Source organism: Cupressus sempervirens, chromosome 11, assembly GCF_028749045.1.
Source record: "Cupressus sempervirens isolate cs-2001-9-10 chromosome 11, ASM2874904v1, whole genome shotgun sequence".
NCBI classification, from domain to species: domain Eukaryota; kingdom Viridiplantae; phylum Streptophyta; class Pinopsida; order Cupressales; family Cupressaceae; genus Cupressus; species Cupressus sempervirens.
This window is the reverse complement of record NC_143128.1, coordinates 239877297-239949385: the sequence shown is the minus strand read 5'-3', so window position 1 is coordinate 239949385 and position 72089 is coordinate 239877297.

The window sequence follows — 72089 nt, the reverse complement described above, 5'->3', positions numbered from 1 at the left end:
GAATACTCTAATGGCAACTTGTTATGGATGAGATAGATCAATCTGTCATCTTTGATAGAACTCCCACAATTAGTAAGCTTTGTCCTTAGTTCATTCACCTTGATGATGAAATCTTGGGTCGAATAATATGACTTAGGATCTAAGGATACAAGCTCATCTTCAATTTTAAATACATCCTCTTTAGACACTTTACCATAAAGGTTTTCGAGGGTATCCCAAGCTTCCCTAGATGTAGTACACTTCTTGATTTGATACATGATCTTATCATCAACCCTTAAACATATATCACCCAGGGATTTCCTATACATTGCTACCCAAGCTAAAATATCACTTGTTGAAATTTTATCAGCTACTAGTTTAGGAAGCGTACCATCTACATATTGTGAAACTCCATTATGCATTAAGTGATACCACATTTTGATAAACCACATAGCATAGTTATGAAGAGTTAATTTAGGAAACTTAAAGTTCCCCATAATGCAAAAAATGAAAGAAAAGTGCAGAAAAGAGAGAACATAGCACCAAGAACACCTCCCCTTTTCACTAAATCAAGAAACCCCCCAAAATAGATGCTTTGGGCACTTTATCAGTAGTGCAATTACAATGGGCCACTTGCCAATTTTGGCCTTCATGGACTTTTGATTTTTCTTGTTACAACTTCTTAATAGATTACAAATTGGGAACTTTACAATGTGCTACAATTTTGAAGCATTACATAGCAAAGAAAGGCCCTATTGCTAAAAGTGACACTTTTGTCCACACAACACTACAATTTGATAGAAGATCTAGAAAGTAAACAAAAAATAACACACTTTAAAAAAAAAAAAAACCTATTTTTGACTCCAGCTGTGCCTGTATAAAGCATTTGAAGTTGCAAAATGTAGGATTATCTAGGTATAGTCGCCAAAAAATACAATTTCTAAACAATCTGTGCACCAAAACTAGAAAATAGCTACACCACTGAAAAGGTTAGAAAATTTTGCCTAATTTTAAAAAGAATTGCACCTTATTTGGAGTCTAGATGTCCGAGTTATGGCCTCTCGAAGTCAGACTAAAAATTTGAAAATTAATCTAGAGAGGGGTTGCATCAACGAATCACAAGGTTAAATTTGATGGTCATATAGTCGTCGCAGTAGTTTAATTTCACCCTAGAATGACATCCAAATGGGTGTCAAATTTAAGGTGACAACATGATGACATCAGCAAAACTTTAGAACCTTGGATGACATGTCGGATGACATGGATTTTTTGTACTATACAGATCCATATTAATTGTACAGAATAATCCAGCATGACAGGGTGACTAGATCCTGACTAGAGTATTTACGCAATGATGATTGTATGTTGACTAGGCAATCAGAGTGCCTATTGGCAGCTGATGAGGATGCTAACAAGGGGCCACATGGTTGCACATTTACTATTGATTATGAGGTGATTTGTCTACTAACTGGGACACAAGTGTACTATCACACTGAATAAAAAATCATCACGTGTCCAGCTTTGATACCATGTAAGAATTTGGCTTAAGTCAAAATTCACCCAAGAACTAAGAACTCAAACAAAAAAGCACAATAGTAGACCAATAGAGAGAGAAAGTATGATTAGAATTATGATATTCATTCAATATGCCATAGGCCATATACACAATATTTTGAGAGTACACTAGGAGTGCCTATATATAAAGGCATTAGGAGAGCTTCTAGAATGCATGGAAGTCAGCATCATGATAAGTCATACAACCAAGCACATGTCCACCAGATATAGCTTATCCTCCATTAAGCATGGGATTAAGTGCAATGATGTGAGGATAAACCTACAATGATGTGGCACCAAATAGGTGGTGTAGACAACATCTACTCAATTAGGAGTGTGAATAACTATGTTGTCAACATGACAACTCAGTGAATGATGCAAACTCCTATTTTGTAGACACCATGTGCATAATTAGAGTTGTGTAACTTAGTGGAGTACACAAACTCCTAAGTTTCTCACCTAAATAAATAATAAAATAATGCATTAACCTAAGTAAAACTTAAGTCAGTGTAATAAGTAAATACTTATTTACACCAACAAATAGATCCTTTGGATGGAAAGAAATTTTTCACATAAAAGAGAAGACATGTCAACAAAGAACCAAATTTGCATGGGTTGTTCTTTGATGTTTACATGCTTTCCATATTCTTGTTCAATTGTTTTAATAGTAACACTAACAAGTCAAAATCCATGTTCTTCTTCACAACCTTAAATGCTAAGTCCACTGCCTCAAATGGCCTGTTGTTCAAATGACTAGAGCTATAAATCTTGTGTGCAATTACATGAATGCCAAATCTTAACTCCACATCAGAAATAGTGCTAATTTTCAAACCTCTGCCATCCCACTCGACTAGGGTTTTCTTCTGGAGTTCATCCTGACCTAGGGTTTTGGTGGATTTTTCTTTGCTCAGAATGGGGAGACTAGTAATCTTATGAATCATCTTCTTGGTGATTAAAACTGGTTGTTCTAATCATAATTTCCCATTATGCACATGACTAAGAATGTACCGAATCCACTTTATCTAAAAATCCCTTGGTAGGTGTGTGATATGAGTCAACCCTTTTGTTTCTAGATGCTTGTGCTCAGGTTTTAATGAGCCATCGACATGCATTTCTTCTAAAGCACTATCCATCTCTATGGTTCTTATCACCTAAATAGAACAATTAAAATGAGTACGAATGTAATTAATTAGGAGTACCTTTGGTGGAATTTGAGATTGAGTACCATTAGGGTTGAGTCCCTCTACAACTATTGGAACTAGCTTGAAATTCAATGCTTTCCACTCCACACCCTTAACCAACATTTTTCAACCTCTTTGTACCTTTTTGTTGCTACTACTCCTAGATGCCATTGTTTCTTGGTAAATGATAGAAGTTTTTCGAAAAAATCCTTCACTCTAAATTTTCTTGAAATAGCTTGGATGCACCTGAAATTGCTTAGCTCTATGAATTCTGAAGATGCGGCAAAAAATGAAGTCAAATTCTACCCTTTTGATGAAAATTCACCATTAATTCTAGGTACCATAATGATGAATTGCGTGACAGACTGTCATCCACTCACTAGCTTGGTAGAAACTTGTGACTTGGTGATTAAACAACCTTTCATTACTCTCGACTTAGCTTGGTTGAGTTTGTGACCAACCTTCCTCGGTATGAATTGAATTCATGTAATCCCTTTGTATCTTAAATACTGATTTGGATCTTTTGTATTTTCATCATTTGGAATTTCTCTAAGTAGAGCTTGATGATTCAGTTCTAGATCCTCCTTTATGAATCTAATTGGAAATGGTGGAGTCACCCACTTCTTGAGTGACATTGCCATCATTTGAACTATTCTGCTTGGTAGATTTAGGAATCCACTGCTGTCTCATCTACTTCTTGATATTGTCAGCTTTAACCTTCTTTTCAACTTCAACTCTTCCTATATACATGCAAATTTTAGCTATATGATCAAGTTCAGTGCATGTATAACATCTTACTATTTTATCTCTTTTTCTCAAGTAAAGCCTTGAGTAGTCTTTTCCAATGTGTCCATATTCTCCACAATACTGACATCTACACCAAGTATTATAGTTCCACCCAAATATTGCCTTAACAAATTGTTCAGCTGGATTGAATGGTTTGGATCTCTATTCATATGCCTTGTGACCTTGTTTCTTGCATATGTGACATTTACCTTCAAATTTTGGTTTCTCCTTGCACTTATTAGCTTTATGACCATGTTTATTGCAATTGTAGCATTTTTCATTGAACTTTGTCTTTCTACTGCTCCAACATTTGTTTGATGTACAACCTAACTTACCATAGTGATTGCAAGTAGGTCTTTGATTCCTTTAGGCACCTTGTTTGGAAGATTCACCTTGTTCTTCATTGTATCCAAGTCTTGCTTTACCTTTTTGCCTATGAAGATTCTAGTCATTTTGTTGATTCAATTGATTCATTTCTGCTTGAGATTTCATCATCCTTTCATTGACTTGTTTTTCTATATTTAGGTCATTCTTCAATCTTTCATTGATTTTCTTTTTTGATCTCAGCTCCCTTATTGTTCTTTCATTGATTTGTCTTTCAAAATTTAGATCATTCCTTATTCTTTCATTTTCTACTTTGAGAATCTTGATTTCTTCATTTGCTTTAGTGATTTGATCAATAAGGTCTTCATGTTGAGTGGATTGATTTTGTTCTTCATTGTTTCTTGAATCCAAGTCTTCTTTTGCCTTGTTTCTTTGTTCCAAAATCTCACACATTCTTAATGACTAAATTTATTGTTATCCTTTCAATTTTCTTACCTCTTCTTGTAGAGAGTCATTCTTTTCTAGGAGTTCTTTGATTGCCTCATTGGCTTCATCTAAACTACTTGATGGGGAAAAGTCTTCAATATTTTCCTCAACATACTAATGGTCATTCATTTTTTTTGCAAGTTCCTTCCTTCTTTTTAGGGATTGGGAAAGATGCTATTTTGCTTCTTTGAGTTGAGCTATGGCCATTTATAGATCTAGCTTTTCATTCTCAATAGCTTTGTCAAGTTTAAATATCTCCATTTTCCTTGATCTTTGCTCAAGCTATCAAACTTTATCTTGAGAACCATAAAGCTCTGATACCAATTTTTGGAAATACTCAAGACTAGCTAGGTTACTGAAAGGGGAGGGGTGAATTAGTAACCTTAAAATCTTTAAATCAATTTAGTACTTTAACCATATAAATCATTCACCATTTATTCTTCTAATCTACTGCATGCATGGAAAAACATTCACAACATATGAACACAATATTTGGTGACCCAGAAGCCTTCCAAATAGAAAGTGAAACTAGGGTGGGGATGATACCCACAAAACTTAACTATTGTAGTATAAAGTTGGCCTATTAGGGCTTACATTGACCACTTCTAATGATCTACCCTATTAAGAGAAATTTGTACTACTAGATCCACCTTGTTAAAAGTTTTCCAAACATATAATGAAGTATACACTTAGTTAAGATATTTATACAAAGACTATTAAGTCTACCCTGTTAAATGATATAGAAAATTGATTCACCTGTTGGGATGAAATAGTAGATCTGACTTACAACATGATTGTCGATTAGATCTTGAAGTAAAAATCACCTTTTGTGATTAATATGACTTTTCTGCTCCTTGAAGACCATGCTGAATATTCTATTGTGCTGCTAATTCACTTTCACTCTTCTAAAATCATTACTTCTCATTCATCTTCATAATCACAAGAATACATTGCAAATGATATAATAAATAACATATATACCATTCCAATAATTACAATTGCAAGATCAGCTAAAACACAAGTAAAAAAAATATTACTGAGTTAACCAAATTGTAGAAAACTCAGGTTCTTCAAGCTAACTTGGTGACCTTTTGATACTTGGCATCATCATGCACTCGATAGACTTAGAAGCTCGGTCCATACTAATCACACAACATAGCTTGGAACTCGATAACCATTGGAGACTCAATAGATATAGTTTCACTCGGTAAATATTGAATCCTTTGTTTACCTTCTTGTGACTCAATAAACCCTACACATCCATCACTTAGTAGACACTGACTTCACATTACACAAATTGATAGCGCGGTAGACACTGTGAAGCTTAGTGACCATTGCCTGCTTGGTAAACACTGTTGAACTGCACATTCACTTGGTAGCTTCAGGGATGCTCGATGTAGACTATAGACTGAGTGATGAGCTTGGTAGCCATTCAAAATTGGGTAAGTTTTGTTACTAATAACAAATACAACATAATGCCAAAAAAAAATTCTTAACCTACGATCATACAACTGCAGCTAGGCTCACCTTTTGTAACATTGCAAATGATCTCATTTTTCTTTATGATGCTATGGAAACCCTTGAAACTTTCATATTGTAAAATTGGTGGCTGATTAATTTTCTTGTGTGATCCTATGATCATTCCCTAATTGTAAGATTGGAGATCCCTTTTCATAACCTTGAGATCTTATGATGAAGGAATCATCATAAGATCAGAGACCATAATTTGCTGCCCAAATTTAAAAAAATTTGGTCCCACTAATTCTAACATAAAACACACCTGGTACTTGTACATTTTCTCTGTCCAATCAAGGAATAAACACTTGTTTGATAGTTCATCTCATTGTTTTCCTTTATCACCTTTACAATCATACGATAACATAGTATCATGTCGTCACAATGCCTTCTTTATTCCTTTTAGATCCAACAAAAAACACCTTGTCGCAAGATCATAGATGGCCCTTTTGCTACTCACAACACCATGATAAGCCTTTCATCATAACATCAGAGAAGTCAATAATGCAAGCACTCAAAATATTATACGATCGTTCAATTAAGAGGATATTGTATGATCAGGAAAACTCAAAATTTAATCTACGATAACACGACATGATAACAATTATGATATTGGGAAAGGCTTCAACCCTTTTTTATGATATTCCACTAACCCTTCCTCATAACATCATAAGAAATAATGTGCTTGGATAAAAATAAAAATCCACTCACTTATATGGCCTAGGGTTAGGGATCAAAATGACGGAGACCATGCAAATTTGCTAGGGTTAAACTGTGAATGGGAACAATATAAACATAACCCCATCAAAAAATTTAAATATTTTCACCACAAAATTAAGAAATTTATCATCAGTGGAAAAAGGAGCTATTAGTGGCTCCAGCTAGTGATGATGGATAACTTGTAACCATCCAAGAATTCAAAATTTCTGGTTTGAGCAGACCACATACCTAAAAATATGAGCAAGAACTAGAAACTATACAACAAATTGTACATATATACAAAGGTTATACACATTTGCACAGGTATTTACAGAAATATATTGTTCTTGGGAAGTTAAATACCTTCAACAGAAGTATCTATTCAAAAATTGCCCATGAACGAGAAATTCTGAAAAGCTTCCTAACAATTCTTTAATGAAATATGAATCTTCACCCCAAGAAGAGTCAACCAAATAAGGTCCTAGCCAAATGGGATCAAATTTCCCATGTTTACATTTATCTTCTAACCTTGCATTCCACGTCAAAACAAGATCATCAGATTGAAATTTCCTAATCACTGCCTTTCTATCATATAAATGCTTCATTTGTAACTACAATTAAAAATTTCTTGCAGAGGCCTCTTTTCTTGTTTCAGCTAATTTAACCAATTCATCAATTCTTTGATGATGTCATCAATAATATCATCATCATACATCTAAATATAGTTATACAAACCCATTAGATTATTCTGAGGCATCCTAGCCTGAATTCCATATACAAGGTCAAAAGGTGATACACCTATTGCCTTCTTTACTATCACTCTATCAGCCCAAATAGCTAACTACAATTTTGAATCCCAAGCCTTTTTGTTATCATCCAAGGTCCTCTTTATGACCTTTAATAAACTCTTATTTTTAGATTCTACTTGTTCATTCCCTTGTGGATGATAGGGTGAGGAAACTGACCTAGTGATACAATAGTTTTCACAGAATTTGATAAATTCTTCAGATCTAAAGCACATAGCATTATTAGTTACTATTCTTTCAGGGCATCCAAACCTTTTAATGATGTTATTGAGTAAGAAATGATTCACCACTTTTCTGGTTGAATCTCTAGTAGGAATTGCCTCAACCCATTTTGTGAAATAATCAGTTGCAACTAGTATCCAAGAAAAACCACTACTAGAGCTAGGTGAAATCTCACCTATAAAATCCATTCCCCATTGTTGAAAAGGTGTCTAGACTTCAACTTATTTCAAAGGGGAGTTCCTAGAAAATTTTAATTTTCTTGCAAACCTCTGGCATGAATAACATTTTCTTACTAAGAACTGAGCATCTTTAAACAAACTAGGCCACCAAAATCCTACCCTCATAACATTATGGGTTGTAGTCTTTGCCATATACTGCCCACCACATATTCCTAAATGCATGTCATTTAATATTTTTTTAGATTTCTGTTGATCAATGCATTTTAGAAATACACTTTCAAAATTTCTCCACCATAAAATTCCATTTACAATAATATATCTAACTAAATGCAATTTTATAGTCCTCCTTTCATTGTTTGTTAGATGAGGTGGAGGTTGCACATGTTGCAAGTAATATATTACATCTTTATACCAATCACACTGATCCATATCACATGTGCCAAGGCTAGGATTTTGATCTTTAGCATTTATTTGATTGGCATCCAATTTTTTCTGTGCCATGAGCTTTGACAATCCCTAACCTCTTACTAGCTTAGTAATCTAGATATCTACATTAAACTCTTGGATTCTATTAATCCATCTACATATTTTGCTAGATACTTCTGAGAGAAAATATCCTTTACTGCTGCATTAGGCACAAAAGCAATAACAATAGTACCAACTAGGTAACACCTAAAAGCCCTTAACAACTTTTAAAAGAGCATATGCCTGCTTCTCGTTTATGTCATACTTCAACTCAGTAGGTTGTAAGGATTTACTAAAAAATGCTATAGGTTGTTCATGTCCATTTTCATTTTTTTGAAGTAAGACTGCTGCAATAGTATGAAAAGATGCAAAGGAGAAAATATGCATGGGCTTTTCATAATCAGGGGTCATAAGAACTGGAGCATTCTTAATAGCATTTTTTATTTCTTGAAAAGCAATAGTAGGATCACCTTCCCAATTTATTGTAGCACCTTTCTTGAGCATTTTTGAAATTGGCCCACTAACTTCAACAAAGTTAGTCACAAATCTCCTTAAAAAATTGACCTACCCAAAGAAATACTATATACCTTTAACACTTTTTGGCTTTTGAACCTTGTCAATTGTTATTACTCTTTCAGGATCAATCTTTACTCATTCCTTTGAAACTATATGTCCTAGAAGCTTTCCCTCTGTGACCCCAAAGGTACATTTTCTTGGGTTCAAAGATACTCCATACTCCAAAGCCTTAATGAAAATATTTTGAAGATGCCTATAGTGATCCTCAGCTTTCTTACAATAAGAAGTCAAATCATCTTGATATACTACCATGAATTTGTCAATATATTCTTCAAAAGCCACATCCATAGCTCTTTGGAAAGTTTCTCCTGCATTTATGAGGCCAAAAGGAATTCTTACATACACATAAGTTCCCCATAGAGTGGTAAAGGTTGTTTTAAACTATTCTTTTTCATCAACAAGGACCTATTTATATCCTCAAAAACCATTCATCATGGACATAAATTCTAAACCAGTTACTTGTTGAAGCATAGCCTCCATATTGGGCAGTCCATAATTATCTTTTAAAGATGCAACACTTAGGTTTCTAAAATCAACATAGAGATTGATATCACCATTCTTTTTTCTAATAGGGACCAAATTAGAAACCCATGAAGAATGCCTAATATTCTTAATTATTCCCCCATCTCTAAGCTTTAATAATTCTTCCTACATATTAGGGGCTAGAGTAGGATTAATAGGTCTTTGTTTCTGTCTGAAAGGTTTCACACCTTCTTTAAGAGGTATAACATGTTGGAACAAATCTTTCCTATAAGCCTTGAGGTCATCATAATACCATGCCAAAACATGTCTATATTTTCTTAATAAATCCATCAAAGACTTTCTAATCTCAGGGGTTAAGGTCTTTCCAATGTATACCTTCTTTGGGAAATTAGCTGTGCCTAGATTGATTTCCTCTAATTCTTGTGGTTTTTTATCTTGTGCATTTGAGTGCACTCTATCTTGATTATCAAAGGCACTTCATAATACAACCAAACCTTTGGGTACCTTGTTATTCTCTAATTGTAGGATCTCTTGCCCAAAAATTGTTTCTCTCCCATCAATTGTTTCTACCCAAACACTGCAATCAAGTTCCCATCCATGATATTTCTCCTCATTGAGTAGAAAATTTAAGATATCCTTGTCATCCTCAAAAAATTTCCAACTATGTACATTTTCTGGGATTAAAGGCCTATTCTATACTTCTACAATAGATACACCAATAGATGATATATTATCAAGCTTTATGGCCACATTTGCCAATAGATCTACCATCTTATTATTACTCATGCCTTTCCATATTATCCCTAAAGCATCAAAAGACTCAATCATGTCCCAAAAAACATTCCTACATTGCTTCAGTCTTTTATTTTTTGACACATATATACCTCTAACCTAAGAGATAATCAATTCAAAATCACCAATAACATGTATTTTCTTGATTCCATGATGTGCTGCAACTTTCAATCCTAACAACAAAGCCTCATATTCTACAACAGTATCGGTACATGTAAAATTTAGAGAAAAGGAATACCTAAATGTATTTTTATTTGGGGAGACAAAGACAATCCCAACTCATGATCTTTCCTTTGAGCTTGGTCCATCAAAGTACATGTTCCACAAATTTGGAGAATCCAAGCAACATGTGACCTCCTGTTCAATTAGTGCAGGCAATTTTTCAACTTCTTCGATGATCAATTTAGCTCTGAATGCATTCACATCATTGTCTATGAAACAAGTTGTATCCTTGTCAATATTTTCCTCAAAGATATGAGTTACTCTTTGTTCTCTATTGACCTTAATAGCCTTTTCCCTTACTTGGAAGTAGCATATGAAAAATCACATTGCATACTACCTCCCATTGTAGCACTCCACTTCCTTGAAAGTAACATCCCATAGTGGGGGGAAATATCTACTACAAGGATTGACATAACTAGTTCTTCATCAAGATATGCAGCAAGTCTAAAAGGTAAAGCATTAATAGTACCTATGATAGGTACCTCTCTAGAATCCATTTCCCTGCATCTACCTTGTCTATTGTCAACTCCTAGACCAAGAGCCTTCATGAATTTGAAAGGCATTATATTATTTGAAGCACCTGAGTCAATCATACAATTTTTTAATGTCTTATCTTTTATGATCAAACTGAGGAAAAGGAGGTCAATATCCTACAAGTATGCAAATGGTGAATTGTCTAGATACATTTGGGGTATTTGAGACATAACTCCACTCTCTTCGTTTTCCTTTTCCAGAACTAGGATCTACAGTGTACTTGTTGGTTCTTGTGTAACAACACTATTATCTTGTATCCCTCCTAGCCAAGATAGAGCCTTTCTCTTATGTTCCTCTATCCTAAAAATTTCTTACAAAGGAACTCTGATAATGATTTGTGATAGCATTGAAATCATATTAATTGGATCATAAGTAGTATTTTTGACACTAACACCTGAGGGTATAGGAGTTTGGACAATAGATAATTCTTTTTTCTTAACAACTTTAGATCTTGATTCCCTTTTTGAGGCAGTTGGCTTACTAATTTATTCATTCTAGAAATGCACCTTTTTCTTTGGTTCCCACATTTTATTCTTATTTTCCTTAATCTTAGGAACCTCAAGAGAATTCTTCTTATTTTCATGAGTAATTTTTTCAATACTATCTTTGATGAAAATGCCAAATGACTTCATAGGGGCACCATTTACAACTCTATTTCTCATATTGTAAGTACTCTAGACTTTTGGAACTAATTCTAAAGTGATTCTGTCAATTTCTTCATTGGAAGGTTTTCTGAAATGGATATGATCAGTGTAGCTAAAGTGTTACATATGACATTTTCATCTTGGTCCTCACTATTAGAAAATACTTGCTAGTCATATGTGTGATATAAATCTCTTTGATTTGTAATATCATGGTTAGATTTATTAATATCTGATTCTCCATCACTGTCACAAATATTAATCATATTACATTTAACATCCTCTTGATCTTTATCATTTACATCTTCATCATTTTGTATCTAGTTATTTGCAGTAAAAGACTAAGCCACATCACAAAAGTTAGGGGAATGTGGTGACTAACAAACAAGACACCAAGGGACATCATTACTCATATTTATAGAGTTTCTTTGCAAAGGGTATAGTGTTCCTTTGCCCATATTCCCTTGTGTGGGATTAGGGACTAGCTTTGCATCCTTCCACTGAGTAGTATAAGGATAATTTTGCATCCTAGGTTGCCTATTAAAATTTTTATTAAAAGGATCCTTTTCTATAATATTTGTTTTGTTTGCTTGGTAAGCTAGAGGACTTAATTTTTTTAGTAAACTTAGGACTTGTCCCATTGTATAATCCTCAAATTTCTTTCCTACAATGGGTTTTTCATTATCTTTCTTCCCTCTAGGATTGAACAACTTAGGGTCATCCCTTTTCCCAAGTTTTCCAGCAGCTCTTCTATTTTTTTCAATATTTATATCCATTGTATAAGAAACCCTTAAGATCTGTCCCTAATGGAATAAGCCATCTTACTATCAAAAGCATTGAATGAAGTAGTAAGACACACATCTTCATTTAATCTCATTACTTGCAAAAGCTTATACATACCTTTTTGAAACTTGGCATTGAATTCAAAAGCTGATTCATTTTGGTTCTTCTTGATGTTATTGAAGTCATTCAACATGAAACTAGCATTAGCCTTATCACCATATTGTTCCTTGAATAGGGTTTCAAGATCACTCCATGATTTGATACTATCATCAGGCAATCTTTTGAACCAATCTCTAGTATCCTCAGTTAGTGAATGAACAAAAAGTTTCATCACTACATCCTCATGTTCAACCTCATAATAATTAAGCATATCAATGAACCTTCTGAGATTCTCTTCACCAATAATAGCATTATTTCTAGCAAACTTGGTGACTTTGTCCCTAAGGTCATTTGAGATAGGATAAGGAAAACCAGGGATACCCAAGAAAGACATCTACTTATATTTTTCCATAGGGATTGGTTTCCTTTGGGAGACTAGAGTGCTTGAAGAACTTGCCCCAATGGCCTAACTTTGGAAAGGAAGCTAAGTTTGCTGGGAAAGTTGGAGTAAGGGAAAATGGCCAGCAATATTAGGAGTTGAAATAGGGGCTAGATGTGAGGAAGTTTGGCCTACTATGAGAGCACCAACATTGGATATGGTAGGTAAAACCTATGAAGGCTGCCCTAAATGAGCTACTAAGGCAGAATTTGATTTAATGAACTAGATTTTTCTTCTAGCCTCAATTACTTGAGCTTCATTTTCTACCCTTTCAAGTTCCTTGGTTAGATCTTCCTTTTCTTTTCTTGACTTTTCTAGATCCAAATCAAGTTTTGATATAACTAAAGAAATGGGCTTATTAGGGAGATGTGGGTCACTAATTTGTATCCTAACAGCCTTTTGCTTTCCTTTATCTAAGTCCTTTCTATGTGCCTCGTCCACTTTAGTCTCCAAAGGCTTGTAAGGTTGAACCTATGTAACAACAAGGGCTTGATTTTGTTTAAGAAGTTGTTCTTGTCTTTGAACATTAGTCTTCAGAACATCCATATCTCCAAAGATGTCAAAATGTAAATTAGAAGACCTTTCTTCCAAGCTCATTTTCTACTCTTGTAAGGAGCCCATCCTCCTAAGTAGGTTATCTCTTTCAATAATAGTATTCAAAATAATTTTCTCCTTTTCATTTTCCAAGCGCATATGTCTAGCTTCCTCATCTACAAATTTCATCCTAAGAAGGGTAAGCTCTAGAATTAACTCCTCATGATCTATAGTAGCAATCTCAGAATCTACCAATTCAAAATCTATAAGGTTTCCTACATATGGTTCTTGTCTAGGGCTAAAATCCATCTCCATGTTTTCCCTAAAACCCCAACTATGGTTCATTTCATTCACCATGTTTGATCTACAAGGAAAATCCCCCACAAGTGACATATTTTTATCATGGAAAACTTTTAATGGCGATGAAAAATTTTCTCCCAGGAGTGCAACTTCCTCTGATTCAGTACTTTTGGAGGACAACTCCTTCTCTTCCATAGGGTGATATAATGACTAGGATGACATAGTGCTTCTAGGGACCCATATAGAATTAAAATCAGACTTCTTATTTTGGTTCCTTTTTACCCCAGGAGGTAGCTTAGCTAAGAGTGGCATTTTAGGATGATTTCTAGTAAAGGCACATGTATTCTTCTTTTTCTGAAGCATTGATTTTAGGATTTTGTTAAAACTTTTAGCACCAACTATAGAATTTTGACCTAAGTTTCCACCCTATAGTGGGAAAAATGAAATAAAGCTAGAAACAAAGAAGAAGAACATAGGGATTTTGATGTTGTTAGCTTAGCTTCCTAGTAGAGTTGCCATTTTTTTGGGGTTCTTTCTGGCAAAGAACATATTAGGTGGATTTAAACTTGATACCAAGACACAAAGATAGGCACAAGCCTAAGGATGAGATAAATCCTATATTTAGCAAGGCTATATCTCAAATTTGGGCCAAACATTAACAGAGTCAATAGGGCTCACTTCACTTTAGGCTCTACTAAGCCAAGGTGGGAAAATCTAAGGGATTTATCTTATAAACTTGATATTCTTTTCTGCAAGATTATCCCCTATAATAGAAATGGTCAATATTCTTCTATAATTTACTGACAAACTTCCTAATTGCAGTAGCTAATTACAACCAAAGAAAGTAACAAGAAATAAGCCATGACCTGCACTTCTATCTCTTCAATACATAAAATGGGAAATTGATTTGTTGTTGTGATTGTTATGTAAAAGGGTGAATAAAAAATGTACTCTTGAACTTTAGAATAGACTAGTGCTTTATCCAGTGGGATATAGAGTTAGAGATTAGCAGATTTGGACCTTTTTAATCAACTTGTGATTGAAAATGTCAACATTAAACTTTTAGTTTCATTTTCATTCTCATCCTTTCTATAAACCCTAAACCTTATCAATTATACAAAGCAATTAGCTAATTCTTTAAAATAGCTGCAATCAATAAGAGACATACAACCTTTTGGATTGCATTAAACTGAAAAGAAACTTGTCTATTTAGTCCCAAAGCTATAGATATATGGAAAAGAGACAAAACTTCAAAAATAATGATATTTAAGGATAAATCCTTCAATTTAAATCTTAACACTGCAAATAAACTCATAGTATGACACAGAGATAAAACCATTGGTCCCAAATATTCCTTTTGTATTCAAGTATGCATACATGTGGACTCATTCAGATTATTACAGAAAAAAAAATGGATGGACTACAAAATAATACATGACACATAAAAATTCAATAGACAATCAACTTCTACTTCTCATCTTGGGAATCCATATATAGGATTGCAACAAGCTATAGATGAGAGGAGGAAACATTGCAAAATTTTAATGGAAAACAAAAACTTTGGAAGATGGGAACCACAAATTTTACAAAACAATATCGTAGAAGACCAATCAAAAATATAGGTAGATGAAAAGGTAGAAAAATGTTCATATCTATCCTTTAGTCTTTCCTTCTCCTTATACTCCATTTTCTTTTCTTGTAAAATATCTCAACTACCTTCTTGCTCAACTAATTGAGCAATAATACTCACTCCTCTTGTCTATGATGACACATCCTACTCTATATCTTCTATTTGATTCAAGGCTTCAATAGTGTCCTTGATTGGCATTAATGTTCCTTGCCCCTCTTCTCTCTGAGTTTGAGCCATCCTTTATTTTGCTTGTGCTAGTTGTTCTTTGAGAGATGTGATTTCATCCTCAAGTCCTTGGATTTTGGCCTCAAGTTTGGCAATTTTTTCTTTATACACATGGGTGCACCAAAATCCTACTGGTCAAGAAGCTTATTATTCATTTCATGACATTATGTTTTTGTCAAAATAAACTCCTACAATATTATGACAAAGCTAGCTGAAAAGGCCTTTCATAACATCGCACCACTACAACCTTGGCTTTCCAATATTATGAACACCCTTTGATAAGATCCTATCGATCAGTCAAACATGGTGGAAAAACCATTTACGATCTTATTACATCCCATTTGTTGCAGCATCAACATCAACTTTATCTCCTTCCACAATCACATGACAAGCAACTTCATAGCATCGCGGGTCACTTTTTCTTAACCTATGATTATACGACCATGGCTAGGCTCACCTTTTCATAACATCAAAAATAATCCTATTTTTCTTTACAATGCTATGCCAAACCCCTAAAAATTTCATATCATAACATCGACAACTTATTAATTTTCTTGTGCGATCCTACAATCATGCCCTAATTGTAAGATCAAAGATCCCTTTTCATAACCTTGAGATCTTACGATGAAGGATTCGTCATAAGATTGGAGACCATAATTTGCTGCCCAACTTAAACCTTTTTTGGTCCCACTAATTTTGACAACAAACATACCTAGCACTCATAGATTTTCTCTATCTAATTAGGAAATAGACACTTGTCTAACAACTCATCTCGTTGTTCACCTTTATCACCTTTACAATCCTATGATAACACAGTATCATTTCATTGCAACACCTTCTTCATTCCTTTTTGATCCTATGAAAACAACCTTTTCACAAGATCATAGATGCCCCTTTTATTGCTCATGACACCACAATAAGCCTTTCATTGTAACATCAGAGAAGACAATAATGCAAGCACTCAAAATGTTATACAATCATATGATAGAAAGGATATCGTATGATCAGGGAAACTCAAAATTTAATTTACGATAACATGACACAACAACAATCGTGATATCAAGTAAGGTTACAACCCTTGTTTATGATATTCTACTAACCATTTATCATAACATCGTAAGAAACAATGTGCTTGGATAAAAATAAAAATCCACTCACTTATATGGCTTAGGGTTAGGGATCAAAATGATGGAGACCATTCAAATTTTCTAGGGTTAAACTATGAATGGAACAATATAAACGTAACCCCATCAAATGATTTAAATATTTTCACCACAAAATTTAAAATTTTAACATTAGTGGAAAAAGGAGCTATTAAAAACCATGACATCTAGAGGAACAATATGATAACATATCTAGTCCATATTGGTATTAATTACTAAATGATCACAAATAATTAGGAAAGTATAAAGATAGAGAATTATTTTCCTTCATGTATAAAAGATGAGAAGGATATATTTATATGAAATATGATTTTGATAGAAGCCATTATTAGTGTGTTATTAAAAATTGAGTTTATTAAAGTTAAATAATTGGATACTTCTCATGTGATCATAATTATGTTGGAAACATTGTATGAAGGAGAAAAATATACAAAGAAAGTGAAGTTGTAGAATTGAAAAGAAAATATAGAAAATGTGAGGGTTTGAGAAGATGAGACTATTATATCCTATGTTTAAAGGATAATAGAGCTTTTTATTGGTATAAGGATGACATGTAGAACTATTTTAGAAGATAAATTGATACAAAAAAATTGAGATCCTTCACACTAGCTTATGACACCAAGATTATGGCTAGTAAGGAAGTGATACCTCTCATTAAGGCGATGCGAGAGAATCTAGTGGTGTAAAGGCAACCCTGTATCACGCAACAATATGTTTAGTGTTAGTTTCTATTTAATGTAATTTCATTTCTAGATACCCATTTGGGTCAATTAGAGATTCCAACTCTCATAGTTATACTATTGGTTTTATGGATTAAATTTTTTGAGCACCTTTGGATACAGACCAATGTCAAAAGGCTTTATGGTTTGAAAGTTATGGTAGTTTTAAGTTTCTTGGAGAGCCCCTAAGAGCACTTCAAAGTCAGATTTGAGGCACTAAATAGCCTTGTATGAGCCCAAAAAATGGGGGAAAAAAAAAATATGGCCCATAGGCCTATAGAGCACTTGGAGATATTTCCAAAAATGTAAATTGTTTTTACATTAGAGTCCCAGATCAAAAGTTATGCCTCCTAAAAGTTAGACTATCATTTCTAGATTCTTATAATTTTACACTAACTTCTAACGTGTTTTGTAGAACCTTCTATTTTAGAAATAGATGCCAAATGGAATATTCTAAAATTTATTCCTAACCCTAAACCTAATTGGGGTTACTTAATGACATTTTTGGAATTGTAAAGGTAGTTTCTGGTGGAGTTTGGGAGAAGGTACTAGAGGAGGGCTTTTCTCTAGGATCAGACTACATTGTAATCCCATAGGGAATGATTTTGAGTCTATCCTCATTGTACTGAATGTAATAGCATATCACTCTTGACAATAATATTCCACTTTTCCTATCATGTTCATTTTGGTCTTGGATTGTGCCATCCTCAAGTGGTATTAGAGTGTACCTTTTCCAGTGGTATCAGAGCATGTTTTCTTGAGTGTGTAGACAAAGTGCCAATTGTGAGGAAGTTGCACTAGGATTACGTGGTTGTGGGTTTTGATACAAGAAGATTCCTCCGTGAAGCACACATGGTTAAAGGGTTGGATTTATTACACCTAAGGTTAGAGCCCTCCAAAGACAAGTCTAGACATTGCATGAGGAGATCCATAAAGGGATGAATATTGGTGTAGGCAATGAAAGTGAGGAAAGAAATGAAGAAGAAGGAAATATTGGGCAAGAAGGGGAAGGAGATGGAGAATTCCTAAACTAGGTGGAGGAGAAGCCTTTTAGGGCAATTTCCAAGCTTGGAAAAAAAATCTAAAATTAACATTAGCATATTTTTGAGAAACCTAAACCCAGATGAGTCGATCGACTGGATTAACGAGCTAGAGGAATATTTTGAGTATGAGGATATTGGGAACCCTTATAGGGTTAAGTTTACAAAGAAAAAAATAAAAGGCCATGTCAAAATCTAGTGGCAAGAGATTCAATTGGAAAGAAATAGAAGAGGAAAGGAAAAAATTAGAAGATGGGATCACATGGTGGACAAACTAAAGAAGCAATTCATTCCTGTTGATTACGAGCTTGATTTGTTCAAGTAGATGCAAGGGTTAAATAAAGTGGAATAATCTATCCAAGAATACATAGAGGAATTTTACCAAGTCCTTATTAGGGTGGGGCATGTGGAAGCAAACAAGGAGAAGGTTGCTCGTTACCTTAGTGGGTTAAGACCTAGCATTTAGGAGGAGTTAAGTCTAGTGAGAATGACTAGCATTGAAGAGGCATACCAATTTTCCTTGCAAGTTGAGGAGAAGCTTAAAAAAAAGTTTGATGGAAGGAGAAAAGGGCACAGTCAAGGAGGAAAGGGTGGTGGTAGGTCATTTGGAGGCCAAAATGAGAACCAGAAGAAAAATGAAAATGTGGGTACTAGTCAAAAAAAGAGGAATGAGGGTTTTAATTGCTCCCGTGATAAAAAAATTGGAGATCAAAGACGAAGAGGTAGAGAACATGGACAAGGTTCAGGAAGAGGAGATTTCTATGGTACCTATTTTCACTACAAAAAAGAAGGTCATCATGCCTTCGAATACCCTCAATGCCAAGGAAGGACATATAAAAGAGTTGATGGTCAAGCAAGGGTTACTCATGTGTATGATGATGCACAATAATCACATTCAATGGATGTAGAAAGAGGAGAGGTTATAGTTAATGAAAGGATCTTACTGAGTGGTGATACTCAACCTAGACAAATGAGGAGTTTGTTTCATACTAGGTACAAGTGCGAGGGTAAATGTTTTGATGTGATTATTGATGGTGGAAGCACTAATAACTTGGTGTCAAAAGAGATGGTCTCAAAGCTAAAGCTCAAGAGGGAGAAACACCCCCAACCCTATCAAATTTCTTGGGTGTAGGATGATCATAAGGTCCTATTTAGTGAGAAATATTTGGTAAAATTCAAGATTGGAAGTAACCATGACGAGGCTCTCCATGACATCACTCCAATGGATGTTTTCCATTTATTATTAGGGAGGCCATGGTAGTTTGATAGGTATGCTATACATGATGGTCATGAAAATACATACTCTCTGACAAAGGACAAAGTTTTTCATAAATTGAAGCCCTTAATAAGGGAGGGTGAAAAGGTATGTCTTGTTGATGGAAGAAAATTTATGGATGGCATTAAACATCAGCATATGTGTTATGCTTTGATTCCTATAAAAGATAAGGAAGGTACTAGTGAAGTTCCACTTGAAGTTTTAGGTCTATTAAGTGAGTATTGAGATGTCATCACTAATAATGTTCCAGAAGGGTAGCCACTAGTAAGGCAAATCAATCATCAAATAGATTCAATCCCTAGAGCTAGTTTTCCTAACAAGGCTACTCATATGATGACTCCTAAAGAGACTAAGGAGGAAAACAGACAAGTTTAGGAGCTATTGAGGAAAGGTTTTATTTGAGAGAGCCTGATTCCATGTGTAGTACTAGCAGTGCTAGCACCAAAGAAGGATGGATAGTGGAGAATGTGTATAGACTCTTAGGTTATAAATAAAATAACCATCAAGTATTGATTTCCTTTGCCAAGAATAGATGATCATATGGACTATTTGAGTGGAACTCAGTACTTCACAAAGATAGATCTCAAGTGTGGCTATCATAGATATGGATATGAGAGGGAGATGAGTGGAAGACCACATTCAAGACCAAGGAGGGTCTATATGAGTGGTTAGTTATGACCTTTGGACTAACCAATGTGTAAGGAACCTTCATGCAACTTATGAATGAGGTACTAAAGAAATTTTTGGGAAAATTTGTTATTGTCTATCTAGATGATATTTTGATTTTTAATAAATATTTGGATGATAGTTTGTTGCACATTCATAGTGTCCTTGAAAGGTTGAGGGAAGAAAAATTATTGATTAATTTGAAGAAGTGTAGCTTTGTCAAAAGGGAGTTAGTTTATTTGGGGTTTGTTGTATCAATTGAGGGTCTCAAAATGGACCCAGAGAACGTGAAGGTCATCTTGGAATGGCCTACTCCAAGGTCTGCCACTAAGGTGAGGTCACTCCATGGTCTAGCTAGTTTTTACAAGAAGTTCATTAGGAATTTTAGAAGTATATGTACACCCCTAACTAAAACAATGAGGGGGGATAGAAAAGAGCTCAAGTAGGCTACATAAGTAGCAAGGAGTTTTGAATTGCTAAAGAAGAATGTGATAGAGAAACCTATGTTGGCACTTTTTGATTTAAATAAAGTGTTATAGGTGGATTGTGATGCTAGGTAGTTCTATTGGGGTTGTATTGAGCCAAGAAGGTAAACCTATTGCCTAATTTAGTGAAAAATTGAATGATGCAAAGAAGAAGTATTCTATTTATGATCAGGAGTTCTATGCAATAGTTTAGGCCTTAAGGAAATGGAGGCATTATTTATTTCCAAAATTACTTTTTTTATATTGATCACTAGGCATTGCATTACCTAAATAGCCAAGGTAAATTGAATTAGAGACATTTGAAATGGGTAGAGTTCATGCAAAGCTATACATTTATATTGAAAGATAGAAGCAGAAGGTCTATTAAGATTGTAGATGTATAAAGTAGGAGATAATTTTTACTGAAATTAATGTAGGTTGAAGTGGTTGGGTTTGATGAACTCAAGAATCTATACCCTAAGGATCCTAGCTTTGCAGTGGTTTAGCAGACTTGTAAAGAACCTGTTGATCTAGATAGTACCAGGTGACAAGATTGCATAATTAAATATGCTATATTGTTTAGTTGAAGTCAATTGTGTATTCCAAGGAGTTTCATGTGGGAAAAATTGATCAAGGAGAAGCATAGTGGAGGGATGGCAAGAAACTTTAGTTGAGATAAGACAATTACCATTATTAGAGAACATTATTTTTGGCCTCAATTGTCATAGGATGTGAAGAAGTTTGTGGAAAATTATCAAGTATGTCCAATAGCCAAAGGATTTATTCACAATATTGGATGGTATTAGCCATTCCTTGTTCCATCAAAGCCTTGGGAGGACATAAGTATGGATTTTTTTCTTGGATTTCCAAAGACACAAAGGGGTAATGACTTAGTATTTGTGGTGGTTGATAGGTTCTCCAAGATGGCACATTTCATTCCATACCACAAGACTCATGATGTAGTGTATATTGTAGATTTTTTTTTTTAGAGAGGTGGTAAGGCTGCGTGGTTTACCAAAAAGTATTGTTTCTGACAAAGATACTAAATTTGTGGGGTATTTCTAGAGACTTTATGGAAGAGGTTAAAGATAGAATTGGAGTTTAGTTTTGCACATCATCCAAAGATTGATGGACAAACAAAAGTAGTAAATAGAAGTTTTGGTAATTTGTTGAGGTGTCTAGTAGGAGATAAGACCAAGGGATGGGATTTGATTCTAACACAAGAAGAATTTTCCTACAATAATTCTATGAATAGGAGTAGTGGTAGATCACCATTCCAAATTGTGTATGGGAGTAGTCCAAGGACTACACCAGAGTTGAGAAAAATGGAGTAAAGAGAGAGGACAAGTGTTGAGGTAGAAGACTTTGTTGAACATGTAAAGAACCTACATGAGGAGGTGTGAGCACATATTACAAAGATGAATCTATAATATAAGGCTAGGGAAGATCAACAGAGGAGACATAAGGAGTTCCAAGTTGGGGATCAAGTTATGGTATGTTTGAGGAAGGAATAATTTCCAGTGGGTACCTACAACAAGCTGAAAATGAAGAAATTTGGTCCTTACAAAATTTTGAAGAAACATGATTCAAGGAATGCATATGAGGTGTAGCTACTTGATGGGATTCATATTTCTCCTATTTTCAATATTGCAAACTTAACAAAATATCATGATGAGGGTGCAAATGAGGAGTTGATGTTGGAGCCATGTCCAATTCCTACTTCTAAGAAGGAAGAAATGGAAGAAACTATGGATAGTCATATGGGTCAAAGTACCAAAAATAGGTAGTATGAAGAATACCTAGTGAAGTGGAAAGGACAACTAGTAGAAGATTTAACTTGGATATCTGTAGAAGAGGTTGCTCATTTTGGTTTTCCTCTACCAACTTTAATGTGATAGAGGCACTTTTCAATCTACCCTAAGTGTCTAATGCAAGAGCATCAAATGGTGTAAGGGAAATCCTATATCACCCAAAAATATGCTTAGTTTTAGTTTTTGTTTAATGTGTTTTCATTTTTGGATACCCATTTGGGTCAGTTAGAGATTCCAACTCTCATAGTTCCACTATTGGTTTTCTGGGTTAGAGTTTTTTAGCACCTTTGATACATGCCAATGTAGAAAATAGGTTATTTTATAATTGATCCAAAATTATGATGAGTTAGAGGCTGTAAGTTTTAGGGATAATTATAATTATAATTTAAAGCACTCTAGAAAAAGAATAAGGTCAAAATGATTTATAGTTTGAACGTTATGGTAGTTTTAAGTTTCCTGGAGACCCCCTAAGAGCACTTCAAAGTCATATTTGAGGCACTAAATTGCCTTGTATAGGCCTAAAAAATGGGAGACATTCAAAGATATTCCATAGGCCTATAGAGCACTTGTAGAGCTTTCTAGAAATGTAAATGGTTTATCAATCAAAGTCCCAGATCAAAAGTTATGCCTCCTTGAAGTTGGACTACCATTTCTGGATTCTTCTAATTTTACACTGACTTCTGATGTGTTTTCTAGACCCTTCTATTTTGGGGGTGAATTCCAAAAGAATATTCTAAAATATATTCCTAACCCTAAACCTAATTGGGGTTACTTAAGGACATTTCTAGCATTATAAAGGCAATTTCTAGTGGAGTTTGGGAGAAGGTATTGGAGCAGGGTTTTTCTCTAGGATCAGACTACATTATAAGCCCATAGAGCACATCTTTGAGTCTATCCTCATTTTACTAAATGTAATAGAATATCGCTTCTGATAGTAATATTCCCATTTTCCTATCATATTCAGTTTGGTCATGGATTGTACCCTCATCAAGTGGTATTAGAGCATACCTTCATCAAAGAGATTAAACAAAGATACACTAATTGATGAGTTACAAGCCTTTGAAACTTCTAAATTAAGATATTTTTTACCTAAATTTGAATCTTATTTCAAAAATATTGTTCACAAGGATAAAATAATGCTAGAAAAAAGTATGATCACTAATAGAACTAGTGGTAATATTGGAGAGTATGCTAGGGATTGGGAAAAGATAGAGGAAGAAGAAAGGAAGATGGAAGATATTTAAGATTTAGTGTCAAAAAGGGAATTTAGAGGTAAGGGTAAATATGGATTAAGTTACATTTGAAATATTTTTCATGCAAAAAGCTAGTCATTTTTCATCTAGATGTCCTTCTTGAGTTCCCAAGTTCAAGCCAAAGAGTTGTGAATCAAAGATTACTAAACAATGTTTCTATAATAGTGAAGATGATCGTGATATTAAATTTGAGGTCAATGATGATGAAAATGAAATAGGATTTGTTGCTATTAAATATGAAAGTCTTGCTAATGTAGAGATAAATTTATTTATATATGTTGAGAAGAAGTTAGAATGGATTATAGACTATAGTATTAGCCCCAACTACTGATTTAACTAAGAATGCTATGAATGTATGTAATATAGTCATATCAGTTATTATGTTGGTGGTGATGTCAAATCTTAGTTGATTAGACATTATACTAATTCAATAGAGTGTCATATCATTTGATTGATGAAGAGGATTTGAAGAAAGTATGTTGATGGTAGAGTTTATAAGTATAGTAGTCAATGGGTACATGAATGATTTGGGAGTTGATAATGTAATAAATGGTATGCACAAGAAGAAGGAATTGATTATGGTGAGAATTTTGCACTCTAGAAAGATTAGAGGGTGTAAGAACATTGTTGTCCTATTATACCTAAAAGAAGTTCAAAGCATATCAAATGGATCTCAAAAATGTATTTTTGAATGGAATACTTGAAGAAGTCTACATTAAATAACCAAAAGGATTCATTAAGCTTGATCAAAGGAACATGGTTTGTAAGTTGAATGAGCTATTGTGTGGATCAAAACAAGCATAGGGAGCATGGTGTTCGTTCTTGATTTGGATAACATTTTAACTACCTTTTGTAAATGAAAAGGATACCTAGGAGATGACCAAAAACTGTAATGGGTATTCTTAAAGTAAAACAATAGGGACAACGATTAAGACTACTTTAGTCTTCTTTCCTTTGAATTTTTCAAGATTTAGGTTGGTATACCTAAGAATTCATGAGTCTTCAACATACTTATCACTTCTTGAAATGAATTCCATAATAATAGATGAATGCATGTGATTCTTATAATTTAAGGACTTCAAAAGGGGTGCAAGATGGAAAACTCCTCAAATTCTAATGCTCCTTAAAACAAGTGTAGGCTATATTTTCAAGTTTACACCAACAAAATTTAAAGATTTTGATTGATTAATATTTGCACTTTATAATCCATCCATATTTTACCAATTCAAAATATGATCAGTGTCTTGTCCATTGGGCTATTATTCACAAAACTTTGACACGTAGAATTAGATCTATCATATCAATTTGTGAAGAGGAGAACAATACTCAATCTAAAACCCCATTCTTATCATGATCTTCTTTTAGACAACTTTCAATTCTCTCAAATTCATATCAAGAATTTACATAACCAATTAGAGTATTCACAACACATGAACTAATATATAATTTGAAGTGAATTATAACTTAAATTCAATAGACAATATCATCAAAGTCAAGAAAATCAAAAGCAACAAAAGAAGAGACAATATCTGGATTGGATAACTAGAATGTAAATAATTTTGTATTATCTTCTTTGAAAATATACAACTCAGTGTTAACTTCAATAAGAAAAAACACAAAATAGACTCAACCATCTAACTTTGTATTTCGATTAATGGCATTTCTAGAACAATATAATTATATAGCTTTAGACTGATTCTAAAATATGAAAGCATATGTTTATTCAAAATCAAAACTTTGCCTCTCCTCTAGCCTTGGAAATTCATTTATATAGGATGAGTTTCAACAAGCTTCAGGCATAGAGGAAAAAAGACAATTGTCCTTCAACAAAATATAGTTACAAATAAGGCAAAAGTGCAACTATCATCAACCCATAGGATGGATGACTTAAGAACATGTTGGTAAATAGATTTGTCTTCAAAAAAAAAAATCCAAAAATAACCCTTATTTGCAAAAATGTGAAGACACAAAAACTCACCAATATTTGGTCGCTTTGCCATTAGATTGTGTAAGAATCCTTTGAATTTTACAGGGTACAACTCCCCAATTAGATATGAAAGAATGAAACTAAGAAATATTTTTAACCTAGAAGTGAAGACTACCCTCACTATTATTAGATAGGCAGAAAATAACTATAACATAAATGAAATGAAACAATTTGCACATACGGCAATAGAAATCCATGGTCTCTCCACCTACATATGCATTTAGAAAGATCAATAAATGACTAAGCATAAGAAAATTTCTGCAATAAATAAAATTAGTAATAGAATATGATTCCACTACTTAGCCTTAATCCACACATAGATCAAGAAAAAGATCAATTCGAAGGATACCATCTTCAAAATAATGGAACTTTTTTTTCAACTAGAAACTATACAATTTCTGACTATTACTGATAGTTCAAAATACTTGCAAAAAACTTTAAAAGAAAACTAAATTAAAACTAATAGCTTTTATTACAATAAAAAATTGTTCGGCTTGATTACAAACTATCCTCCCCCTCTTCTGTAGCATACAATCTATCCAAAAAAGTGGAACCCTAATTTTGTCTTCTTTCTCTCCCTAAATAGACTTCTTCCAAAATGCTTTTTATAGTTTCCATAACTAAATTTTGGAAAAAGAATCATTCTACTTATCTTGTTTCATTTCTTATCTATTTAGAAGTCTTGATGACTTTTTTTTTTGATAATGATTACCTATCCTCTCCTTTTCTTGTGCTTATATATTTTTAGACATTTGAGGTTTAAGATAATATTTCTTTGTATCTTGAATATAGCTTGTGATTATATGTGGAGAGATAACATCTAAAATTATTTCAATTGTTGAAAAGTGTATTCCAAGTGTCATTTAGAGGGAACTATGAGAATCCTCCTTCTTGAGAAGGTCTTTATCATGATCCCCTACTTGAGTGTACGTTTTGTTACACTCCTTTCTTCTTAGCATCATCAGCTTCTGCGCTCTACATTTTGCGAAGACTTGTTTCATTATTTTAGAGATGAATCTAAATATATTAGATGGATGATGAACCATGAATTTTAGCAAGCTATTTTCATTAAATGATGAATCTTTGTGACTTCTAACATGAAATTTAGCACAAGGCTCAAACTTGAACCATCCTTGTTAAGATCAATGAAGGCTTCTAAACATAAGTGACGATTAATGGTTTTGAAATTACCAATCAATGAGAGTTGTGAAAAACCATGCAATGCAAGTATATGGACAAGATTTTTTATTTTAGTATTTCAAAGCATCCTTTGTCAAACATATTGTAATTATTCTCCACCTTTGAACCCAGGCATCCGTAAAGCCATTGCGACACAACTCCATCTTTAATGTAGATGTGAAATTCCAAACATGAGCTTGATAACCATAGATTCACAAATAGTTTGAGTCTTCTTCATCTATATAAGACATCTTGGAAAATTATGTAGAGCCATTTCACTATTTGAGACATTTTGTGAGCCTTCACAATGTTATAATTGACCTCCTTACACAAACTTTGATTACCGTTGCTTGCAATTTGGGATATGTGGAGTCATATATCACACACAGTAGTTAGGTAGCACTCTTCATATTTGGTATCATCCAATTTTCTCAAGCATATCATCAAACTCACTATGTACTTCTTTATTAATATGCAACATTCAATATCCCTTTAAGTATTGTGAAAAAAATAGGGGGTCGACAATGAGATGACTACTCTTATATCAATAGTTAGTTGAAAAATATGTAGACAATCTCCAAATCTTTCCATCATACATGGGCATCATCCTCCATTACATGTGGAGTTTCTAGAGAACTCCCCATTACATGTGGATTAACTAAACTTGTGACTTCAATGCTCTCATACTTGACTCATGTAGGCTTATCGACAAGTTGAATATTGTGCATTCATCACACAAAAACAAAGACTCATATCCTCAAACTATCAGGCCTTTGGTAGTCATGTGATTAGGAAAAGAACATGTTCATCGTGTTAGGACTTGTTGATGTTAGATATTCTAGTGGAAAGACCAAACACTATCAACATGATGCAATACCACTTACAAAAATAATAACACCCTGCAAAAGTGATGAGGCTTGGACATAGATATCAAACTTCATCCATTTGACTATGAGGACTATGAGACATTACCTTCTCCTATGGGCTTAGGCTATGGCTTGATGCAATCAATTATCAAACAAATTTCTAATATTTTCTACATATGAGTTTTTTCATCAAGACCAGACTCGAGGTCTTTCAATGTTTTCTCCCAATCACTTAGTGTAGTTGATTTTAGTGGCATCAACATTGCTTGCAATATGTCTTCTTTTTTATTTATTGAGCTCTTCAAGAAAATGAGAAGTAGTGTACCCCCTTTTCTAGTGATTTATCTACATTTTTCATAAACACACCCTTCATATCATTATGTTGTTATAATTTACTTATTCTTGAAATACAAGGGAGATCCAATTCTTGGACACCCCACCTTGTAATATTGAGATATGATAGGCTATGAGGGTCTTAATTTTGAACTGCTAACCATCCAACTCTATAATATTTTGAACTTGGAGCCATGTTACTCCTACTTTTATATAGGAACCCTTGAACAAGTAACTTTTGGAGTCTAAATGAGCCCATGAAAATTTGTACTTTTCGATCTACTCCATAGAATTATGGAACTACACTTCTGATCCACTGGATGTGAACTTGTAAAACACAAACCCTACAACTATATTGATAATTAAGCCCTTTGAACTTAGTGCTTGAATCTAAGCTTGTTTTTTCATTGAACCTTTGAATCCACATTCAAGCCCAACAAGATGGACCTATAAGCTTGCATCTTAAACTTTGATTGTGGAAACTCAGACTTGAAACCTTGAATCAATGAACTTGATTTTGAGTTTGAACCTTGAACCTTTGAACTAATGAACTAGTTCAAATGGTACAAACTGGTTCATAACTACTTCTTACTAGTTCAAGACTATTATAAAAATGGTGAGCTGACCTAAACTTTAGCGCATGTGTCCTATGGTTTATTGTTATGAAAATTAATCTAAACATTGCCTTCATAAAACAAGACTACACAAAGTACTTTTCAATATTGATCAAAGGAGAATGATTAGGAAGATAGAAATTCCAAGTTCAAAATTGGGGGTTCAAAACACCAACTAACATTAGCTCTAACTTGGGAGTATGTGCATGAAAGGCACATAAAGAATCCAACATTTCTAGTCAAAAGACAAGTGCATTGTCCATTAGTAGAGTCAAAGAACATGACAAGAAAGAGGGGTTGCTAGTGGGGGGAGAAAAGGAAATAACCAAAACAAATGGAAAAAAAAAAAAACTACTCAAAACCCCTAAACTAAACATAAAGAAGCAACAAACACCATACTCATCGAGCTTTGGCATGCAAGGTCAAAATGACATCTGGAGATAACTCATGCTTATGAGATGGATATCCCTAAAGCATATTGTAATTTGTAGTATATTATTGTTTATGCAATTTATTTGTATGGATGAGGATGTTTATTTGGGCTCAAAATGAATCTAATGCTTTTATCTATTATTACCACTGGTGCCAGCCTTTTATCTTCAATTTCATATTCTGCAATCCAGATTCACAAGTATGGTAACAAAGGCAATTCATGAAATTAACATTTTGTCAAATTAAAAATCTTGACATCAATTGAATTATTAAGAGTATCGATCACTATTCAGGTCTAGATATTGGCTCATGTTCTTTTATTCAAATGTAAATAACTTTTTAAGCTTTTGAATCTCCCTTTATGGACTCAATTTTGTTACTGTGGTTGGGATTCCCAAATAGGGAATTATGCTTTTGATGATGTAACTACATTGCTTCAAAGCATAGACTCATATGTTTGACTAGTTGAGACTTTGGTAGTCAGGTACATAATTATTTCCACTATCAATGTTAATAGGTGGAAAATGAGATCGTGGTCACATTTCAAGATGTAGGCTGACTTCTCCCAATGATGTAGTACCTAACAGTGTTAGATTCAAAGGCATATTAGGATGCATTTTGATTCATAGTTTGCACACAGCTCATGTGCAATGCTTGCATTCTCAGTATTTGGAATTTCATCAAACACTTCACACACAATCTCCATACCATTGGTTATGGTGAATCACCAAATAGGCTAATGATTTCAAGTTCAAGTACTGAATACTATGGTACTTCAAGAAAACTCCATTTCAAAGATCTTTTCAAAATATACACCATTAGGTGGTTCATGAGAATTAAAGGCATCATCCTTTTAGACCATAGATAAGATGTTAATAGCATTATGTTGTATTGAGGAAACATTCCCCTTGTGTATTCATGATTTGTAGTGGACTCCTATACTGTTGTGACAAAGAAGCCTACACTTTCCCAAATTGTTATTTTTTACCAAGTGATTCTTGATGTCATCTATTTATGAACATGGGATGTGTTAAAGAAAATTGTATAAAGAGAACCTCATAGATCTTTATATTAGTCTTGGTGCTTGTGCATCAATGTCTAGTCATAATTCACTACTAGATACTAACATTGGTCATGCCACTCTTACATAGGACTCACTAACAACAATTTGATAAAGTTTTGAATTTGTGCCTCCACCATTTCTAAATTGGGTTGCAGTCAAAGATCTCCAATCATGTTCCAAACTATATGCAAAACTCTTGCACATGAAACTTAAATTTAAACTATCATTTTCAAATCGATGGATATGGTATTTTGAATTGATTATGTGCTTTTGAGCTATGGGCCTATATCTATCCCTCTACTTTTAGGAAAATGTGTTGATATCAGATTAGTTTTGACAAGTGAGTGTCAACACACTTAAGTTATTTACTTAGTTTATGCTGAACAAGTAGTACATACCAAGAACAACATTTATATTATAGAGAATTTTGAGTCAACAGTGAGTGTTGAGTTACTCATGTGCCAAGTCACTCAAGTGCCAAGCAGGTAGTCTATGCTGAGTAACACAAGAGTTGAGAAAGTAGTACATGCCAAGTAATACAAATTCTGAGTCATAGCATAGAGAATATTATATGTCAAGCATCAGAGACCTCATATGCCAGGTGACATAGTTTTAACATATTTTCTTGTAATGGAACAAACAACTATGTAAACCATTTTTGAGGTAACTTAAGATTGAATTTTGATATTTTGGAGATAATGATGAATCTCAAGTTGGATTCCCTATGGAACTACATGCAACCAATCAGAAAATTGGAAGGTTTGAGCAAAAAAATAGATGAATATCAATCATAGATTCATACCTAACCCTAATACACCAAAGTCATTTAAATGAGGTCTAACCCTAAACTCTCTAGTGAGTATGTAAGGTGTATGAAAGAGGAGTAATTTTAATGTGCAGACTAAGCATTCATGGTTGCTAAGGAGTTTTGAAGTGAGATTGCATTATAGAATCACTAACAGGAAAGGAAAAGGATACAAAAAAGAGACATTTGATTAAGGAGGATCAAGAATACATTAGTTTAGAGGTGATATGTTATTAGGAAATCAAGTGTTAACTAGAGGATCAATGCTGAGACATTCTCACAAGTGATTTCACTCAAAATCTCTTAATAGGTTGTATGAAATCCTTTAACAAGGTGCTTACTTAATTGTATGTTAAAGTCTTTTAACCAAGCACACTTCTAACATAGTGTTGAAATCCTTTAATAAGGTAGGATCTAATAGTCTTTGTAAGCCTTTAACGGGGCAAACCTTTCATAGGGTAGATCATGTTTCATGGTCAAAATATTGTAACCTTCATTAGATACACTTTATTACTATAGTAGTGAAGATTTTTGGGTGTCATCCCCACTCCAATTTACCTTCTCATTGGAGGGTATTTGGGTAATCATATCTAGTGTTAAATGTGTGAATGTTTACTTTCTTACATGCTTTATATATACATGTTTTACATGGTATTTCAAGTTTACTTCTTAAATATATGAGATGGATGTGTGGTGAAATTTTTATGGGTCCTAATGTAAACTACTGATTCACCCCCCATCCCTCTTAGAAGTTTACCTTTCCTATTGTAATTCCAAAAATTGGTATAAGAGCCTAGTTCTCTAAAAGAGAACCTTTGTAGCTTTGAGGAAAGATCTTGAAATGGAAGTCCACAAGTTGGGAAAGGTTATTGAGAACTAGGGAATTGAAATACAAATCATTCTACATCAACTGGATGAAGCATGAGAAGAGCTAAAGAAATCTTTGAAGAGAAGGAAAGAAATTTTTATTGTAGAGAAAAAAAAATAATACAAAGAGATGGACACTACTAAGCTATTTGTAAGTGGAGACTCTAATTAATTTGATCCAACAATTGTAGATCTAATGGAAAATAATAGAGCCCAAGCTAAGGAAATCAGAAATCTCAAGTTATAGCAAGAATCACAAGTTGTACTGCAATGTGAGGTGATTGAATAGAAGAAGAAAGTTGTGGAAGACAAAGTCATGACTGAAGAAGACAAAAGAATTTTGGCCAACAAAATGGAAAATAAGTCAATAGAGCTAACCAATATTTCCAACATAAAATTTGATACTTTAAGTCAAATGATGAATACCAACTATGAATTGAATGTCAAGGACATTGAGATAACTACATTAAAATTGCAAAATGAGCAATTGCAGAATGATCTAAAAAGGGAAAAGGAATTTTTTAAGACCTTCAACAAACCAAATGAAGCCATCAAATACTTTGAGTAATTATTGAGATCTCTTATATCCAATAATGATACATCTAGACTAGGATACAGAGGCATGAAAGAAGGAGAGTCATCCAAAAGTGTTGAAGAAAGGAACAAAAAAGGTAGGAACTCTAAACCTACTTGTCATAATTGTGGTAAGAAAGGACATACTATTAATATGTGTAGGAGCAAGACTATAAATCAAAATGTCAAATATAAGAACATGGTTTACTACCATAAGTGAAATAAGCAAGGTCATCAAGTGTATAAATGTAGAACCAGGAACATGCAAACACAAAAATTTGAAGGATATTGTTATAACTATCAAAAGTATGGACACAAAGCTTTTGAGTGTAGATCCAAACCCATGTGTTCATCAAAAAATAAAGTGAAGGTAAGGAACAATGGAAACTCTTATAACATGGATTACAAGATATAGCTATCATTATTGTCAAGAATATAGACATGTTCCTGAGAATTGTATTAGGAAACCCTTTAGAGGTGACTAAAAAAGATGGTTAAGTCAAACTGCATGTTTTAGTTGTTTGAAGACTAGTCACATCAATCAATGTTGTCCAACAAGGTCAAAGGCACCAAGTTGTGAGTTTGATAAAGGCAAAGGCAAGACAAATGTTGAACACATCAAAGACGAGATGAATAAGACATGGAAGAAAAAGGATGATTGCAATACATCAAATGGAGAAGGGGTCACTTCACCCAATGGGTCAAGTGATCACACCCCATCAAACTAGGAAATCAAGAGGTATGTGGGACTAATATTTAAAAGCTATATCATACATAAATTCCAAGAGGTTTTAGTACTAAAAATATTACATTAGCATGAAAAAAGATGCAAAATGTTGATAGAGATCCAAGATAAATCTTTAAGTTTTTCATGATGTTGCCAAGCATCAAATATTTCCTATGTGTACTGATTGAAATGCTAGAAGATGTTGAGCTAATAGACTGGCTAGTTGATGCTAAGCTCGTAGTGGTTTTTGAGTGATTGAAATAATAATGGATTTCGAGTGAGCTTGAAATTGGTTTATGCCAAGCTTACAACTATGTAAGCACTCAGCATTAATTGTAGGGTTTCAAAGGGTATTTGATCAATTTTTACTCATTTTTCATCATTTCAAAATTGGTAAAGAGTGAGCAAAGTAGAAGGCAATCAAAAAACTAATCCAAAGTAATTGTAGAAGATTCAAGTAATGATTCAACATCATTTCATCTTATCTTACAAGGTATTTATCAAGAACTGAGCTACGCAGTTTTTCATTTTCATAAACCTTAGTTCCGCACAATGGCATCTAGTTCAAAGAATGTAGAGGGAAAGGAAGTTTTCAATGTCCAATTAGTGAGTAATGAAGTTAAGAAACCCATTTTCAAAGCTATTCCTAATATTCCTTACAAGAAAGACCGTTTTGTTGCATTATCTATGATACCACCAAATGTTTTAAAGGTGCAAGATGTTAGAAAAATGCTATAACTGTGAAATTGGTAGCATTGGTGATATGGAGATTAGAGAAGCATAAAACATACTCTATAATAACAATGTTTTGAAAGAAGAATTCAAAATTTTTGAGAAGAAAGTGTCAACATGAGCCCTAGATTTTCCAAATGTGTTTAAGACTAAATGGATAAGGATATTACTTAGCTAAATTCATGATAGTTCATTGTGGCTAGATAATGGACCTATCAAGATAACTACAAGAATAATTCATAGGATTACTAGTTACCCAACCCTAGATCCACCTAAGATACTAAGAAGTGATACTAAAGTGGTAATTAAAAAGAATACTAGAGTTGTATGGAACAAGAGAGGTATGACTATTGATACAATCACTGATCCATTGATTGAGTTTGTTGTCAGGGTGATTTCACACAAGTTTTACCATTCTATTAGATTAAATAGTGTGCCCTGCATAGTTGTGGATGTGGGATATAAAATTGTTAAGAAAGATCATACATATGATCTAGCAGAGTTACAACTACAACAGCTAGTTGAGAACCTTGGATACATCAGAAAGACAAGAGTGAATAATGTAAATTTGGTTCTATATTGATATGTATATTCTTTTATGTGCAAAACACTTTTCCTACTTTTGGAATAGTTGCTTGGAAAAACAACAAGTCAGTAGTAGTATAGATCAGTGAATACATTCAGCAATTAGGAGAGAATTTTGAATCTGTAATGACAAGTTATTTTGAGGATTTCAAAAAATCAATGAAGAGAATGAGAATACTAGTATCTCTAGTAGAAAAGCATTATGATGATATCTATTTTCTAGTAGATTTTGACTATAATTTTGCACAAGCTACTACACCAAGGGTTAGATGGTTAAGACCCTTAGGTTATGAAATAAATGTGGATGAAGCCTTTGTAGCTATTATAGCCTTACTTGCAGAAGAGGTAGATAGAGCAAGGTCGACTTTTGAAGGATTTTATTGTTTTGGGAAATAAAGTTTAATTTTTTTATGTAATAATTATAGCAGATAGAGGTAATCTTTATTGGTAATTATAACTTGTAATTGAGCTGACTTGATAATTTGTAAGGTATATATGAAAGGTCAAGTTGTGAATTCAAAGAAATGAATGAGTGAGCATGCAAATGTGTTGATTATGTGAAGAGGAAAGTGTGAGAAAATTTTGGAGAAGGATCAAATATCCTTGAGGAGCAAAAAAGTTGCATCAAAGAGGATCTAGTGAAGTAGAATAGAGATCTACATTAGTAATTTAGTTGCATCTCATTCAGGTCAAGTCATTGTTACTTTCTCATCATTGTAGTAGTGATTTCTAAATCTCCTAACAGAGTTGGTTTAATAGCCATTTTGTAAATCCTCTAACAAGATGACAGTTCTATTGAATTTTTCTAAAGTTCTCTAGCAAGGCCACTCCTAGTAGGGTGATTAAATCCTCTAACAAGGTCACATCTAATAGTGTGTTTTGTAACTTTTATCTAGGTTGGCTTCTAATAGAGCTCACTTTAGAAGAGTGAAAATTAGTAGCTAGTTATTTGGTGGTTTTTACCATATTGGGTTTCCATGTTAAATCTAGTGTCTCTTGTGTTCATTTTATTTCTTTTATGCATGCATGTTTAAAAATTAGTAATAAGATAACATACACTGCATCTACCAAGTTACAACATTTTTTATGGTTACCAAGTGACTCCCTCTATATTTCCAACAGAGGGAACCCTGGAATGTTGTGCCTAGCTGTTAATTACCTTTCTCGCTCCATCACAATTGCCATACATCAGACATGCATTACCCCTATAATGTTACAAATTCAACTAAGTTGACCCTCTTCATCATATCACAACTTCATGACTTATCATCTTACCCATGGTATTAACCTTGCAAAAATGTGAACAAAGCATTTCACATTATCGTATGGCTAACACTGAGTTGTCTTTAACCTCATCTGATGGTGCAATGTTGAAACATGACTACCATCATTACCTCCTTGCACCATCATGACCTATTTTTTTACTACATCTCAGACACTTGTGACAATGTAAAGACCACATTCCATTGTCTGTTTAATATTCCTCATAACATCACAATCATTTTTATAACCACAAACCAAACTCTACAAGGTTGCAAAAAGAACCTAATAATGTTGATTTCTCCATTAGAACTACCTAATGCCTTCCTCCACTAACCGCTATGAATGAGACAAGCCACTACAATAACTACTATCACACCTTCCCAACTCAAATTATTAACTCAAAATTTCACCCTATGATGGTGTGCACAAGAATTTCACTACTTCACTAATTTGACCATAGTTTAGTCATTTAACCATGTGATGAAGTGATGAGAGGCTTTCACCACTTTGAAACACAAACCATGGTTCACTCTAGATCTCCTATGATATGTACTAAAAAGCTTTTTGCAAATTTGCCACCCTAACTCTAGTTAAGCTTGAACTACATGCAAATATGTGACTACCTTTTAAACTAGAAGTAATCACAACATCACAACTTAAGATGATAGCCTTAGTTATCCCTATGATGGTGTGATCAATAGGTTTGTACAGCTTTGTGGCCTTAACCCTAATTTCCTCTTAACTTTTTGCGAATGTGCAAACAAGACCATTTTACAACATCACCACCTAAATCATTAACCCAACTTCTAACCTTGTAAACTAGCAAACAAGGCATCCTGTAAGGTTTCCACTCAAACCTTAGGTTATCCTTGACCCTCTACAATGATACAAAAATACATAGATGGATCATTATGGTCAACATTTGCATGGTCGCAACTTAAATTTGCTTAAGCCTAGAGTTGCTTGCAACCATGCAACTAACTACTTCCACTCCTTTGCAACATTAAAATGGATGCTTAGAATAATAGATGTGAACCCACACTAACTATTATCTTGTCTATTTCGGGCACTCATGGTCTCTTTGATAGTTAAGCCTTAACTTCCTGTGATTGTGCAAATAAGGAAAAATTGCATTGTCATAGCTTAAATGTTTCCTTTGCTATGAATTTTCTAAGGCTTAGGGATAAAAAGAAAAGTCAATGATTTTTCGTATCATTATTGGCTTGCATGAAAATTAATGAAAAATATAATGGAGGTAGACATGGTTGTCACCTTGAATAATTCTAATTTTGAAGGGGGGGGGGGAATGGCTAACAGTACTAAAAAGTATCTTTAGGTAAATGCTTCTTAAAGATATTTGCAATCTGATCTTTAGTACTTAAATAATCCAATATGATCTCCTTTTCTGCTGCCTTTTCTCTCAAAACATGAAACTTAAAAGATATATGCTTCATCTTAGAATGAAGTATAGGATTCTTAGACATGCTTATTGTACTTGTATTATCATAGTAAATAATTGTTGGTGTAAATAAGTATTTACTTATTACACTTACTTAAGTTTACTTAGGTTAATGCATTATTTAATTATTTTTCATTATTTTATTATTATTTTAGGTGAGACACTTAGGAGTTTGTGTACTCTCATTGAGTTGTCATGTTGACAACATAGTTATCTGCACTCCTCATTTAGCACATGTTATCTATACCACTAATTTGCATGCTACACCATTGTACGCTTATCCTCACATCATCACACTTAATCCTATGCTCAATGGAGGATAACCCATATCTGGTGGACATGTGCCTAGTTGTATGAAATATCATGATGCTAACTTCTATGCATTCTAGAAGCTCTCCTGAGGCCTTTATATACAGACACTCCTAGTGTACTCTCAAGTTGGCTAAACTATTATATTAAATGAATATCATCATTCTGATCATACTCTATCTGTTTTGGTCTACTGTGTGCTTGTGTTGAGTTCTTTAGTTCTTGGGTGAATTTTGGCCTAAGCCAAATTCTTAAATGGTATCAAAGCCGAGGGGGATTCTCATCACGTAGTCGTTCGAGACCATTCATGCTTTAGCACATCAACACAAATTTGGAGGATCTATAGAAATTGGGAGCGTCTAGAGCTAGATCTGACCTCATCATTGCATCTGAAGCATCTATTTGATGAAGATCAACTATAAATTTGGCTATCTTTGGCTAAATTTGATCATGAGGCAAATTTTTTTTGCAAATCGGCACCCAAAGGCATCGATTTGCAATCCAGGTATGATCATTTTTGGATCTATATCATTAAATTTTTAGATTTGAATTATTTTTTTCTTTGCTATTATTCTGGGTTATTTTTTGAAATTATTTTCGCAAATTATTGCCCTATCAAAGGAAATATTTTTACGATACTGGGTCGTCACACCTCAGCACACAGATTATTTAATTTATTTCACAAGGAAATTTTTATTAATTTAGCAGGCTCCTTATTATTCTGTGGCATCAATTATTAAATCCTGCACTGTACTGCAAAATCTAGCCACTCCATCAGACAAAGTGCCCATTTCAATTTTGAGGTGCAACACAACCCATGGGGACCCCTTCACCAACATGCTTGCTTTGTTATTGTCACTAAGTAGAAGTTTCATTATAAAAAGTGCCTTCTACACTTTGCCCACAAATGTGGGACTAATTTAGGAATCATGGTATCGCATTTCGCATTTCGACGTCCATTTCTAAAGAAAATCTAGTTCTAACATGTGGCCCTAACAGTCTAGTCATGCAGATAGCCTGCCCAGACATGTGGCAATAAATTTTCCACATAAGATTATATAGCTACCCCAATTAGCATCTGACTGTACACACAAACCTATGTAGATCAATCCAGTCAGTAGCCATGCACCCTGCCTAGTTGGAATTTTCCATACCATTCCATACTATCTATACAGTATGGCATTCCACATTAGCTGCCACATCATTCGAGGGTAGAGAATTTTGCTAACTTCATCTGATCCAATATCTTAAATTTGACACCCATCTAAATGTCATTCTTAGGAAAATTAGAATTGTTGTGATGATCATATGACCATCAAGTTTAACCCCATCATTCACTGATGTGACCCTTCTCCAAATTTATTTTGGTTTTTGCAGCATGTCTTCAAGAGGCCATAACTTGGACATTTGGACTCCAAATGAGGTGCAATTTTTTTTTAAATTAGGTAAAATTTCCTAAACTTTTTAGTGGTGTGGTTGTTCTCTAGTTTGGATGCAAGGATTGTTAAAAAATTACATTTTTTGGTGATTGTACCTGCATAATCATGCATTATGCAACTTCAAATGCTCTGTATGGGCACATCTAGAGTCAAAAATAGGTTTCATTTTTTTGAAAGTGCATACTTTTTTGTCTTCTTTCTAGATATGATATCAAATTGTAGGGTTGTGTGGACAAAACTGTCACTTTTAGCAATAGGGCGTTTCTTTGCTTTGTAATGCTTTAGAATTGTAGCACATTGTAAAGTTTTAGTTTTGTACTCCATTAAGAGGTTGTAACAAGCAAAATTAGAAGTCCACAAAGGCCAAAATTGGCAAGTGGCCATTGTAATTGCACTAATGATAAAGTTCCCAAAGCATCCATTTTGGGGGGGTTTCTTGATTTAGTGAAAAGGGGGGGCGGGGGGGGGGGGGGGGGGGTGTTCTAGGTGTTGTGTTCTCTCTTTTTTACACTTTTCTTTCATTTTCTACATTATGGGCAACTTTAAGTTTTCTTAATTAACTCCTCATAACTATGCTTCATGGTCAATCAAAATGTGGTATCACTTAATGCATAATGGAGTTTCATGATATGTAGATGGTACTCTTCCTAAACTAGCAGGTGATAAAGTATTAGAAAGTAAAATTTCAGCTTGGGTAGCAATGGATAGGAAAGCCCTAGGTGATATATGTTTTGGGGTTGATGATAAGATCATGTATCAAATCAAGAAGTGTTCTACATCCAAGGAAGCTTGGAATACCCTCAAAAGCCTTTATGGTAATGTGTTTGAAGAGGATGTTTTGAAAATTGAAGATGAGCTTGTCTCCCTAGATCTTAAGTCATATGACTCCATACAGGATTTCATCTTCAAGGTGAATGAACTAAGGATGCAACTTACTAATTTTGGGAGTTCTATCAAAGATGATAGACTGATCTATCTCATACATAACAAGCTACCATCAGAATATTCCAGATTTGTATCTTCTTTTAACACCTCAAAGACTACCTTAGGTTCTGCCTACAAGAAAGTCACTTTTGATGAATATGCTAAACTAGTGGATGATAAAGAAAAGAAGTTGAAATCAATAGGGATTCTCAAATCACCTCAATCCAAAGCATTGGTGGCCAACAATGAGGGTTCTCAAAATTCAACTAGACAATCATCAAATAAAGGAAAGGGTAAGAAGAAATGAAAGAAGGAAAAATTTGAGGATGTAGAAAAGACAACACCATAATCCAATCAATAAAGCAAGTCCTCAAATTCCAACAAGAAGGGGGACAACAACAATAAGGAGAAGAAGAAGTGCACTTATTGCAAGAAATTGGGTCATGAAGAGCATGCGTGTTATCTTAAAAAGATTGATAAGTTGACCAACATCATGAAGAAACATAATGTTCCATTGCCTAATGCTTACAAGGATAAAGGATCATCTTCAGATTCAAAGGGAAAAGGACAAGCATTCATGGAAAATTTGAATTCTTCAAAGGAATGGATCTTTGACTTAGGTTCCTCATATCACATGGGTTCTTCAAAGGAGGATTTTTCTTTAATGAATCAATCCAAGGTACCACACATTTTCATGGGAAATGATAGCAAAATGGAAGTTGAAGGGAAAAGAAACGTGGAAATGGAAAATGGAGAGTTTCAAGAGGTTCCCTATGTTCCAAATCTAAGTTTGAATCTCCTATCAATCTACCAAATCACTCACCTTGGAGATGGACATAGAGTTGAGTTCCTTCCAGACTCAGTAAAGGTGCACAATCTTAATGATGATTTCTTGGTTGCAGTGGGGAAAATGAATCATCACAAGAGGTTATACTCTTTCTCTCATTTTGTGCCCAAGTCTTCTTCAAAGGCCTTGTTAACTCAATCAAATTCAAACATGCAATTATGGCATGAGCGGTATGGTCATCTTGACTTTTGCTACCTTCAGCAACTTTGCACAAATTGAATGGTGAAAGGTCCACCTCAAATCAACTTTTCTAAGGGTGAAAGTTCAACAGATTCAGTGGTTATGCATCCAAAGGGGAAGTTACAAAGAGGAAAGTCTTCTAGAGCAACAAGTGTTTGATAGATGGTTCACATGGTATTAGCAGGTCCTTTTGCATATAGCTAGGGTCACTACATACTCACTTTTGTTGATGAATTTTCAAGGTTCACTTGGGTCTACTTTCTGCATAACAAGAATGAAGTGTTGGACAAGTTTCTAGACTTCAAGGCTCATGTTGAATGGAAATCTAGGAAAGCCATCAAAGTACTCCACATGGACAATGGAAACATGGATGTGAATAGAAGACTTAAGGACTTTTGCAAATAGGAGGGAATTGATCTTTAGACTCCACCAGCATTTAGTCTGCATAATACAAATATTGTAGCATTGAGGATTAGGACTCTCAAATCTATGGCAAGTTGCATGATCCATGCCAAGTCTCTCAATCCATCATTAGAAGTCGAAGTAATCTCTAGTGCCACTCACATTCTTAATCATTCTCCTCATCTAGCCTTAGATGGAAAAAATCCTTTTGAGGCATGGTGTGGTAGAAAACCTATTGTGACACACTTGAGAGTCTTCGGTAATCCTGCATGGGCAAAGAGATCTTCCAACGGATGCAAGGCACAATCATCTCAGCCTTGTACCTTCATTGGTTATGAAGACATTGTGAAGGCATATAGACTTCTAGATCTAGAGACACATCAAATATTTGTGGAGAAGGATGTACATTTTGAGGAAAGTTCACCAAGCTTGTCCTCTACTCCTCTTTGCACATCATATAGTGTGGAAACTAATAGTGACACCAGCAATAGTGCTTCAATAGATTTAAACACATGGGGTTCTATTGACAGTTGCAATGAGAGGTCACTTCATCAGTTGAATCCATATGCATACATCACCATAGTGATAGGTCCAGAACATTAGGGTACTTCCAGTCTTCTAGATATAGGATTAGTGACAAATTTGGGAGACAGTATTCATGATCTGCCTCTTCTTCTTGATGCAGAATTACCTTCTTCAGTTGTCATGAGGGCTCCAACTGATTCTCTTATTCATTCTCTACATGATCGATCCTCACAGGTTGAAGTGATTGTGGATACTTATGATCAGTAGTTATAGTAAGGTTCTTCATCAGTTGCATAGATAAATAGTTCTTTGGGATAGGTTCTTTAGCTAGATGAGTAGGTTTTAGAGATTTCACTTATTCATGGGATTCTTTCTAGGCATAGTGGAAGCATCTCATTTGTACCATTGGCATTATTTCTTCCTAAGGGGAGGAACACCATTCTGCAGTCTTGGATCAGCTTCTTCATCAAAATAGTCATTGTTCAACATTCTTCTTTTGTGGGGTAGTGGGGGGAGCCTATCCAATCTCTCTTCCTCTTCTCATCATCTCTTATGTATATATTGGATGTATGTCATAATGGGGGGATCTTGATTACTCCATCCATCCATGCATCCCTATTTATCTCTCTTTTTGGGGGATGATTTTTTCCATGAGGTTTTCCCTCTTTCCCCACTTTATGGGAGATTGCATATCATTATGTACATGGGTACCTAACATGGCCTAGTAGCCAGGACCCATATTGCATTCCATCCTAGATTTCATAAGCTTAAGTGCATTCCCCTAAGTTGCACTTAAGGGGGGGTGTTGGTGTAAATAAGTATTTACTTATTACACTTACTTAAGTTTACTTAGGTTAATGCATTATTTAATTATTTTGCATTATTTTTTATTGTTTTAGGTGAGACACTTAAGAGTTTGTGTACTCTCATTGAGTTATGCAACTCTAATTATGCACATGGTGTTTACAACACAGGAGTTTGCATCATTCAATGAGTTGTCATGTTGACAACACAGTTATCTACACTCCTCATTTAGAACATGTTGTCTACATCACTAATTTGCATGCTACACCATTGTAGGCTTATCCTAACATCATTGCACTTAATCCTATGCTCAATGGAGGATAACCCATATCTAGTGGACATGTGCTTGGTAGTATGAGATATCATGATGCTAACTTCTATGCATTTTAGAAGCTCTCCTGAGGCTTTTATATACAGGCACTCCTAGTGTACTCTCAAGTTGGCTTAGTTGTTATATTGAATGAATATCGTCATTTTGATCATACTCTATCTATTTTGGTCTACTGTGTGCTTGTGTTGAGTTCTTTAATTCTTGAGTGAATTCTGGCCTAAGCAAACTTCTTACAATAATAACAAGTTCTATACATTCAATCCCAATATCCTTCAACATCTACTTCATCCATATAACTTGATTACAATTATTTGTTGCTGTAACATACTCTACCTCAACTATACTATGTGAAATACAATATTATTTCTTACTTATCCAAGAAATCAATCTTCCTCCAAGAAAGAATGCTCCACCACTAGTTCTCTTTCTATCATCCATATTGCATTCCCAATCTGCATCAATATATGTACACAAAGTGAAATCACTTGATCTATCATACTGAATCCCATTATAAGAGGTTCCCTTAAAATATTTGAATATCCTCTTCAGTGCTACATAATGATACTCTTTAGGATCAACTTGAAATCTAGCTACAATCCCAACTATATTTGCTATATTTGGTCTGGTGTGAGTTAGATATTGTGATCCTCCAATCATAGATATGTACTTCTTCTACTCTATTGTAGGTGTCTCATCTTTGTTGAATAACTTGTGACTAGTTATCATAGGTGTACCAATAGGCTTGCAACTCTCTAATCCAAATCTCTTCAACAAGTCTTTCAAGTACTTAGCTTGTAAAATGAAAATACCATCAGTGTTCTACACAATCTGCAATCCTAGGAAAAACTTCATCTCTTCTATCATGCTCATTTCAAACTCATTCTTCATTTCTTTAGCAAATTTATCAGTTTCTTCAATATTACCTCTAGATATTATGTCATCAACAAATATTACAATGATAAATAGACCATCATCAACTTCTCTTAAATACATTACCATCTGATGTACCTTTAGCAAATCCAAGTTTTGTCAAGTACTTATCCAACCTTACATACCAAGTTCTAGGTGCTTGCTTCAGACCATACAATGCATCGGTTACCCTAGCCTATGACCCCTATATAATAATAATAATAATAACAATAATAATAATAATAATAATATATGACTATATATTAAATATAATAATAATATATTACTAGATTATATAATAATAATCATATATTACTATATTATATTTAATAATAATCATATTTTACTATATTATATTTAATAATATATAATAGTTGTTGATTTCCCACACTTGACCAATTGATTTCCCTCCAAATTTTGGGTGATCATTTCGAGTACTAGATTGTTGGAATTTATAAATGGGAAATATACTTCTGAGAGGCAGGGGGGGAGGGGGTGAATCAGAAGTTCTAAACTTTAACCATTTAAACTTTTAATATCAATCAATACATGCATGAGACATATTCAAATAACATGAAAAGTAAAAGCATGCATAAAACACTTGACACCAGATATGATCACCTAGAAACCCTCAAAATGAGAAGGCAAAACTAGGGTGGGGATGACACCGACAACTTTTACTATTGTAGCAATAATGTAACTGGTTAAGGTTACAAAGTTTGACCATGACCCATGGTCTACCCTGTGAAAGGCCTACCCTATTAAAGGCTTACAAAGGATTGTTAAATCCTACCCTATTAAAGGATTTTACACTCTGCTAGAAATGTACCTGTTTAAAGGATTTTCAAAACATTTTCTTGGAATGTCACCCTATTAAAGGATTTCTCAATGGTTGCTAAACCAACCTAAGTCCACAAGATTTCATCCTACTGATACAATTGTTAGAGAGTATAGTAGAATGTTTGATCTGACTACTTACAATTTAATATTGCTAAATTCAAATCTCTATTCTATCTGATCTAATCCTTACTAATATGATATGTAAATGTTGTGTCAGTGATCCTCTATTTTGCTAATTGGCTCTATAATTCTATCCTTCTTCTAAGTCACCTTGAATGTTCTCTGATCAATTCTCCCCTTTTATCCTTCTATTCTTCACTCACATGCATCACATACAAAATATTTCAAATCTATTGAGTTATGGGGCTTAGACTTCCTTATGAAGATTTCATGACTTAGGGTTAGGTATGAATCTACGACTGAGATTCATCCATTTTTCCTCTTTACCATTCCATTTTTTTAATTGGTTGCATGTTGATTGCATGGGGAATCAAATAGATTCAATCTTATCTCTAAGCTTCAAAATCTATCCATTAGTTGGCATGCAAATGGTTTACATATTTGTTTGTGCTTTTACAAACTTTTATGTCAATTCTATGTTGCTTGGCACTTGTTAATACTAATGCTCGACACTTACTATTATATGCACCCTAAAATGGTTGCCTAGACGATGGGCCCCCATTATTCAATTTATCAATTTATTGAATTTCTTGAATCAATGGTTTGCAATATTTTATTAAATCAATTCAAATCAATTGCCTTGATCAAATTCAATTATGTATTTTTCTAAGGTTGATCATTTTATCCTAAGTTTTATTTAATTAAAAGAAAATCTTCCTTTTAATTAAATAAAAGAAGTCCCCATTTAATGAAAAGAAAACCTCTCTTTTAATTAAATTCATCCACACTTAACTAATTAAGAGAAAAACCCCTCTTTTAATTTAATTAAATATTTCCTATTTAATTAAAAGAATTTACTCCCTTTTAATTAAATAAAATTCCCACTTAAATATCTCTTTGTGATGAAAAAGGAAATTAAATAAATAAAAATTAAACCCACTTGAAAAAGGAAATAAAACAAATAAAAAATTAAATAAATCTTTTTTAATTTTCTCTACACTTAAATGCACATATCTCTAAGTGGGAATCCTCTTTTTCCACTTTCCACTTTCTTCTCAAACACTCCTCTTTTCTCATTGGTGGAATTTTGTCTCACATGGGTCAAACTCTATTATCCCATATTGGTTGTGAGAAGCCTCTGACCTCCATATTTTCCTTTATAAGGGAGAGCCTTCTCCTCATTTTAGACATCTACAATTCATTCATGATATATCCAGAATACATCCACAATTACACTATTGTTATGCTATAGGTTTGGAGAGAAATTTTTGAAGGAGTTTGAGCATCAAAGCTTTTTGTGGAGAACTTCTATCTTCTTGTCTTATTCTCTCTTGCATCCTTGGCTTCTATCATGAGGTTTCATCCTTGCATTTGCCTATTATCTTAGAGTCATATTTATTTTCATAGATTAGTATTGCATTGTTATTACGTTTCCTTTCTTGCATTTTTTGGCATTGTTATCATATAGATGAGTTTTTATTTTCATTTGCATTTATATTTTTGGATCCTTGAATCTCTTGTTTCATGGTGTACTTGCATGGGCACAAACTAAGTCAAACTAAGGACCTTCATTACAAACCCTTGCACTCCATGAATAGAAAGCTATGAGTCACCATTCGAGACCTCATTCTTGAGAAATCTTGGATATAATGACTCATAGAAGTGTGCCCACATTTTAAGCATAGAACTATAATTCTGTCTGGCTTGGCACATGAACTTGCTTGGCATCTATTGTTCACTTGGCACTGTCTATTTGCTCGGCACCTGAGTGACTTGGCACTTACTATATTTCTATCTGGCTCAACACTCATTGTAACTCACCATCTATACATATTATACTTGGCATATATTACTAGCTCAGTATGAACTTAGTAAATAGCTTAAGTGTGTTGACACTCAATTGTCAAAACTATTATGAGACCAACATAGATATCATATTGGGTATCCAATCTTGAATTAGATACCCGATATGGGATTGGGTACCTAAATTGTTTTACTAGCAGACTTTTCCCAAAATATTCTCTGTCATTGCAAACTCGACAATCATAATTTTTTGGGACCAATTTTTACAAGTTTGGAGAAAAAAGATTGTTTGGGGCTCATTCAACCAAAAAGATTGCTACAAGATTTTATTGGGTGTCCAGTATTATTGTCTAAATAGAGAGAAGTAGTCACTGAAAGGCTAAATGCAAAAGGAAGGGATCAAATGAAGAAATTGCAACATATAGGGAAAGGGACAAGGTAAATCACCAAAGGAAGAGACAAGGTATGTTAAATGTGAATCAAGTTGATGATGTATTGATCAAAGGTGAAATCATAGAGTCAAAAAATAAATATGTTCAGTTGAGGAATGGAAATGTACCAATTGATAATGATAATGTCAGGATTGAAAATTTGGAGAATGAAAATTTACCATTTCATAATGTAAATGTCATTATTGACCATGTTGAAAATGAAAATGCATAGGAATGTTACATATCTCCTAATTATAATCGAGATGAAGGTCCTAGAACACCAAAATGGATAATTGAATTTGATGAAACAATTATTACAAATTTGGAAGAAAAAAAACCACAAAGAACCATTCAGTTATGGGCTTCAAGACTTTATAAGATTTTTTTCAGCAACAAGATAGCGGTGGAGCAATGTCAATTTTATATGCACTTATTAAAGATGTAAAAGATTAGAGCTTTGCTTTCCAAATTGAAGATTCATGTCTGTTGGTCATGCTTTTTTGAATATGTTTCACAGTGAATGTTCCTAGTTCTTTTTGTGTTAATTAGGGTTTGGTCGCTTTTAGATTTTTTTAGCCTTAATTAGTGTTCTATAGAATTGTTTCCCTAAGCAAGATTTTTAGGTTGTATGTTGTTTCCTTATAATCAAGTGAATTTTGAAATACCCTCTTTTGGGAACCTTTTAAAAGACTATTCATTTTGTTCCATAAATTTTTTGAAGTAATCTTTATAATCTGATCTCTTCAAAATCTATGGTGGTCGCCATGTCATTATGAGAACTTGCATGCCTTTTACTGCTAGTGACATGGCAACCAAGCAATTGTTACATGTGGGACCCAGCTAGTAAATAAGCATAGTTTCAAAGTGAACTCTCTACACTATTAGATGTCCTCAAGATCAATGGTGGTCACATTGTTGCTATTGAAAATCACAAGATTTTAACCTTTAGCGACATAGCAATGACAGGACCAAACCTAAAGATGGGCGCCATGATTTTGCTTGCCATTAATAAGCCTCATTAGCATGTCAGAATGTTAGAAGTGTTAGACAAAATTAAAGATATACTCTAATAAGAAAGTACTATTAATCCATGCCGTCAAATCTCCTTGAAATCAACCATGGTCACGTTCTCACTACCAAAAGTTGTAGGAAATTTAGTGATCACAACATAGCAACCTCCCATGAAAGAGAATATGTCAGGACCTAATTTCAAAAGTAGTTTCATAAAGATTACCTATCATAAATGGCAATTTTGACATGTCATGATGGTATGATGTCATATGCCACTATGGATCCATACTCAGGGAAATGTACTTATTGATTCATGCCATCAAATCTCTTTGAGATTGATGGTGTTTGCTATGTCATTATGGAAATTTCCTTGACCTATAGTGTTCATGAAATGGTGACTAAAGGAAAGCTAGGAAAACCCACCATGTTTGTAATGAAGTAATCATGGAATGTTCATCACCCAATCAAGGCAGCATCAATGATGGTCATTGTGTCGCTATGAGAAGTTGCTCAATGTTTATGCTTAGCAACATAGTAAGAGCATGACACATATCCAAAAGTGCCAGTGGGTCTAGTGTAACTCACCAATAGTGAAAGGAAAGGCCTATGTGGAAAGTTTTAATTGGGTTGACCACCAACTTGGAGGACTGAAATTGAGTCACTAACAATTTTATTCCTCAATTGTCAATTTTTTTAGAAAATTGATGGCTTGTTTTTAAAATTAGAAGGTGGTGTCACCCTATTTTCCTTACAAATTATTTATGAAAATTAAGACTCCCTGTGCGAAGTAAAACAAGAGATATATTGTAGGATCTCACAAATTCTTCTCCATGCAAACAAATTTTCAAAGAGTCAAGAACTTGTTGAAAAGCTGTTCTCACCTAGTTGAATAGAAAAAGAGTTTTTAGTATCCACTATTTGTTGTAGAATGTCAAAAAAGAGTAGCAGGGAGCCAAGTAAGTTTCTTAATCTGTTAAATAGTTCAAAGAATTCTAGTATTCTACATTATTATCAAATATGCCTTTAAAGAAGGGATTCTTTGGAAAAGTAGAATATGCCAGTAGGAACATACATGATGATTTGTTGGAATAGCTAACTGAGTCCACAAATGAGTTAGCTCAAATTAAAAAGATAATCCATGTGAACCTTAGGCTTAAAATTCCAAATGGTTTACATGATAAAGGGAATTGGGTTAGGGATTCCATTACCTCAAAAATAAGTCTCTAGCTTTTCAGGAAATGGTCTTAGAGAGGAAGTTGCCCTCCATGGGAATGTTTGGAATTTTTATTTGGGTAAACTAGTAGTCCCTAGGGTTTTCATGGACTTAGACCTTCTTATAGCCATAGCCAAGAATTACGATCTCATAGCTAGGATAGTAAGGAGAGTAGATGGGGAACCTCTGATAAGGATTAATGCTAAAGAAATCTAAGAGGTTTTTGGTCTGGAGCCAATCATAGATTACCAAGAACCCATTTATTTTCAAGTCTTGGAGAAAGAATACTTGTCTAAGAAGGATTAGATTAGGCCAGATGCATTGAGAGAACACCTGGCCATAATTGGGAATTTGACTTTTGTTATAGCATTAATTAAAGAACCCTTTAAGAAGGAATTTTTCACTAGCTGAGCCATAGATATTTACATGACTTTGTGTAGGGTTTTTGGTGAGGATGAACAAAATGTTATGCTAGTAAAGTTCATGTATATGATGACACAAATCTCTTATTTTGGTGTTGACATCAACTTTGATTTTAAATCTTATATAGTAGAGGGCATTCATATATGATTAACCTAGATTGCAAAGTGTAAAGTGGAGAAAACATTTGGCCATCATTCATTATTGATGTATATGTTCTTATTTAAATGGGTTACCTACTTTGAAAAAGAACTGGTTCTAAACAAAGAATATGAGGGAGAAACTCTGCCAGTCTAGTTGTGGAGTGTAGATATGACCTAGGATGTAGAAGAGGCAAGCTTTATAAGATTTGATAGGTACTTTGCATCCAAGTTGAAACACTTCATTTTAAGGGACAATCCAAGAATTCCCAAGGCACTATTCGATTTTATCAGGCCTATGGATGATCCTTCTAATTTGAAGGTATCCCACAATTGCATAGATATTATATGCTACCCTATTTCTACAATTTTTAGAGTATATGGTTTCCAAGGTACTCCCCATGTACTTCCTTATCGAGTGCCTTTGAAGGTAGGTGTAGCTAAAATGTTATGGAAAATAGGTGGGTTGGAAGAAGCACAACTAACTGGTAGGTCTAGAGGCTCAATTTTCTCCTCTTGTACTATTTCCCACAAGGTCATAATCACTAAGGGTGGTTGGGTGTTCCTATATAATTTTTTGGACTAGTATAAAATGGCTATCTCCCATGCCCATTTTTGTGATGGTAAAGGATTTTTTGATGTATTCAGATGAAGGACCAAAACTAGTGCAAAAGATCATGAACCCTACATCCCTAAAGATATAATAAGGAATGAGTTTTCTCTACAAGAGCAAGAGATCAAAAAGAAAAAGTGGAGAGTTTACTCTAGGGTTTTGGAATTCATTAAATGTTTTGATAAGCACAAGTCTCTAGATGATGCAAAAATAGAGGTAGATAAATTAAATAAATTGATGACTACTTTTCTTGAGATTATGGAAGTTATGAATTAGAAGAAATTATTCTTTATTAATTCTTATCCTGATAAGGTCTGGGAGGTCATGAGAATGTTATCTTTCACCCCTACAATAGGATTAGGGAAATTAGTTGTTCAAAGAAGACTTGGCTACAACATAATTCAAAATAAAAGGCCCATAATCAATAAAGGAAAACAAATAATAGGGTCAACTAGTGCTATTCTTGAGGAAAGACTTGATGAGACTATGCCCAAGAGGTAGAAGGTAGAAAAGGAACAAGTTCCTTAGATAGAGGAGTATTCACCCACTCAATCCCCATTGCACCTTGGAGATGAAAAACTCATTAAGGAGTAGGTGGAATATTTGGGATCCCAAGGGGGAGTTTTCATTACCACATCAGAATTAGAGGAGGGAAATCCTCAAGAACCTCCTATGCCAAGCCTTGAGTTGACTATTGGTGATTATAGAGGGAGGGAGTTAGACCCTATGGTCGAATAGGCTAGCCAAGAATTCATTTCTGATGACAATTTTGTTAAGTCTAGAGCCTTCTATTAGTTTTCTTGAAGAACAAACATGGGACTTTTTGAAGAAAAATATAATAAAATGAAGATAGAGCATCCTGAAATGGAAGAGGCAGATCTATAGAATCAAATCAAAGAGGAAATGATGCAATAATTTAGAAGTTTGACACCAAAAGAAGGAAGGAAAAAGATAAAATCATCCTGGGTGCTACTACTACCCAATTTAGATATTGCAGATGCAAAGGTATTTAATTTTGTTACCAAGAAATTAAGTACAGATGAGAATGTGAAGAAAGAAATGAAAGGTGCCAAGTTCAATGAGGATCATGTTGCACTGCTAGTCTAGTTAATGAGAAAAGGATCTAGTACTAGCTCTTCCCAGTGTGATGACACCATCCTTATAGGAAACTTACTTTTGAAGAGATTTGAAGAAACTACTAGTGAAGAGGCTATAGAGTTAGGTTTTGTATCAGCCAACTCACCTTAGCTACAATGCTGATGGATAAAAGAGAAAGGTTAGAGTTGTAGGATAAGTATGAGAAAGTTTTGGCTACCTATAATAAAAAAATTCAAAAGAGAATTAAACTTGAAAATAAAATTATGGGACACCAAGGGTTGTCTAGTAGGCCTAGGATCACCTATCCTTATCCACCAATGGAGCCTTTTAAATCCACTCCTCTTATTGAGATTCCAGACACACCATAGAGACCTCAGTAGTACACTATAGAGGATTTTGAAGAAGAAAAGAGTAAACTATGGACATTGCATGTAGAGTTAGAGATTCAATATGAGGATAGGTTAAGGAAAGCTATCATGTATTTAGTTAATAAAATTTATTGGCCAACTTTCTCTGAGCAATTAACAAAGTTAATAAATATATGGGATGAGCTAAAAGAAAATGATGATGCCCTAAAGCCAATTATCAACACATGGAGTACAAGGACTAAAGATATTACCCTACTGTATTTTTTTGTTATTACTTTATCCTATGAGTATATAGAAAAAGATTTATGATTTAATCAATAATCTATCAGAGTTTAATGATAAGAGAGTTGAATTGCAAAAATGAATCATAAGTTATCTTGACAAGTATAAGAGTATTAATTTTGAACTCTTCCCACATGCTATAGATAAAAAGGATAAGTTGAAAAATAAGGAGGAATGGGCCCAAGAATTGAATGACCAATTATGCCTTCAAATGAATAAGGTCATAAATGAAAAGGGAAATGCATGGTGGGTAGCTACAATTGAAAAAGTTGTAAAAGTTCAATTATTCTTTAATTATTTGAGGGAATATTTTATTGAGATTGACAAAATTGAAGATTATGTGATAAAGAAGAAGCATGAAATTTTAAATTTTAATTGGATAGGTGATACACTTTTTGATAAGTGGATGGAAGATTTTGTTCATGCAAAACAATTGGAGCTTGATGAAACTAATGATGAAATGGAACAAGGTGAAGTTCAAATAAATGATACATCAATACAAGAAGAAAAGGACAAGGGTAAGCAACCAACTGTAGTTATAGAACAGGGATAAAAAATGATGACTTGGCAATAGGACAATTGATGGTGACTGTTAATATATCAGTGCAAGACAATATGGATGGAATACCTCAAGTCTAGCTCAGCCTGCAAGTACCAAAATGGGGCCCATCACATGTAGAACCAATAATCACACATTTTGAGTAAGAACAAGAATAGCAAGGCCAAATATAACCTCCTCTTAGCAACAAAAGATGTAGCAAAAAGTGGTCCCACCAAAGAATATTCATGATGAAAGATATTTTGTTGCATCATTTTTTGTCTTTTGTGAAAGTAATATAGTAAATATTTTTCTATCATAAGGACAGCTATCAGTATCCTCTATGCTTGAAGCTTGTTGCATCTCACAATATATAAGTGAGATTCCAAGGCTAGAGGAGGGGTCCAAGTCATTGCACAATTTTAGTTTTACTAAGCTTTGTTCTGTCCAATTTTCTTGATATCAACTCTTTGATGTACTTCTCTACAAATTTTGAGAATACATTGATGTTACAGGATCATAGTGTCTTATCTTGATTTTTTTTTGAGTTCTATTACAATTTTATATTACGTTCAAAGAGAATTAATATATAGATGAACTATCCCACCATTTTTCTCTCTGAATCTTGTCTCCATTTTTATCATCTAGTTATCTTGAGATTGTATGAGCAGAGCTTGTCTAATTGAATATGACTAGGATAGGTTGTATATCAGTTCATTATTGCTTTTAATTTAATGAATTAATTAAATGCTATAGTGAGTATGATAGGATCTCTAGGTAGTAAAAGGATATGTGTAAGAATGAGTTTTAGTGAGAATTGTTGATAAAGTTGATTGTAATACAGTCAATTAGGTCAAGTAGTTGGATAGACTATGAATCTCAATGGATGAGGCACTAATCAATTATTTCAGCTATCATATGGAAAGATCATAGATAGATGTTAGGAAAACATCTAAAAATCAATATCAATTTTACTTAAAATGTTTGAAGAATGTTAAAGCTAGTTAGCACTTATTTACATTTAACCTATGAGTCTTAGTTAGCTACTAATGCCTAGGATTATCTGTAGATCTAAAAAGAACTATGATCAATCTACTATAAGGGATGAAATATAATTGTAAACTATCATGGAATTACTAAAATATGAATGTAGTATCAGGTTGTGAATCTTTTATCCCTCAAGTGCACCCACCTTGGTTTTGCAAAGCAAAAAGAGTAGAAAATATTTAATGATTTTATTGAAGTTGGATCCACATATGAAGAGAATATAGTTGTTTATATGAAGTAGCTAATCCTTAGGTTATTGTGATCTTCACCATCTTGGTATTAAGGTTTTTTTTTCTTAGTAGTGTAAAAAAACCAATAGTGTCGATAAGTAAATGGAAAGAAATGTCATTATTATGAAGAATCTTTACAGTGCTCTCAATAGCATTGCAAAATATAGTAGGGAAAAGGATAAGAACGATTCTCAAATGGTTATTACAAGCTCTTTGGTAAGTCATCATTTGAGAAAGGGTAGATAAACTTGTATTGACTTGAACCTAAATTGTACTACTTTGAGAAGAGCACTTACTAGATGAGATAGAATTGATGATCCTCTTCAAAATGATACATGGGATTTTGGTAGGATACGTTGACATTTTGATAAGAGGCTAACCAATGATGTGAAGCAAGAAATTACATAGTTTTGGCACTCTAGCTCAAGAGTACCACCCACTTGAACCTAAATTGTACTACTTTGAGAAGAGCACTTACTAGATGAGATATAATTGATGATCCTCTTCAAAATGATACATGGGATTTTGGTGGAATACTTCAACATTTTGATAAGAAGCTAACTGATGATGTGAATCAAGAAATCACATAGTTTTGGCACTCTAGCTCAAGAGTATCATCCAATGCTAAAGATGTATTGAAGTTGAGAATTGGCCATTAAATACCATATGCCACATCCTAAACATTATTTAGAGGTAAGTCAAACTATGTTGTTCGAAGAATTTAGAAAGATTCATCCAATATATCATATATCACAAAGGGCTTTTGAATCCTTGAAGCCATTTTATTGTTTTCCATTTAAAATTTGAAATACATGTTGTTGCAAATATTATGTGGAGTTTTCTATTCACCATGAACTATTATGCTCCATTTTTTCTACTTTACATAGTATAGAAATGTTGGAGAATTGTGGTGCTAGTGGACTTCCAAAATAATCAAGAGACTTGCTAGATCAATTTTTATGTCCTAGAGTTGATGGTTCCTTCTTTTATAGGAATGCTTGCTTAAATGAGAATTATTCAACATGTGGTGGCTTATCCAAGTTTAACACATTTTTCTATGAGGGGTGCGAACAAGATCTTGGGAGGAAAATAGTGAAAAAAATGGTATATGAAATAGTGAAATACACATTGAAGAGTGGAGGTGAGGGCTCTAGATGTGAATTAGTTGCAAAATAAATTAATGTGGCTAGTTTTATTTTAGATTTTAAGACAAATATTTTCTACAAGTATGCAAGGCATAGTCATAGGTCTCAATGGTTGGATCAAAAATTTAGAATGTGTAAGGAGACTTCCCATTGGCACTATTATATCAATTGTTGACTTTGTAGACAACTACACATTGTAACCCCAAATTGAGACAAAATCTCAGTATTACAACTCCATTCAGATTGCTATTTTTTTCCACATAACATATAGGCATGCCCCTAATAGTGTGGAAGATAATTAGAAGATTATTAGAGAGTACCATTTTTACATGAGTGATGATAGATATCACTCTCATGAGTTTGTGCAACATTGTTTAAAAAATTATTTTGATTTCTTATAGGAGCATGGCATTGTTATGGATATACATATCATTTGGTCAGATAATTGCATAGAACAATTCAAGAATGCTCACATGTTTTATTAGTTGTGTAGGATGTACGTAAAGAGGGGGGTGTCTCATATTTGGAGTTTTTCTAAGTTCAGTCATGGGAAAGTGGAACATGATGGAGTAGGGACATGTGTGAAGAGAGCTCTAGATAAGGAGAAATTGAAGATTTTAGGAGTAGAGATTCTTGATGCTCGTAGCATTGTTGATTAGTATAGTTCATCATAGGGGGGGGGGGGGGGGCTCTTGATTCAGTAGTATGCAAGTTCTTTTGGTTGGTTGGGGAAGGGTCCATAGGCGATAGATCAGATTGTGCTACTGTTAGAGACTCATCAAAAATGCATTCATTCTAGAGATCTAATTCTAGTACATTGTCCATTTGGAAATGAAATCTATCTTGCTTTTGTCCTAGTTGTTTTCAATGTGATTGGGATAATTGTGAATTGAGTGAGTGGGTGGACACATGGGCTCCACATTATCTTATTCCATTATCTATCATGCCCTCTATTAGCAATGATGACATGGAAAGTTCAATTGAGCATAACCATCTATCATATCTTTTATAGTTAGGACATGTCTTTGCATTGGTTGCACTACAAGGGAATGATGAGAAATCAAATTAGTGGTTAGCACATTGTGTAAGTGGTAAACAAAAGCTTGCACAACCTGTATGCCTAAAATGTGGGTACACTTCTATGAGTCATTATATCCAAGATTGCTCAAGAGTGAGGTCTCAAATGGTAGCTCATAGCTCTCTATTCATGGAGTGGAAGGGTTTGTAATGAAGGCCCTTAGTTTTGACCTAGTTTGTGCCATGCAAGTACACCATGAAACAAGAGGTTCAAGGATGAAAAATGTATGCAAATGGAGATGAAAACTAATCTATATGATAAAAATGCAAAACAATGCAAGAAAAGAAATGTAATCTATGAAAGAAAATAACAATGCAATATTAATCTATGAAAATAAATGACTCTAAGATAATATGAAAATGCAAGGAAGAAACCTCATAATGGAAGCCATAGATGCAAGAGAGAACAATACAAGAAGATAGAAGTTCTCCACAAAAAGCTTTAATACTCAAACTCCTTCTTCAAAATCACTTTCTAAACTTGTAGCATAACAATAGCATAATCATGGATGTCCAAAATGAGGAGAGGGCTCTCCCTTATAAAGGAAAATATGGAGGTGAGAAACTTCTCACAACCAATATGAGATAATAGAGTTTGATTCATGTGAGACAAAATTTCACCAATGAGAAAAAAGGAGTAGAATTAAATAAGGGAAGGAAAAAGGAATTTATTTAATTTTTATTTATTTCATTTCCTTTTTCACGTGGGATTTATTTAATTAAAAGGGAGAATGTTCTTTTAATTAAATAAGAAATTTTTAATTAAATTAAAAGATGGTTTTTTCTCTTAATTAATTAAATGTGGATGAATTTAATTAAAAGGGAGGTTTTCTTTTAATTAAATGAGGACTTATTTTATTTAATTAAAAGGGATTTTTTTAAAAAAAATTAAGCAAGACTTAGGATAAAATGATCAACCTTAGAAAAATAAAAAATTGAATTTGCTCAAGGAAATTGATTTGAATTGATTTAATAAAATATAGCAAACCATTGGTTCAGGAAATTTGATGAATTGATAAATTGAATAATGGGGGCCCATAGTCTAGGCAATCATTTTAGGGTGCATACATTTGCCCCTCTTTGACTAATGGGTGATCAATTTGGAAGCACGTAGTCAAAGAAGGAAATTGAAGTGTGAGATTGATTTGGGATCACAAAAGAGCCCAAATGTGTGGTCGATTCAGGAACACATCAGGACAAAGAATACAAATAAATTTTGACTTTTAAAAGTCAAAGATAAATTGATAAAACTGAATCAAAGATTGAAGTTGATAGGTACTGCCCCCTTATGATCAAAATCAAAATGAGATAGAGGAGGAACAACACATTGATAAATTTGATCAAATCGAACAAAAGATAAAGTTCTTAATGTAAGATAAAAGATATAAGAATCATAGAACCAAGGTAGATCCTCAAGCATGAAATATTATGCCCCAAAGGTGATTTAGAAGAAAAGAAGTGGGGTAAAAGAAAATGGAAGATAGAAATTTGAAAGATATGGAAAGAAACAAAAGAAGAAAAGAAAATTCACCTAAGAAAGAGAATGCTCCAAAATCAATCAACTGTGTAAGATAGAAATTTTGATTGAGATCATAAAAGAAGATAAGGAAATGAAGATCAAAAAATGAGCACGATTGATCAAAATTCCACAAGAAAGATGAAGGGAAAACCCTCTCAAACTCATAATGCAGCATAAAAATGCAAACTAACATGAAGTGTAATAATACAAGCTACATTAAAATGCAAATGTGTACTTGTAAAAGAGCAACTGTAACATAGGATTTTTGTGTTCATCATTCATTAAAGAATGTAAAAGAACTTATTTTCATCATTCGGCCATTATTAATAGACATTAGAAAATTACACAATCATCACTAGTCACAAATACAACTATGAAGATATGAATGTGATTTATATCAGATTGGAATGTGGAAAGATTCTAACATAAGCATCAAAGACATAAAGGTCAAAATGAATTTGATGTTAGCTTACCCAATTAAATGTAGCAAAACCATGCTTGCATCAAGGCATAAATGCTAGGATGATCATGAGAATGGTTGTACAAAAGTAGTCAAGGATGATGCCTCAAATCTCCTAATTATTTGAAGGGGACAACAAGGGACACTCTAGAGTTTCAAGACCACACCCATAAGTAGAAAACAAATAAAAACATGCCACGTGACCCAAGCCCTCTAGCTATGCATCCTGGAGAGACTTATCAGATAAGGACAATCAACAAAAATAAATAACAGTCAGCACATAAAGAAAAGGTCATGACATAAGTCATGCATTAAAAAAAAATTAAGTGTGTTAACAGATATTGATTTTTGAGGATATAGATCAAATTCTTGCAAGTAGGTAAGATTGCATGATGAAACTAGGTAAGACCAAACTAATATGTGTTGAAAAACACTCGATGTCTGGGGTTGTATTGAAAAACACAATTGGGGTGGTGTCGAAAAACACTGGTTGTGAGGTGTCCTAAAGACTAACGTAGCCAAGATACCAAAGCTAACATAGTAATGCCTCCTAGACAAAGACCAATTCCAAACCAAGGCAATAATTACAAGGCGTGATGGAGAAAGGCTAAGCGTCGAGGACACATGCTAAGAATCAGGGTTGCAAAGGCCTCAAGTAGTGCCTATTTCTAGGTTTTCACCACTTGGAATTTTTTTAAAAAAAATTTAAGAATTTTAATAATTTTTAATTTTAATTTTAATTCTTTTTTTTTTTTTGGAATATATAATTTTTTTGGATATACATCAAAGCACTTATTACTAAGATGATCATTTTTCAAGACATTTTTCAATTTTTAGAATTTTCACAATATATCATTTTTTGGATTTTTGAAACATATCATTTTTTTTGTATTTTTTCAGGATTAATAAATATGTACAAATAATATACAATGCCCCTAGACAAAAACAAGGACCAAACTCTCAAGCACGACCACATCTTGTAGTCCCAATGTCTAGCAAGGTGGAGGACAAGAGTGATTAGCAAGCTGGAGGAAGAAATGAAAGACAAGAGAATGAAGGAGAATAAAGGGAAGAAATCCTCAGGGGAAAACTCCTCGACAGTATGTAAGCTAGGGAAAAATTTTCATGTAAAGCACATTTGGACAAGAAATGAAGGCGAGCATAGGATAATTCATGAAAACATAATGTAAAAGTGGAAAAGATGCAATCTAAAAGAGTAGACATGTCAAGAGGCTTCATAGAATTGTATTTTACTCTTTTTTATTAGATCAAGACCAAAGGGGTAAATGAGAAAAGGATAGAAAAATACTAGAATGAATGGAGAAACATAGATATGAAATGAAAGGAATGAAAACAATATCATCATAAGATAGCTCACAAGATAACCAAATGTTTGTGTATAGGTCAACATTGTCAATATCAAAGAGAGAAGACGAAATGGATGAAAGATGTAGAAGAACTATGCATGATGCTTGATTGTTAGGTTTTCATCATGGTACTTATCCAAGGCACCACAAGGGAGTGGTTTTCACCAAGGTACAGTTTCAAAATTTTCATTTTTTAATTTCTTTTTTTCAATTTTTTGGAAGAAGTCAAGATTTTTAGATAATGCTCCTTGAAAGTTTAAACCATGACATGCAAAAGACTTGAAATGATATGCTCAAAGATGTTGATAGGGAAAGGAAGATGGAAGACAAAAATAGAGGATATGACTTTATGCAAAGTGAGTAAGATTTGAAGATGAAAATGAAGGCAAGATCAATGCCAACACACACCTTAAAGGGTGGTGAGAGGATGGAGAAAATATGAATGAAGGTTTTTTTAGGATAAACCACGGACATAAATAAAAACTACATGCAAATATAACCAATAACAAAAATAATAGAACACACAGAAATGAACACAAGGTACCAAGATTTAACGTGGTTCACCCAATCCCTGGGCTACGTCCACCAAACAGCAAGTCCGATCTTATTACAATCCAGTGATTACAACCTGATTACAATCCGTAATCCCTTACAGCTCAATACTGTAGACACCTAAAAAACTTTTAGAAAATAAAGTATTTTTATTTTTTGAAAAAGTCCTGATGACATCATCATTTATTAATTAATTATTTATTTAATTAATTAATTAATTTTTATGCCATTAAATCCCTTTATCTTAATTAAAAATATTTAATTAAGGAATCCCTCTCAAAAATGTTTAAATCTTATTTAAACATTATTTCCTTATTTATTAATTATTTAATTAATAAATTGACCAAAAAACCCAAAATAAATAAAAAATTTATTTTTTGCCCAAAACTTGGCCAATTTCCTTAAGACCACTAACCTCTTCCAAAATCTTCTAATCCTTCTTTAATTTTAATTAAAGGCTAATCCCATCATTTCCTACCCCTAATCCCAACTCAAAATATTTAATTAAGATTAAATATTAATCCTCATGTTTATTAAAAAAGTTTTAATAAATATCTCCTCAACCCAAACCCTTGAAATAAATAAAACTTTATTTATTTCCTAAAAATCTAATTTATCCTCATCCTAAGAAGTTCTAGACTCTTCTAGAAAGTCTTCATCCTCATCCTAGGAAATTCTAGACTATTCTAGAAAGTCTTTATCCTCATCCAAAGTCTAGACTCTTCTAGAAGATGTCTTTAAACCTAATCCTAATCCCCTCCTAACCTTGCCACATTCCCTAAACATGGGTTAAAACCTACTAACCCAAGCCAATGTTAACAAATATCTCCTCCTTCACCCACCCTCATTAAATGCCATCCACTTGCCTATCCCTAAGCTAATCCTAAACCATCCTAATCCATCCTCTAATCATTTGCACAAGCCTAAAAAAGCTTAAAACCTTTCTAATCAAGTCCAAGTCTAAATTGCTCTCATCACCCTCAAAATATCTCAACCATAAAACTTTATGAAGTCCACTAGGTCATAAATGACTCTTACAAGCCCTTTTATTGCTCTTACAAGTCATTATGAGGGTCTTTATGAAGATTTTATCCCTTGAGCCTCCTTTTTTGACTCATCCTTCCCCTTTTCTCCATCCTCTCACCATGTGACATGTGTCACTCCTTGATTGGTTGTAAGGAAGCACAATCCATGTGCTCTCCTCTCATGCAATCTAAGCCCTCCATGAGCTTTTTCCCATCCTTGCATCTTAACCCTCAATCCCTCAAGCCTCTTGCCTATAAATTGGATCCTTCCCCTTTGCAAAATAACACAATCCATGAAGTAAAGTTATAATGCTATTTTGAGAGCCAAATCCATACTAAAGCCATCTATCCACACTAAAAATCCACAATCATCCATTGAAGCCTTTGGAAGCATATTGAGCATACATCCTATCCATTTAGATAAAGCTACTCAACAAGAGAGCTTCTTATTGAGAGAGTCCATTAATGGCTCATATTCTCAATTGAGAGCTCATCTTAGTCTATCTTGAAGTTTATGAATTTTGTTTAGTTTGTAGAAGCTTTATTTAAATTTGGTTTCTATTAGCATACTAACATTGCTCATATACAAATATCGCTGCAAGAACCAATTTCGTATCACCACACATAAAAAAAATACCCAACCCTAAGCCCTTTTTATACAAGTATTAAACCACTTTAGGGTTATAACATGTCGGCCATATGTCAGCCATAATATGTCGGCTACTATTTATGAAGTATGTACAGTACTTTCCTGATCAGTCACCACAATCTAATAGGTTTAGGCGCATGGAATGGAAGAATACTTTTGGAAGAAGATGAAGTGGAATTTTTTCAAAGTTTGAATGTCAACTTCAATTGTTGTTCAACATTATACTCTCTCAAGAGAGACTTTGGAATCCATATAGCCGTAGGTCTCTTTTCATTTCTTTTTGATGATTTAGAGATAATTTCTTCAATGATGGATTTTGAAACCCATACTTGTCTTATAATTTTTTTCTTAGATATCTTTTTTGAATTTATGCCGCCATGTTGATTAGAGGAGACATGGTGGTCTTCTTTTTTATATGGATTGTTGAATTGCTTCTTTTTCTTGTATTGAACATTCAAGTTACTTCCAAAAGACTTGGGACTTGTGGAAGAAGAAGGATGATATGACTAGTTTAGGCGAGTAGGTGGATGAAAAGGATTCAAGGATATGCATCTACATTGATCTTGAGGAAAGATAGGAGAGGGAGGGATGTAAGGACCCAAGATGGAAGGAATACATGAAGCATTTAGTATTGGTGGGGGAGGTCCAAGGATGGATGTGGAAGATGCAAAAGGGTAATCAATAAGTTCATCAACATCTTTAGAATGAGCATTAGAATTTTAAATATGATCATGAACATCTTGAATAGGAGCAACTTATTTGACAGGAGTACTTGAAGATTGAGAAGACTTATGAAGAGTAGAAAATGGAAGGGAACATGGAGTGGTAGAACAAGAAGATGGAAGACTTTGATCTTGACAAGGATCTTTAGATAGCATAAGTGTAGAGTTTTTCTCTTGATTTTCAATAGGCTCAAGATTGGAAGTAACAACACTATTTTTAATAACCTTAATGTAAGTATCATTGTTGGAAGGTGCAACTATATTAAGGTCATTTTGATTGTCAATAAGATCAGTGGTGTAAGTAATAGCTTGATCTTTCTTAGGAGAAGACTAAAGACATGTTGGAATGAATGAGGAAGGGCACATAGGATCAAAAGAACCATGAAATGAATTAGAGACATCGTGAAAATAATTAGATGAAATCGAGAGTTCTTGATCTTGATATTTCTTTATCATTTTTAGAGTCCTCTTGACATGAAGCCACTTCTAAGGAGAAGGAAGCATGTTGGAATTGTATGAAAGACTTTGGAATAGATGATGAAGGACTAGCTGAAGTAGGCATTATAGTGCATGAAGGCTTAAGATCTTTAGGTTTAGCATTATCAAAAGTATAGCAACCAAGTAAAGGTTAGCTTGAGTTTCTTTAAGAGGTAGCCTTTGAGGATAACTATAGGTAACCACATGAAAAGCATTAGGATCTTTGTTGGATGAAGGACAGGTATAAGATTTGAGAGACTCGGAATCTCTAGGGGATGTATGAATAGTGGAGGAAGTAGAAGATGGAAGGGGAGCACCAAAAGACAAAGGTTCAATATTAATATGATCTTGCTCAAGAGTGTAATCTTTATTTTCAACATGAGGGTTCTTAGAAGAGGAACTCTTATTCCATTGATGTTTTATTTCAACACAAAAAAATGCTTTCTCTTCCTCAAAAAATGCAGATTCATCATTTAGGTATTGTTCACAAAATTTATCAGTGTTGTTTTCAAAATTTGATTCATATGGATTACCATCAATATTTATCTCTAACTCAACTCCTTTAAGCACAAGCATAGGACAAGGAGGAATTTTAGGACACGTAGGAATATAATAGTCATTTTCATCATAATCATTGTCACTATAGGCATTATAGATAGCCACATCAAAAACCTTTTCATGTTGTTAATTATGATATGTCTCAATAAGAGGAATAAGACTCTTGGTAGAAGTAGAAGAAGAATGATATCATGAAGAAGAGGTAGGTGAAGACCTACATGAATGATATTTAGAAGAATCATGGTAAGACTTGGAATATGAAGAATGTGAATTATATTTAGAAGAATCATCATAAGATTTAGAAGATGAAGAATGTGAATGATATTTAGAAGAATCATGATGAGACTTCGAAGATGAAGAATGTGAATGATATTTAGAAGAATCATGGTGAGACTTGGAATATGAAGAATGTGAATGATATTTAAAGGAATCATGATAAGACTTAGAAGATGAAGAATCTGAATGATACTTATAAGAATCATGATAAGACTTAGAAGATGAAGAATATAAATGATATTTAGAAGAATCATAATAAGGCTTGGAAGATAAGGAACATTTGGAAGAGAGATATTGTGATTTGATCTTGTGTATGGTGCTAGTAAGAACGCCAGATTTCTTCCCTTTTTCAATCATTTTTGTCACAAGGTTAGCATCTATATATCTATTGTAGTAACAACACTTTTCAAATTCAAGAAGGAGGTCAAGTTCATCTGAGCTCAATTGAGGATTCCTAACAAGATATTCAAGATCCATGGTTCTAGAAGAAGAAGAATCAAGCATGGAAGAAGAGAAAGGGTGAATAGAAGAAGGTAGAGTATATGATAATAGGAGGAAAATATTCAAGAAGACATGAAGAAGAGGAAGAATGAAAATGGGAGACTAGAAAGACATAGAAGATGAAGAAGAAAGAAGACCAAGAGTCATTTTGAAAAATTTGATACCATTTGAGTTCATTTGAATGTTAAGAAATATGTAATAGCACTTGTAACCAACATGAAAGAAAAGGTACTAGTTGATAGGATAACCCTAAGAAATGTTGGTACCAAACTAGGATAGAAAAAGAACTCACTTGTCCAAGAGAGAAATGATAAGATAAAATATTGCAAAAGATGTAAACCAACACTGCCATAGAGGTGCTCACAACTTTGGGTGAATATTCTAGCACATATGGACAAAGAGGATGATTTACCCAAATTATAAATAATTAAAATTGAATTTTGATGAAAGTGGATGGACAAGATATTACTAAGAATCTTCAAGTGTAATATCAAAGAATCCAAGGTATATCTTTCTCAACAAGGATGATTTCAAACTCACCAACTCCAAACAAGGTAACTTGTGAAATCAATGATTACTAATTCAAGTGGTCAAAGCACAATAACCCAAGGTGGAAACAAGCTTCTAACAATTAGGTAAGTAGCCTAATTTGAACTAGATCAACCTAGCACAACAAAACAATTTGATCATAAAGTATTGACTCAGGAACTCAAATTTTGTTCATTTTAAATGTCCAACTAGGTGTATCAATAGGTTTTTAATCATGAACTAGGAACACAAGACAACAATCAGAAATTTCAAGAAAATTTATTCAAACAATGAACAAGGGACAAAGTAACTTTGCACATGAACAAGAATAGTGTCGTAGTATCAATCTAATCCCTAGAACCACGACTGTGTATGTTCTCAAAATATTTCCAATCATGCACATAGTCCTACCTAAGAAAATTTGGTAGCACTATGGTTCTTAGTAATGTTCAACTCTGTAGCTTTTGTAATCTAGAGTGGGTAAAATCCAATCTCGATGCACTGGGGTTTTGACATATTCTGAGAATTTAATCAATCAAAGATACTGAGGAGATTTGATAGCCCAACAAAAGACTACACCTATGAGGATTTCCCCCACAAGGACATTTATATAGCAGTTTCTACTACCACGTCAAAAATGGTTATTACCGCTTGAGGTACCATCCACATAGTTGAGCCAATAAAGAGAATGTCCACTATGGTTTAACCCTATCTAATCAAGGAAGATTCAAAAAGTTGTACCACATGGGGACTTGGTTTGGATTTAAGAGTTCTAAATTTTTGATATGCTCAAAAGTGAATAAAGCATACTCCTCTAGCCTTTTTACCTTACCCAAACATAGAAAACAAGGTTCTTTGACATGCTAATTTGAAATCACCTCACCAACTATTTGGAAAATCTAACAAGAAACATCACCAATCTCAAAAGAGAAAGGACTAATGGATGTTGAGGAAAAATTCAAGAGGAATAGTGAGATAATAAAAAATATCCTTCCCTACCTACAAGGGATGTAAAGAAAGAAAATGGATGTAAAGAAAGCAAATGAAGCTCAATCTCTCAAGATCTCCTAAATAGTGTTCATAAGGCCTAATTACTATGTGAAATAGAAATGCATGAAAGCAACTCTAGATCCAATTTTAAAGCACCAAATGAAGTGTGAATCTATGAAAGCATATAAAAGCACTCAAGCCAAACACACGAGAGAGTTCATTTTACTTCCAAATCCAAATGTTATAGAGATCAAACAAAATACTTGGTAATCCTTGCAATGCATCTTTTCTCTATTGCACCTTTCGTTTATGCTTGAACACTTACTCACAACAAACAAAGCAACAAGCAAAACAAGCAAACACAAAATATGCAATGTATATCCAACTTATGAAAAACTAAGGTTAGATCTAAAAAATTGATTTTTAAAAGTGATAATAATTTTAAAATAACCCTAATGAAAGCTCACATCATGCATTGATCCATTGTAAAAATTAAATGCAAGCTATTCATTAAATGCCTTTTTTAAAATTGATTTTTGACCTAGTCATAAGATTGGACCTATATGATATGAATTTAGATCTAAAACACTAAATAAAAAAATAAAAAATGTTAGAATTCTAAAAATATCTTTTCATTTGTGCCCTAGTGAGTCATTTTGTCAAAACAAACTAGTTGTTGCAAATCAAATTATTGAGCCCTAATATGATCTCTACAATCAAAACACAAAGAATCAACTCTCTTTATAATTCAAAGATCTTTTCAAAAATGTAGACATTTTCAAAAAAAATGCTAATTTTCTCCTTAAAATTTTTTTCATTAAAACTAAAGAAAAAATTATTAAAATTTGAAAATACCTTAGAAAAACCTAAAAATTGGATTGAAGCTTGTCTGATATGCTACCACCTTGCAAAAAAAAAATTAGATCAAAATACCTAGCTATTTGGGAGATATGATCAAATCTTTCAGATCTAAGGTTTTTTGTCTCAAAACAAATTTGCACAAGGGGGTTAACTCGAAAAATGTCTAAAACCAGCAAGAAAAGGTGGGTTGCCCCACAGTGGGCACCAAAGATATATGATTAAAATGTGGGCACACTTCTATGAGTCATTATATCGAAGATTACTCAAGAATGAAGTCTCGAATGGTGGCTCATAGCTCTCTATTCATGTAGTGCAAGGGTTTGTAATGAAGGCCCTCAGTTTTGACCTAGTTTGTGCCCACGCAAGTACACCACGAAACAAGAGATTCAAGGATCCAAAATGCATGCAAATGGAGATGAAAACTAATCTATATGATAAAAATGCAAACCAATGCAAGAAAAGAAATAAAAATGCAATATTAATCTTTGAAAATAAATATGACTCTAAGATAATATGAAAATACAATGATGAAACCTCATGATGGAAGCCATGGATGCAAGAGAGAATAAGACAAGAAGATAGAAGTTCTCCACCAAAAAGATTTAATGCTCAAACTCCTCCAAAATCACTTTCTAAACATGTAGCATAACAATAGCATAATTGTGGATGTCCAAAATGAGGAGAGGGCTCTCCGTTATAAAGGAAAATATGGAGGTGAGAAGCTTCTCACAACCATTATAGGATAATAGAGTTTGATCTATGTGAGACAAAATTCCACCAATAAAAAAAGAGAAGAATTAAATGAGGGAAGGAAAAAGGAATTTATTTAATTTTTATTTATTTCATTTCCTTTTTCACATGGGATTTATTTAATTAAAAGGGAGCAAGTTCTTTTAATTAAATAGAAAATATTTAATTAAATTAAAGGAGGGGTTTTTCTCTTAATTAATTAAATGTGGATGAATTTAATTAAAAGAGAGATTTTCTTTTAATTAAACAAGACTTTGGATAAAATGATCAACCTTAGAAAAATGAATAAGCAAATTTGATCAAGTAAATTTATTTGAATTGATTTAATCAAATATTGCAAACCATTAATTCAAGAAATTTGATAAATTGATAAATTGAATAATGCAGGCCCATAGTCTAGGTGACCATTTTAGGGTGCATACACAACTGATCATAGATGATGATGGATTCACATATCTCATAGGTTCAGTTGTTGTTGGTAGAACATGGTCACGAACATACATGCTTAGAAGGAATGGAATTCTTGCATTCAAAGACTATCAGAAGCACAAAACAAGTCTCATATACTCACATCTCATTATAGCAATAAATTTGAAGTTGTTGAAGCATCAAGGAAGACCAGAAGTAAAATAACTTTATACTATTACTAATGCTGATCATGAATCCCTATTAGAGACCTTAAAATAGAGAGAGGACCCTATAGGAACACTCGACTACATATATTTACTTCTTATGTTCTTTTGTTCATAATGATTCGGTGAACCAATGATTATCTTGTTTAATATGATCATTTACCAAAAAAAATTATGATATTGGAATGTAGGTACATCATGAAGAGTAGCCATGCATGAAGATAAAAACTAAATAAGGAGAAAAATTAAAAAAAATCTATTCTATTTTTGACACTATAATTTTTGGTAGTTGTGTGTTGATATAATAATGATGAAACACTTGAGATATTGTAAATGTAAACTTCATGAGTTAATGTAAGAAATGGATACATTTTTAATTAATTTAATTAATGTGGAGGGACCTAAAAAATGATGATTTTAATTAATACTAACACCAAACTTGCACTACGACCAATGCTAAAAACTTGAGGGAGAGATAAAATAATGCTTTTACTTAATACTAACCATAGTGACACCCTTTTTCTGACCATGAAGAGCCTTTAACATTCATGGCCACCCTATACCAAAGAGTCTCCAAGGTGCTCTAAGTACTTTGAAGGTTGATCTTCTGAGGTTCGTAACTCAGAGCTCGTTTGGGCTATCAGTGAGAAACTAATTGTTATAGGATGGTCATGTTGAGATATACAATAACCTATCTCATTTTGAAGATATCACATTCCATTTGGATTTGGCACAATGATCTTGGTCGATGCCAAAACTGGCAATGCACCTCAGTTCATAGGTGCATCACTGTGTAACTTTGAAACCACTGATCTTGGCATCAAATCATCAGTGCCATTAGCTTTGGATGGGCATGAAAATCCTAATTTTACCCATTTTTTAGTCACGAAGAGCCTCCAACATTCACGACCACCCTATACCGAAGAGTCTCTAAGGTGCTTTAAGTACATTTGGAGGTCAATATTTTTAGGGGTCATAACTTGAAGCTCATGGGGACTATTAGCAAAATGTTGAATGCTACAAGAAAGTCATGCTAAGGTCTAAAATAACCTATCTCATTTTGAAAAGATCACATTCCATTTGGATTCAGCACAATGATCTTGCTTGATGCAAAAATTTGCAATATACCTTAGTTCATTAGTGCATCACTATGCAACTTTGAAACTGCTGAATTTGGCATCGAATCTTCAGCACCATTAGCTTTGGATGGGTAGGTGAACCTTAGTAACACCCTTTTTCTTTCTTTGGAGAGCCTCCAACATTCGTGGCCACCCTGAATTCAACAGTCTCCAAGGTGCTATAAGTGTGTTTGGAGGTTGATCTTCTGAGGATCATAGCTCAGAGGTCATGGGGGCTATTGGTGAAATGTTTAATGCTATAGGATGGTCATTTTGAGACCTAAATAACCTATCTCATTTCAAAGATATCACATTCTATTTGGATTCTACACAATGATATCGTTTGATGCCAAAACTTCTAGTGTGCCTCAGTTCATAGGTGCATCACTATGTAACCTTGAAACAATTGATATTGGCATTGAATCATCAATTCCATTATCTCTAGATGGGTTGGTTAACCCTCATGACACCCTTGTTTCAACTACAGAGAGCCTCCAACATTTGTAGTCACCCCATACTGAAGAGTCTTGAAGGTGCTCTAAGTGTGTTTGGAGGTCAATCTTTTAAGGGTCATAACTTAGAGCTCATGGGGGATATGAGTGAAAAATTTAATTACATAGGATATTCATTCTAAGGCCTACAATACCCTATCTCATTTTAGAGAGATCACATTTTGTTTGGATTTGGCACAATGATCTCGCTTGATGCCAAAACTTGCATTGTGCCTCAATTCATAGGTGTACCACTATGTAACTGTAAAACTACTAATCTTGGCCTCAAATATTTAGTGCCATTAGCTCTAGATGGGTGGGTGAACCCTAGTGACACCCTTTTTCTTATTGCAAAGAGCCTTGAACGTTCACGGCCACCCCGTACTAAAGAGTCGCCAAGGTGCTCCAAGTGTGTTTGGAGGTCGATCTTCTGAGGGTCGTAACTTAGAGCTCATGGGGGATATCAATGAAATGTCAAATGCTATAGGATGTTCATGTTGAGGCCTATAATAACCTATCTCATTTAGGAGATATACCATTCCATTTGGATTTGGCACAACAATATTGCTCGATGTCAAAATTTGCAGTGTGCCTCAATTCATTGGTGCATCACTATGCAACTTTGAAACCATTGATCTTGGCATTGAAACATCAATGCCATTAGCTCTAGATGGGTGGGTAAGCCATAGTAACACTCTCATTCTAGCCAAAGAGAGCATACAACATTCACAACCACCCTATATTGAAGAGTCTTCAAGTGCTCTAAGTGCTTTTGGAGGTCGATCTTTTAAGGGTCATAACTTGAAGCTAATGGGGGCTATTGGTGAAATGTCAAATGCTAAAATATATTCATGTCAAGGTCTAAAATAATCTATCTTATTTTCAAGAGACCACATTTCATTTGGATTTGGAAAAATGATCTCACTCAATGCCAAAAATTTCAGTGCGCCTCAATTCATTGGTGCATAATTACACAACTTTGAAACTATTGATCTTGGTATCAAATCATCAGTGTCATTAGCTTTGGATGGATAGGTGAACCATATTAATACCCTTGTTCTATCTATAGAGAGCCTCCAACCTTCATGGCAACCCCATACTGCACAAGTGCTCTAAGTGCATTTGGAGGTCCATCTTCCAAGGGTCGTAACTCAGAGCTCATAGGGGCTATCAATGAAACATTGAATGCTATAGGATGGTCATACTGAGGTCTACAATAAGCTAGTGATAACCTTATTTTAACCATAGAGCCCCAATAATGTTTTCAACTAGTACATATTGAAACATCTTGTACCACCAACAATGGGCTCCTAAGACCAAATTGGCCATTGATTTGGCTAACTATAGAAATCTTAAGGATTGTAGAGATCATTTCAAACTAAACATTAATGATATGATTTCAAATTAAATATTGTATCAAAATTTTATAATAAAGGTTGTTAAAATGGTCTTCACAAATTATTGTATTTGAATCGCATAAAACAAACATGATCAAAATGAATGATATTCCACAAACATGAACAATACACATGATCCACAATAAATTGAACAATACTATACTAAATTAATATGTATATTATTGTGTAAATAAATGACAAAAATATATATCAAAATACATGTATCCATAGACAAATTAAACAAATATATATCAAAGTTCATGTATCCATAGATAAATTATGTAAGTCTATATCAAAATACATAGATCCATTTACAAAATGTGGTTGATCATGCCATCAAAATATGTATGATATCAATGTTTCTATATAAAATTTATCATATTCCATCTCAAAATGTCTCATTATACATCCTATGACAACTATACTATCTTATGCTATTTTTGGATGATCAAAATGCAACTTCTTCGTTGAACTAGATGGATTGGATGCCTCCTACATAAATAAAAAAGGAAACCCAAAGTTAGACTACTAAATTTATATGATTCTATATATCTAAAATTGAATTAATCAAATGCATAATGATCCTTTTTTTAATGAATATCTATAGTATTAAACTTTTATCATAAATACTTCTCTCATCGACCTCTTGCACTAGTTAGGAGTCCTCCAATATGTCAAGATGCTTAGAACTTGGTTGATTATGGCATATATATGTTTAAGTATGTTTGTTAGATGGATATACAACTTAAACTGTAACATTATAATTCATATTATACTAAATTTATAACATATAATCAAGAATTCAAACTACAACTTACCTCTGTCGACTCCTCCTCTAG